At 43.7% G+C, this 72089-nt stretch overlaps 2 protein-coding genes across 2 annotated transcripts; both read right to left on the bottom strand.

The window, feature by feature from the left end:
* Window positions 1–49004: 49004 nt before the first annotated feature.
* LOC143788880 (protein NYNRIN-like) lies at window positions 49005–53116 on the bottom strand. Its single transcript, XM_077278801.1, has one exon. The coding sequence runs from the start codon at window positions 52507–52509 to the stop codon at window positions 49024–49026; it is 3486 nt and encodes a 1161-aa protein (XP_077134916.1). The 5' UTR covers window positions 52510–53116; the 3' UTR covers window positions 49005–49023.
* Window positions 52864–56081, bottom strand: LOC143788242 (uncharacterized). The gene is made up of 2 exons (XM_077277758.1): window positions 55874–56081; window positions 52864–55822 (listed from the first exon to the last, which is right to left on the bottom strand). The coding sequence occupies exon 2, from the start codon at window positions 55489–55491 to the stop codon at window positions 52864–52866; it is 2628 nt and encodes an 875-aa protein (XP_077133873.1). The 5' UTR covers window positions 55492–55822; window positions 55874–56081.
* Between the last annotated feature and the right edge of the window lie 16008 nt (window positions 56082–72089).

The following is a 72089-nucleotide window of genomic DNA, read 5'->3' as shown; positions in this document are numbered from 1 at the left end:
TGACGTGTTTAACGAGTGTCTCTCCTCGGGCGCTCTTTCCCAGTCAATGAGGCAGTCTGCCCTGATTATCCTGTCAAAGGGTAAGGACCCGTCCCGTATTGAGAATTGGCGTCCCATAGCGCTTCTCAATACGGACCGGAAGGTTCTGGCAAAGGTGCTGTTCAAACGGCTGGTGAAGTTTGCACCCCGGCTCCTTTCGGAGGCCCAGCACTGCTCTGTTCCAGGCCGCAGTACGTTTAGTGCTGTGCTCGGTGTCCGAGAGGCAGTGGAGCAGGGCAGGGCAGGTCACTGGAAGGGGTACTTGCTGTCCTTAGACCAGGCGAAGGCTTTTGATCGGGTTAACCATGAGTACCTCTGGTCCGTCCTTCTGAGGTATGGTCTGCCTGGGGGGTTTGTAAATTGGCTAAAGATCTTGTACGCGGGGGCAGAGACTTTCCCGCTCGTGAATGGTTGGTCTGGCCGCCCTTTTGAGGTTGGGTCTGGGGTCCGCCAGGGCTGTCCATTGAGCCCGCTGTTATACGTGTTCGCGATAGATCCCCTTTTAAGGAGGATTGAGCGTGGACCGTTGGTGGGAGTCAGGATGGACCAGGTGGCCCCGGAAGCCACTCTGAGGGTGGTAGCGTATGCCGATGACGTCTCCCTTTTCGTGTCCTCGGGTGAGGAGGCGGAGTGGGTCATGTCTGAGGTTGATCGCTACTCGGAGGCTTCTGGGTCCAGAATTAATCAGGAAAAGTGTGAGAGTCTCTGGCTGGGAGGGGGAGACCCTAGTTTTGGTCTCCCGGACACTCTTCCAGAGCCCCAGGCATCGGCAAAAATCCTAGGCATCGAATTTGGCCCTGGGGACTACCCCCAGCAAAATTGGGAGGGCAGACTTAAGATCGCCGCCCAGAAGGTGGACCAATGGAAGGGTTGGTCTTTGACCCTGAGGGAAAGGGTTAGCCTGGTTAAGGGTTTTTTGCTACCCTTGTTAATATACCTGGGCAGTGTCTGCATGTTGCCAGAGCCGCTCTGGACACGGGTCTACAGCCTGTTTTTCCAGATGTTATGGGGAAATAGGCTGAACCTAGTCAAGCGGGAGGTCACATACCGCACAAGGAGACTAGGAGGGTTGGGTATGGTCAACCCAGTGGTGTTTCTAATAAACACTTTTGTCAAGACTAACATCGCCAACCTCTGGTCAGAGAGGGCTCCTCCGTGGGTATTCTCCTGCAAGGGGTGGCTTCGACCCTTCTTCCAGGAATGGGAGACAGGAGGGCAAGTGAAGGACCTGCGCACACCGCACGGGCATCTCCCGGCTTACGCTACCCCGGTTCTGAAGGTGATCCGCCGTTGGGGTCTGGGAATGTGGGAGATCAGGACCATGTCGAGGAAATTCCTTGACAGGAGGGTCCTGTTGACCCATTTCCAGAAGCCTCTGGTGCTCAAAGATTGCCCAAGTCGGGATCTGGAGGGTGGGCTGAGGTTATTGAATTCTACACGGGTCCCCTTGAAGTTTTGGGACTTGGCTTGGCGTTGCTTCCATGGGAAACTGTATGTAAGGGACAACCTGAAGTGTAGGAACTCCGATGATCGGGGTTGTCCCCGTGAGGGGTGTTGCGACACGCTGGAAAGCATGGAGCACTTCCTCCTTCAGTGTCCTTTTAATACAGGGGTCTACAACAGGGTGGGTGCTTCCATAGGCTGGCCTCGGCTGGCACACCTTTCCTATGCGGAGTGGGCGTATGGGGCATTCGGATCCCTGGGTGGCCGAGATCGGGGCACTTTATTTCTAGTCAGTTTAGTCGTCAGGTTTTACACGTGGAACGCACGGTGCTTAGTGTCAACTCAGCAGAAAATCCTCCCCCGGGACGAGGTTGTTAGGAACATTCTGGGTGGCCTGGTGAAGGTGCGCTCTCTGGAGTATGACAGGCTGGGTGCAGCGAGGGCCTCTCTTCTCTGGAGAGGGTTCTCATTTAATGTACCTAGGGCTTAGATGAGCAGGTAAATGATAGGGACAGGTAGACAGCTTCAGTAGGGACAGGTAGATAGTTAGGGACAGGATAGGGACAGCCCAGGGACAGTTAGGTAGGCACGCGGTGAGTTAGGTAGGGTAGTAGGGTCAGGCAGGGAGAGACAGGGAAAGGTAGGTAGATAAATAGGGGCAGATGTCTAGATAGGTAGGGACGGCTGGTAGGGTAAGGATTGCTAGGGTAGAAGCCTGTCATCTCCGGTTTCCCGGTGGCGGGCTGGGGCTTTTCACTATCAGATTTTTGTTTTGCAGAAGTGAATTATTGATATAGGGCTTACAGGCACCAATCCTGGCTCTGGGTAAGTGTTGTAATATAGAGTTATGTAGTATTGTATTGTAAGGTGATGATCCTGTGGCTTACAGGGTTAATGCACCTGTAAGCAAGAGGTTATGAGTTACTCGGTGAGCTTATTTTTGTATTGTGTGGGTTTGGTGGTAGGTTGTTTATAGTTGTGTTTGCTGTGTAAAAAAAAAAAAAAAAATTTAAAAAAATGAAATAATAATAAAAAAATATATATAAATTTAAAAAAAAAAAAAAAAACTTTTGTGTGATTTAGATAGATGTGTTTAAGCCAGGTGGCTATAATGTTTCTTTTTGGGCGATGGACCAGAGTTTTCTTTGTCAGGTTTGGTATGAAGTGTGTATGTGCGTGTGTATTAATAAAATGTTTCTTCTCTCCTTGGGTGAGGTAACCTGGGGAGGAGGAATCAAAAAGTGAAAAGAAGAGTAAAGGACAGAAAACAACATAAAGAAAGAAAGGAAAGATGGATGAAGCTTCTCTGAGAAAGAAGAAGGCAGTTTGTTTTCTTTTGCAGGGTTGCTTTGACTGGGGGCAGTTATGCTGGACTCGGACTTTGCTTTGGACTGGGGGGGTAATGTTGGACTCGGACAGTTGCTTTTGCTGGGGTTTTGATTTTTGCTATTTATTGTAAGTTTTGTATTTTTATAATAAAAGAGTTCACTACATACAGATTTATACAGCCACCACTAGAGGGAGCTCAGTACATACAGATTTATACAGCCACCACTAGGAGGTGCACATTGTATAATGATTTATACAGTCACCACTAGGGGGAGCTCACTACATACAGATGGAAGTGCACAGTGTATATTGATTTATACAGCTCCTAATGATTGGGGAATAACTTGATTTCTCAGAAGCTCCACCTAGAGTTGGCTGCAAGCAAAAAATAATGTTATCATGTAACTCTGTGACTGTTTGGGGAAAGTAGGGAATTTGAATCTCTGTTTTAGTAAAACTAATTTAAGTCCATTGTAAGAAAGTAAGAAAATAATGAATCAGCTAAAAATTCTGCCCATCACAAGGTTATACTGTCCATACCGCACATTATTGTCTTGATTTTTCTTAATTTTATGTTTTGATTTTTTTGTATAGTGTACTGTTAGAACCATATATGTGCTGTGAACAGCTGCACCTCCATGTATGTGATGTCTCTTATGATCATATGCACATTGTGGGAGAAGCCAGAGCCAAATCTAGTGTGTGATGAATGGCAGGTGATTGGGCATATCGCCAGAAGATGGGGCAGAAAATAACATGACATGTAGAAAGAACAATTCCTGCATTGGGAACGCTGGCAACCTAGAGGGAACCACAACCACCAAGCTCTTATGTCCTATGTAAGGTTTGTAACCATTAAGCCTGCGGTGCCATTATGTAAAGAATGGAAAAGTGACATTCTATGATTTTTATACATTTTGATCTGTGACTGTTTCTTTAAAAGGGCAAAACCGGAACGCCCTCGTATAAGAGGCCCGACATTGGGCCACAGCATCTGGAGCAGCGCCCCCGGGCATTGACCAGCCGCAGCTCTTATAACACTGACATTAAGGAACAACAGATGCCACAAAGTGAGTGCAAGATCTTCTCCCTAAAATGAAATGTAGCACGTTGACTTTGAAGGACGCCTCCCTTCCCCCTCGCCCCTTCTTGAATGTATTATGTGATCAGTCGCTGGTTTATATTAGACAGATGGGTCCATTTCACATAAAATACAACAACTTTTCTGAAAAGGCCATGGAATAAAAACGTAAAAAAAAAAATATTTCCTGGCAAAACCAAACTCTTTCCACAGCTGTCGCTGTGAACTGCTGGTTCTGATCCCGATGACGACTCTTCTTTCATTTTCTGCTTTTGTCACAGGACTGGGCACAAGGACTGGCAGACCCTGGCGCCTGGGACATATCACAGCACAACACTGTGGACAGTTTTTTTTTTTTTTTTACAATGACATTTGTATTTTCCAAGACTTTTTGTAAACTGATAAATGACCCCGACACCCTGTTCTCTGTCCGGAAATTCCACTTATTATCCAGCTGCAAACATTCGCCAGTTGGATAAAGGAATAATAGCAAGTTTGGATCCAGTAGCAGTTTGGACTCTGCAGTTCCGCTCTTGGCCAATAGGGGGCAGGCAAATCTTACTTTGGCACCAAAAGCTTTAGTTTTAGCATTGAATTGAGAAGTGACGGGCTCTAGTATACTGTAATGGAGAGTTGCAAAATAAAAAAACCTAGGTCCATCAAGTTCGACCTTTCTCCTCCAATTATTGTGTTCAATCATCTCTGAATTTGCTATTCAGGACTTTAGGAAAAGAAATGTAATGGTGTCAGGAGCGGCGCTGGGTCACAGACACCCGCGGATTAATTAGGTGACTGCATTAGTGATGGAGCAATGGACATAGTAGCAATATCCAGGACTGTATAGGGGTTCTGGACCAATTCTGTGCAATTTAATTGTTACTTTTTATTTGCAATTAGAACATTTTGTATCACTGTATTCTCCAGGAAAAAGTGTATCTGGGGGCAGCTGCAAATGACCAGAGAACCAAAATGCGTCTCTCCAATCAACCCTGGAATCTCAGGCATTTTAATAAGCCCCGTGTTCCAGGTCGGCGGCTGGCGACACCTATATTTATGGACATTCAAAATAAACTTCAATGGCGAAGTCGTCCATGTTTCATTTTTACACTTGACAGGTCAGGAAGCCTGCAGGTGTCACATGTCACAGCCGCCCGCGTTTCAAGACTTGACAGCAACACCTCCAGCGAATTCCAGGAGCGTCTTGATGGAGGCTCCGGTGACTTCCACTGAGGCCTCTGTGTTACGGGAAACCAAAGGATTGCAAAAAATCCTAGCGCAGTGTCCTTATCGGCAGCACTTCACAAGCTCCATAGTCCCGTTATCAGTCATGATGGCCGCCTGAAGTGAGAGGACGTGAGGTGTGAGGACACGAGCTGACACAATGCTATCATTTTCAGGCCCCTAACATTACACTTATGTCAGCTCTTACAGTGAAGACTAGAAGGTGGTGTAACTGTAGGCTCAGAGGCTACAATCATACTGTGGCCCTAATGATAATGCTATACTGTATAATGGCCCCACATAAGCTCCTATACAGTATAATGGCCTCACATTAGCTCCTACACTGTATAATGGTCTCCACATTAGCTCATATACTGTATAATGGTCCCACATTAGCTCCTATACAGTATAATGGCCCCACATTAGTGCCTATACTGTATAATGGCCCCACATTAGCTGCTATACTGTATAATAGCCCCCCACATTAGCTCCTATACTGTATAATGGCCCCACATTAGCTCCTATACAGTATAATGTCCCCTCATTAGCTCCTATACTGTATAATGGCCCCACATTAGCTCCTATACTGAATAATGGCCCCACATTAGTGCCTATACTGTATAATGGCCCCACATTAGCTGCTATACTGTATAATGGCCCCCCACATTAGCTCCTATACTGTATAATGGCCCCACATTAGCTCCTATACAGTATAATGTCCCCTCATTAGCCTCTATACTGTATAATGGCTCCACAGTAGCTCCTATACTGTATAATGGCCCCACATTAACTTATATACTGTATAATGGCCCCACATTAGCTCCTATACTGTATAATGGCCCCACATTACCTCTTATACTGTATAATAGCACCACATTAGTTCCTAAACAGTATAATGTCCTAATGTCCCCACATTAGCTCCTATACAGTATAATGTCCCCACATTAGCTCCGATACAGTATAATGGCCCCACATCATTAGCTCCTATACAGTATAATGGCCCCACATTAGCTCCTATACAGTATAATTGCCCAACATTAGCTCCTATACAGTATAATGGCCCCATATTAGCTCCTATACAGTATAATTGCCTCCACATTAGCTCTTATACTGTATCATGGCCCCACATTAGCTCCTATACTGTATCATGGCCCCACATTAGCTCCTATACTGTATCATAGCCCCACATTAGCTCCTATACTGTATAATGGCCCCACATTAGCTCCTATACTGTATCATGGCCCCACATTAGCTCCTATACTGTATAATGGCCCCACATTAGCTCCTATACTGTATAATGGCCACACATTAGCTACTATACTGTATAATGGCTCCACATTAGCTCCGATAGTGTATAATGGGCTCTGTTGTGAATTTGGATTCTGGGCTCCCCCGGTGGCTACTGGTGGAATTGAACTGGTGTCTTCATCTTCTCTGTTCACCTGTTCCCATCAAGATGTGGGAGTCGCTATATAACCTTGCTGCTCTGTTAGTTGCTTGCCGGTCAACAATGTTATCAGAAGCCTCTCTGTGCTTGTTCCTGCTCCTAGACAACTACTAGATAAGTTGGACTCTTGTCCATGTTTGTTTTTGCATTTTGTTCCAGTTCACAGCTGTAGTTTCTTTACTGTGTCTGGAAAGCTCTTGTGAACAGGAATTGCCACTCTGGTGTTATGAGTTAATGCCAGAGTTTTAAAGTAATTTCTGGATGGTGTTTTTTGATAGGGTTTTCAGCTGACCATGAAAGTGTCCTTTCTGTCTTCTGCTATGTAGTAAGTGGACCTCAAATTTGCTAAACCTATTTTCATACTACGTTTGTTATTTCATCTCAACTCACCGCCAATACATGTGGGGGGCCTCTGTCTCCTTTCGGGGTATTTCTCTAGAGGTGAGCTAGGACTAATATTTTCCTCTGCTAGCTTTATTTAGTCCTCCGGCTGGGCTGGGCATCTAGAATCAACGTAGGCATGCTACCCGGCCACTGCTAGTTGTGCGTTAGGTTTAGTTCATGGTCAGCTCAGTTCCCATCTTCCAAGAGCTAGTTCCTATATATGCTTATGCTATGTTCTCTTGCCATTGAGATCATGACAGTTTGACCGGCCTGCAAAGTGTTAATTGTTTGGGCTGAAGCAGGAGAAAAAGAAGTGTTGAAGGAAAATTTTTTTTTTTTCCCCTCAGAGTTTGGCTGCCTAGCCCTTAATTGCTGTCTAGCTGCTTCTTACCTCCTCTTAACCCTTGAATGGCTCTGTGTCCACCTGTTTGTAATGGATCTTCAGAGTGTAACTGCAGGTTTGAATAATCTCGCCACGAAGGTACAAAATTTGCAAGATTTTGTTTGTCATGCACCTGTATCTGAGCCGAGAATTCCTTTGCCGGAATTTTTCTCGGGGAATAGATCCGGGTTTCAGAATTTTCGAAATAATTGCAAATTATTTTTGTCTCTGAAATCTCGCTCTGCCGGAGACCCTGCACAGCAGGTCAGGATTGTGATTTCCTTGCTCCGGGGCGACCCTCAAGACTGGGCTTTTTCATTGACACCAGGGGATCCTGCGTTGCTCAATGTGGATGCGTTTTTTCTGGCCTTGGGGTTGCTTTATGACGAACCTCATTTGGAGCTTCAGGCAGAAAAAACTTTGATGTCCCTATCTCAGGGGCAAGATGAAGCGGAAATTTACTGCCAAAGATTCCGTAAATGGTCTGTGCTTACTCAGTGGAATGAGTGCGCCCTGGCGGCGACTTTCAGAGAGGGTCTCTCTGATGCCATTAAGGATGTTATGGTGGGGTTCCCTGTGCCTGCGGGTCTGAATGAGTCCATGACAATGGCTATTCAGATCGATAGGCGTTTGCGGGAGCGCAAACCAGTGCACCATCTGGCGGTGTCCACTGAGAAGTCGCCAGAGAGTATGCAGTGTGATAGAATTCTGTCCCGAAGCGAGCGGCAGAATTTTAGACGGAAAAATGGGTTGTGTTTCTATTGTGGTGATTCTACTCATGTTATATCAGCATGCTCTAAGCGCACTAAAAAGCTTGGTAAATCTGTTTCCATTTGCACCTTACCGTCTAAATTTATTCTATCTGTGACCCTGATTTGCTCTTTGTCATCTATTACCACGGACGCCTATGTCGACTCTGGCGCCGCTTTGAGTCTTATGGATTGGTCCTTTGCCAAACGCTGTGGGTATGATTTAGAGCCTTTGGAGACTTCTATTCCTCTGAAGGGGATTGACTCCACCCCATTGGCTAATAATAAACCACAATACTGGACACAAGTAACTATGCGTATTAATCCGGATCACCAGGAGATTATTCGCTTTCTGGTGCTGTATAATCTACATGATGATTTGGTGCTAGGATTGCCTTGGCTGCAATCTCACAACCCAGTCCTCGACTGGAGAGCTATGTCTGTGTTGAGCTGGGGATGTAAGGGGGCTCATGGGGATGTACCTGTGGTTTCCATTTCATCATCCATTCCCTCTGAAATTCCTGAGTTCCTGTCTGACTATCGTGACGTCTTTGAAGAATCCAAGCTTGGTTCGTTACCTCCGCACCGAGAGTGCGATTGTGCCATAGATTTAATCCCGGGTAGTAAATACCCAAAGGGTCGTTTATTTAATCTGTCTGTGCCTGAACATGCTGCTATGCGAGAATATATAAAGGAGTCCTTGGAAAAGGGACATATTCGTCCATCGTCATCTCCCTTAGGAGCCGGTTTTTTCTTTGTGTCAAAAAAAGACGGCTCTTTGAGACCATGTATTGATTATCGGCTTTTGAATAAAATCACTGTTAAATATCAATACCCATTGCCGTTGCTGACTGATTTGTTTGCTCGCATAAAGGGGGCCAAGTGGTTCTCTAAGATTGACCTTCGTGGGGCGTATAATTTGGTGCGAATCAGGCAGGGGGATGAGTGGAAAACCGCATTTAATACGCCCGAGGGCCACTTTGAGTATTTAGTGATGCCTTTTGGTCTTTCTAATGCTCCGTCAGTTTTCCAGTCCTTTATGCATGATATTTTTCGCGATTATTTGGATAAATTTATGATTGTGTATCTGGATGATATTCTGATTTTTTCGGATGACTGGGACTCTCATGTCCAGCAAGTCAGGAGGGTTTTTCAGGTTTTGCGGTCTAATTCTTTGTGTGTGAAGGGTTCTAAGTGTGTTTTTGGGGTACAGAGGATTTCCTTTTTGGGATATATTTTTTCCCCCTCTTCCATTGAAATGGATCCTGTCAAGGTTCAAGCTATTTGTGATTGGACGCAGCCCTCTTCTCTTAAGAGTCTTCAGAAATTTTTGGGCTTTGCTAACTTTTATCGTCGATTTATTGCTGGTTTTTCGGATATTGCTAAGCCATTGACCGATTTGACTAAGAAGGGTGCTGATGTTGCTGATTGGTCCCCTGATGCTGTGGAGGCCTTTCGGGAGCTTAAGCGCCGTTTTTCCTCTGCCCCTGTGTTGCGTCAGCCTGATGTTGCTCTACCTTTTCAGGTTGAGGTCGACGCTTCTGAGATCGGAGCTGGGGCAGTGTTGTCGCAGAAAAGTTCTGACTGCTCCGTGATGAGGCCTTGTGCCTTCTTTTCCCGTAAATTTTCGCCCGCTGAGCGGAATTATGATGTTGGGAATCGGGAGCTTTTGGCCATGAAGTGGGCTTTTGAGGAGTGGCGCCATTGGCTCGAGGGGGCCAGACATCAGGTGGTGGTATTGACTGACCACAAAAATTTGATTTATCTTGAGACCGCCAGGCGCCTGAATCCTAGACAGGCGCGCTGGTCATTATTTTTCTCTCGGTTTAATTTTGTGGTGTCATACCTACCGGGTTCTAAGAATGTTAAGGCGGATGCCCTTTCTAGGAGTTTTGAGCCTGACTCGCCTGGTAACTCTGAGCCCACAGGTATCCTTAAGGATGGAGTGGTATTGTCAGCCGTTTCTCCAGACCTGCGGCGGGCCTTGCAGGAGTTTCAGGCGGAGAGACCTGATCGTTGCCCACCTGATAAACTGTTTGTTCCTGATGATTGGACCAGTAGAGTCATCTCTGAGGTTCATTCTTCTGCGTTGGCAGGTCATCCTGGCATTTTTGGTACCAGGGATTTGGTGGCAAGGTCCTTCTGGTGGCCTTCCCTGTCACGAGATGTGCGAGGCTTTGTGCAGTCTTGTGACGTTTGTGCTCGGGCCAAGCCTTGTTGTTCTCGGGCTAGTGGATTATTGTTGCCCTTGCCTATTCCTAAGAGGCCTTGGACGCACATCTCGATGGATTTTATTTCAGATCTGCCTGTTTCTCAGAAGATGTCTGTCATCTGGGTGGTGTGTGACCGTTTTTCTAAGATGGTCCATTTGGTTCCTCTGCCCAAGTTACCTTCTTCTTCCGAGTTGGTTCCTCTGTTTTTTCAAAATGTTGTTCGTTTGCATGGTATTCCTGAGAATATCGTTTCTGACAGAGGGACCCAATTCGTGTCTAGATTTTGGCGGGCATTCTGTGCTAGGATGGGCATAGATTTATCTTTTTCGTCCGCTTTCCATCCTCAGACGAATGGCCAGACCGAGCGGATTAATCAGACCCTGGAGACATATCTGAGGTGTTTTGTGTCTGCTGACCAGGATGATTGGGTTGCTTTTTTGCCATTGGCGGAGTTCGCTCTCAATAATCGGGCCAGCTCTGCCACTTTGGTGTCCCCGTTTTTCTGTAATTCGGGGTTTCATCCTCGATTTTCCTCTGGTCAGGTGGAATCTTCGGATTGTCCTGGAGTGGATGCTCTGGTGGAGAGATTGCATCAGATCTGGGGGCAGGTGGTGGACAATTTGAGGTTGTCCCAGGAGAAGACTCAGCTTTTTGCCAACCGCCACCGTCGTGTTGGTCCTCGGCTTTCTGTTGGGGATTTGGTGTGGTTGTCTTCTCGTTTTGTCCCTATGAGGGTCTCTTCTCCTAAGTTTAAGCCTCGGTTTATCGGCCCGTATAAGATATTGGAGATTCTTAACCCTGTTTCCTTCCGTTTGGACCTCCCTGCATCCTTTTCTATTCATAACGTTTTTCATCGGTCATTATTGCGCAGGTATGAGGTACCGGTTGTGCCTTCCGTTGAGCCTCCTGCTCCGGTGTTGGTTGAGGGTGAGTTGGAGTACGTTGTGGAGAAAATCTTGGACTCTCGTGTTTCCAGACGGAGACTCCAGTATCTGGTCAAGTGGAAGGGATACGGCCAGGAGGATAATTCTTGGGTGAATGCATCTGATGTTCATGCCTCCGATCTGGTTCGTGCCTTTCATAGGGCCCATCCTGATCGCCCTGGTGGTTCTGGTGAGGGTTCGGTGCCCCCTCCTTGAGGGGGGGGGTACTGTTGTGAATTTGGATTCTGGGCTCCCCCGGTGGCTACTGGTGGAATTGAACTGGTGTCTTCATCTTCTCTGTTCACCTGTTCCCATCAAGATGTGGGAGTCGCTATATAACCTTGCTGCTCTGTTAGTTGCTTGCCGGTCAACAATGTTATCAGAAGCCTCTCTGTGCTTGTTCCTGCTCCTAGACAACTACTAGATAAGTTGGACTCTTGTCCATGTTTGTTTTTGCATTTTGTTCCAGTTCACAGCTGTAGTTTCTTTACTGTGTCTGGAAAGCTCTTGTGAACGGGAATTGCCACTCTGGTGTTATGAGTTAATGCCAGAGTTTTAAAGTAATTTCTGGATGGTGTTTTTTGATAGGGTTTTCAGCTGACCATGAAAGTGTCCTTTCTGTCTTCTGCTATGTAGTAAGTGGACCTCAAATTTGCTAAACCTATTTTCATACTACGTTTGTTATTTCATCTCAACTCACCGCCAATACATGTGGGGGGCCTCTGTCTCCTTTCGGGGTATTTCTCTAGAGGTGAGCTAGGACTAATATTTTCCTCTGCTAGCTTTATTTAGTCCTCCGGCTGGGCTGGGCATCTAGAATCAACGTAGGCATGCTACCCGGCCACTGCTAGTTGTGCGTTAGGTTTAGTTCATGGTCAGCTCAGTTCCCATCTTCCAAGAGCTAGTTCCTATATATGCTTATGCTATGTTCTCTTGCCATTGAGATCATGACAGGGCTCCACATTAGCTTCTATACTGTATAATGGCCACACATTAGCTCCTATACAGTATAATGGCCCCACTTTAGCTCCTATACCATATAATGGCCCCACATTAACTCCAATACTGTATAATGGCCCCACATTAGCTCCAATACCGTATTATGGCCCCACATTAGCTCCTATGCTGTATAATGCCCCCACATTAGCTCCTATACTGTATAATGTGCCCAACATTAGCTCCTAAACTGTATAATGGCCCAACATTAGCTCCTATACTGTATAATGGCCTCCACATTAGCTCCTATACTGTATAATGGCCCCACATTAGTGACTATACTGTATAATGGCCCCACATTAGCTCCTATACTGTATAATGGTCCCACATTAGCTCCTATACAGTATAATGTCCCCTCATTAGCCTCTATACTGTATAATGGCTCCACAGTAGCTCCTATACTGTATAATGGCCCCACATTAACTTATATACTGTATAATGGCCCCACATTAGCTCCTATACTGTATAATGGCCCCACATTACCTCTTATACTGTATAATGGCACCACATTAGCTCCTAAACAGTATAATGTCCTAAAGTCCCCACATTAGCTCCTATACAGTATAATGTCCCCACATTAGCTCCGATACAGTATAATGGCCCCACATCATTAGCTCCTATACAGTATAATGGCACCACATTAGCTCCTATACAGTATAATTGCCCAACATTAGCACCTATACAGTATAATGGCCCCATATTAGCTCCTATGCAGTATAATTGCCTCCACATTAGCTCTTATACTGTATAATGGCTCCACATTAGCTCCTATACTGTATAATGGCCCCACATTAGCTCCTATACTGTATTGTGGCCCCACATTAGCTCCTATACTGTATAATGGCCCCACATTAGCTCCTATACTGTATAATGGCCACACATTAGCTCCTATACTGTATCGTGGCCCCACATTAGCTCCTATACTGTATAATGGCCCCACATTAGCTCCTATACTGTATCGTGGCCCCACATTAGCTCCTATACTGTATAATGGCTCCACATTAGCTCCTATACTGTATAATGGCCCCAAATTAGCTCCTATACTGTATCGTGGCCCCACATTAGCTCCTAAACTGTATAATGGCCCCACATTAGCTCCTATACTGTATAATGGCCACACATTAGCTACTATACTGTATAATGGCTCCACATTAGCTCCGATAGTGTATAATGGGCTCCACATTAGCTTCTATACTGTATAATGGCCACACATTAGCTCCTATTCAGTATAATGGTCCCACTTTAGCTCCTATACCATATAATGGCCCCACATTAACTCCAATACTGTATAATGGCCCCACATTAGCTCCAATACCGTATTATGGCCCCACATTAGCTCCTATGCTGTATAATGCCCCCACATTAGCTCCTATACTGTATAATGTGCCCAACATTAGCTCCTATACTGTATAATGGCCCCACATTAGCTCTATACTGGATAATGGCCCCACATTAGCCTCTATACTGTATAATGGCTCTACATTAGTTCCTATACTGTATAATGGCCTCACATTAGCTCCTACACTGTATAATGGTCTCCACATTAGCTCATATACTGTATAATGGCCCCACATTAGCTCCTATGCAGTATAATGGCCCCACATTAGCTCCTAAACTGTATAATGGCCCAACATTAGCTCCTATACTGTATAATGGCCTCCACATTAGCTTCTATACTGTATAATGGCCCCACATTAGTGACTATACTGTATAATGGTCCCATATTAGCTCATATACTGTATAATGGCCCCACATGAGCTCTTATACTGTAAAATGGAATCACAATAGCTCCTATGCTATATAATGGCCTCCACATTACCTCCCATACTGTATAATGGCCCCACATTAGCTCCTATACTATATAATGGCCCCACATTCGCTCCAATACTGTATAATGGCCCCACATTGGCTACTATACTGTATAATGGCTCCACATTAGCTCCTATACTGTATAATGGGCTCCACATTAGCTTCTATACTGTATAATGGCCACAGATTAGCTCCTATACAGTATAATGGCCCAACTTTAGCTCCTATACCATATAATGGCCCCACATTAACTCCAATACTGTATAATGGCCCCACATTAGCTCCAATACCGTATTATGGCCCCATATTAGCTCCTATGCTGTATAATGCCCCCACATTAGCTCCTATACTGCATAATGTGCCCAACATTAGCTCCTATACTGTATAATGGCCCAACATTAGCTCTATACTGGATAATGGCCCCACATTAGCCTCTATACTGTATAATGGCTCTACATTAGTTCCTATACTGTATAATGGCCCCATATTAGTTCCTATACTGTATAATGACCCCCACATTAGCTCCTATACTGTATAATGGCCCTCACATTAGCTTCTATACTGTATAATGGTCCCATATTAGCTCCTATACTGTATAATGGCCCCACATGAGCTCCTATACTGTAAAATGGCCCCACAATAGCTCCTATACTGTATAATGGCCCCACATGAGCTCCTATACTGTTTAATGGCCCCACATTAGCTCCTCTACTGTATAATGGCCCCACATTAGCTCCTATACTGTATAATGGCCCCACATTACCTCTTATACTGCATAATGGCACCACATTAGCTCCTAAACAGTATAATGTCCCCACATTAGCTCCTATACAGTATAATGTCCCCACATTAGCTCTGATACAGTATAATGGCCCCACATCATTAGCTCCTATACAGTATAATGGCCCCACATTAGCTCCTATACAGTATAATTGCCCAACATTTGCTCCTATACAGTATAATGTCCCCATATTAGCTCCTATACAATATAATTGCCTCCACATTAGCTCCTATACTGTATAATGGCCCCACACTAGCTCCTATGCTGTATAATGGCCTCCACATTAGCTCCCATATTGTTTAATGGCCCCACATTAGCTCCTATACTATATAATGGCCCCACATTAGCTCCTATACTGTATAATGGCCCCACATTAGCTCGTATACTGTATAATAGCCCCTCATTAGCTCCTATACTGTATTGTGGCCCCACATTGGCTCCTATACTGTATAATGGCCCCACATTAGCTCCTATACTGTATAATGGCCCCATATTAGCTACTATATTGTATAATGGCTCCACATTAGATCCTATACTGTATAATGGGCTCCACATTAGCTTCTATACTGTATACTGGCCACACATTATCTCCTATACAGTATAATGGCCCCACTTTAGCTCCTATACCATATAATGGCCCCACATTAACTCCAATACTGTATAATGGCCCCACATTAGCTTCAATACCGTATTATGGCCCCACATTAGCTCCTATGCTGTATAATGCCCCCACATTAGCTCTTATACTGTATAATGTGCCCAACATTAGAAATGACAGAAAAACGACTGGCACATCCAAACTAGTGTGAATAGGTGCATACCAGGAGCAGCTACCTCCATATACAACATAAAAAAGTGGAAACCTTTTTTTGTATGTGCCCAACATTAGCTCCTATACTGTATAATGGCCCCACATTAGCTCTATACTGGATAATGGCCCCACATTAGCCTCTATACTGTATAATGGCTCTACATTAGTTCCTATACTGTATAATGGCCCCATATTAGCTCCTATACTTTATAATGACCCCCACATTAGCTCCTATACTGTATAATGGCCCTCACATTAGCTTCTATACTGTATAATGGTCCCATATTAGCTCCTATACTGTATAATGGCCCCACATGAGCTCCTATACTGTAAAATGGCCCCACAATAGCTCCTATACTGTATAATGGCCCCACATGAGCTCCTATACTGTATAATGGCCCCACATGAGCTCCTATACTGTATAATGGCCCACATTAGCTCCTATACTGTATAATGTCCCCACATTAGCTTCTATACAGTATAATGAACCCACATTAGCTCCAATACGGTATAATGTCCTCACATTAGCTCCTATTATTATTATTATTATTTATTGTTATAGCGCAATTTATTCCATGGCGCTTTACATGTGAGGAGGGGTATACATAATAAAAACAAGTACAATAATCTTGAACAATACAAGTCATAACTGGTACAGGAGGAGTGAGGACCCTGCCCACGAAGGCTCACAATCTACAAGCTCCTATACAGTATAATGGCCTCATATTAGCTCCTATAGAGTATAATGGCCCCACATTAGCTGCTATACAGTATAATGGCCCCACATTAGCTCCTACACAGTATAATGGGCCCCACATTAGCTCCTATACTGTATAATGGGCCCCACATTATCTCCTATATAGTATAATGGCCTTACATTAGCTCCTATACAGTATAATGGTCCCACATTAGCTCCTATACTGTATAATGGCCCCACAATAGTTCATATACTGTATAATGACCCCACATTAGCCTCTATACAGTATAATGGCCCCACATTAGTTCATATACAGTATAATGGCCCCACATTAGCTCCTATACAGTATAATGACCCCACATTAGCTCCTATACAGTATAATGGCCCCACATTAGCTCCTATACAGTATAATGGGCCCCACATTAGCTCCTATACTGTATAATGGGCCCCACATTATCTCCTATACAGTATAATGGCCCTACATTAGCTCCTATACTCCTATACAGTATAATGGTCCCACATTAGCTCCTATACTGTATAATGGCCCCACAATAGTTCATATACTGTATAATGACCCCACATTAGCCTCTATACAGTATAATGACCCCACATTAGCTCCTATACAGTATAATGGCCCCACATTAGCTCATATACAGTATAATGGCCCCACATTAGCTCCTATACAGTATAATGGCCCCACATTAGCTCCTATACAGTATAATGGCCCCACATTAGCTCCTATACAGTATAATGGTCCCACATTAGCTCCTATACTGTATAATGGCCCCACAATAGTTCATATACTGTATAATGACCCCACTTTAGCCTCTATACAGTATAATGGCCCCACATTAGCTCCTATACAGTATAATGACCCCACATTAGCTGCTATACAGTATAATGGCCCCACATTAGCTCCTATACAGTATAATGACCCCACATTAGCTCCTATACAGTATAATGGCCCCACATTAGCTCCTATACAGTATAATGGCCCCACATTAGCTCATATACAGTATAATGGCCCCACATTAGCTCCTATACAGTATAATGGCCTCACATTAGCAATATGACCACTACACATTAAACTGATTTCTACAGGAATGAAGTTGTACTTTATTTACCCTCATGGGGGCCCTGTAGGGTCATTTAACTCTCACTTTTAGTTTTTTTCCCAGATTATAACTAAACACTGCACGACTCAACGAAAGCTTCACAATCTTCAGATGAGGCTTTACAAAAAAAGTTTTATTATTCCGTGATTGAGCTTTATGTACATGAATCTGGAAAACCCATCAGGGACCAGTAATTTCCAGGAAGCGGTGTATTATATTATATTATCCCATATTTTATTCTATTACATGAGGTTTCATTACATGATATTATTTCCATCTCATCTAGTTATAATATAAATAGCTGATAACCCCCTCCCCGTACACCGTGCGCCCACCCGTCCGCCCATCCCCCGGCCGGACCTCCAATGAAGCCTCCTCTATATTACTTCCTCTGGCTCCATACTGCGCCATTCCAGACGGCTTCCTGGAAATAAGAGTCCAAATCAAAGCTGGAACTCGGGGGCCTCTCATTTCTATTAATGGGCAATTAGCAAATAAAATCTCTGGCCGCCTCGTCTGCCACGGAGGAAATTTCCCTTATAAAACATTTCTGCTCCTTGCAGCTTCTGCCAACTTCTTGACATGAATGTCTGGCAGTGAGAGCGCGGTGCACGCAGCTTCACACGACGCTACTTCTACGGACTCCAAAAATGGGAATAAAAAGCCAATTATTTTGCAACTTATAAACAGAGATTTGGCAATGGTGGGCTAAATGACGTGAGCCGGCGGCAACCAGGGGGATACCATGTGTAAGGTGGAGTGGGGGGGGGTTTCTTACCTGCAAATAACGCATTGTTACATTATATGGGAAGACAATGGGCTCAGTGTTCAGGTGAGGCGGGATCATTAACCCTTCACCTTCCTTACAGACTTGCCTCACTTTGTAGAACATGACAATCTCTCTCTTTAGCCTGGCATGCCTGATAACAGAGAGCAATAGCACGTATGGACGGGTCCTACAGTCAGCTTCCCCCCTGCTTAAATAGTTGACAACACAGAGCAATAGATTGCATTCACTTATCCCCTAGTCACAGTCTTTCCTGAGTCTGATGTGGCTGATACCAGAGAGCAAACGCAGCTGGAACTAATGTGTCCGGTAACATCATTATTTGCATGAACCATTTATTTTTTGTTTGAACTTTGATGTGGTCATAAATCAGCAGAGAGGAGCTCAGGAGTTAAAAACTCTCCTGTCTGCCCATAAGAAGGAGTTATAAAATAATCTTAAAGAAGGATTCAGAACATCTGAAAAAACGGAAAACTTTATTATAAAAATAGCAAAACAGCGATGGCATGTAAAAAGGACAGAAAAAAAATAAATTAATTTTGTATGATGTGTTTCGAAGCGCAATGTTTCTTACTCGACATAACCTATTTTAGTTTGCAGTTTTTTACTTGTGCTGGATCTGCCTTCTTCTGGATTGCTTTATTGCTGTGGATTCAGGATCCTCATCCAGACAGGTGAGTCAGTTACCTTCCGTATCCATGAGAAGGAGTTCGCTGATGGATTCTCGGTTAACTCATTCTGCAGCCATCGATGCAAAGCAACACAGTGATTATAGAAAGCAAACGGGGAAAGATTTATAATGGATCTCAATTGTAAAGAGGATTCCTACCTCCAAGTACATGCCCTACTTTGGTATTATCCCTGGCTCATTGACTTCTACAGTTCATCGTCATTAATATAATAGGACATATAATGCAGGGTCCCGGGACGCTCATTTGCTTTACGGACACTTTAATCTTTGCTCTGACTCTTTTTTTCCCCAAACCCTAATATATCAGACATGTTGCCCTTGTGCTGCTGCATTTATTGCCGAACTCCAGCGATGACCTTGAACTATGACCTTGTCACTACTTCCCCTAACCTTGACCCTTTCCTGTGGCCTTGACCCTTATCTTCCCACCCTGAAGGCTGCAGTCAGTCCACGTTCTCTCTGCCTCCGCAGGTAGGGCACCGGCATACAATTTGTAGTACAGCAAAGTGCGTTTTCCTATATAATACCGCAGCTACAAGGGGGAACGAGAGGAAGAGCTGTCAGTCAATCAAGCCTTCATCCGGAACTATCTCCGATGCCTTTAGGACAGCCCCTCGAAATCAGACCAGAGGGGTCAGAAGAGCTGCGACAGGCCATGGCCACTTCCATCATAAAAAATGGCCCCCAGAAGCTCTTTAGACTTTCCGCGAATTATCGGAATATCGCAGAGAGTTTATAATCAGATCCTGGATTATAAGAGCCGGAGACCAAGAGAGAAGAAATGAAGATTTCTTCTTAATATGGCAGCAAATCTGAGAAAATCCCCTCGTTGTCCATATATAGACCCCACATGTTTACACGGCTGGTAAGAAGAATCCTGAGCCAAGTTCCTGGATCCTCAGTCCTGTTCTGCTCCAAAATCCAACATGTTGGAACTGAGCAAATACTAATATGGGGACAGGTATGAACAAGGGCAACTGGAAGATCTCCAGAAATAGGTCACCAAGGGGTTAAAGGCTTCAGCCGTAGAGGAGGAAAAGTTCCGCAACTTCCCAATAAAACGTAAGTTCTGAATTCTCAAGATCTCTGCTTGCAGTGGTACGCAACAGAATGTATCTGCAGACCCCATACTTCTCACAGCTGAGGGTTCGCTACAATTGTATCCAGTCTACACAAACTGTGGGAGCCGAATGGACAGGGTGCGACCCATTTGTCAGCACTGATACATTGTAGTAAACTGTGAGCATAGGTGACGGATGATGGGAGATCACCAAGTATTGTTTAGGGCAGGCGCAATTGTAACAAAGTGTCTGCTGTGGAAAAGGAAACCCTTGATGGACTCTGGCGTCTATTCACTGACAGCAAGCAGAGATCCTGAAATAGTTGGGTGACGAGGCCCAAAGTAAATGAGAAAGTTCCAGAACTGTTCAGGAGACAATGTCTGATTTTTATCTCGGGACGCTCGGAGAGAAGCCGCCGCCGCTGAGTTCTCGGTGCGGCCGCCATATAACAACGTCGGGGCCATATTACATTATATCCTGTGACCAGACCGGGCCCCATGACCGCCAGTGAATTGCGTAACACTAGTGCGCTGCCCCGGGGGCCACATTTAAAGGTGATGTTTATGGCCGCGGCTTGCTTTCCAGTAACACACGTTGTGCGGCTCCTCGGGTGATACATTGTTCTCCGCTCTGTTTCCAATTACCGCTATCTGATGGAACTCGCCACATTTAATATTCTGTGTAAACAAGAAATCATCACTCTGAAAACTCTGATACCATCCCCCAGGGTCTGAGAGTGATGCACGCAGCCGAGGCACGCACCGTACCCCCTGATGGCACCGCAGACCAGACATGGGCAACCCGTGGCGTGCGGGTCAGGGCAGATTGTCCCCCCGGCATCCACCGTTCCAGGGTCCCCTTCTTCCAAGTTATCCGGGAATGAAACTGTCTCACTGGTTGTTAGTAGTGATGAGCGACTGTGCTGGGATCAGGTGTTATCTGAGCATGCTCCGGTGCTAGACGAGTGTCTTCGGGGTGCTCGAAAAATATGTCCGAGTCCCTGCGGCTGCATGTCTCGGGGCTGCTCGACAGCTGAAACATATGCAGGGATTGTCTGTTAGGTAATCCATATATGTGTTGCAGCTGTCAAACAGCCACGAGACATGCAGCTGCAGGGACTCGGACATATTTTTCGAGCACACCGAAGACACTCGGCTAGCACCGGAGCATGCTCAGATAACACCTTATCCCAGCACGTTAGCTCGTCACTAGTTGTCAGACTTCCAATTAAAGGGCAGCGCTTCTTGATTTTGGCAACCATTGGATAACATGTAGCATTTTTTCTATCTTGGTAACTATAAATGTTTTGGCTTTTTGCACTTTATTCCGGAGGTGTTAACCCTCCGTCAGGAGCAATATGTTTCATAACGAGTTTAGGGACATTGGCGCCTGTCCGGCACAGGCTAGAAAATTGGCTATATTTTCCTTTTTTAAAAATTTCAATGCTCTAAAAGTGATCAGTTACCTTAATAGGAATGTAATAAATGAGAATACATATAATCAGGTGGAAGAAAAAATGTTTAATAACCAGAGAAAAAAATATGTTTCTATGTCTTGAGCATCCTCCTCACTCTCTCCATCTTGACCTGTATCAGACACATCTGGACATTCTTCCACATCATCTTCTGAAGCAATGTCACTTTCTTCCCCGAAATCTTCTAGCTGTAAGGCCGGCCTCACACTAGCGAGTTTTACGGACGTAAGAGCGCAATAAACTACGTCCGTAAAACTCGCAAAATAAACGGCACAATTATTCTCAATGGGGCTGCTCCTATTAGCCGTATATTACGGTTCAGTATTATACGGCTTTCTACGGCCGTACAAAATCGCAGCATGCTGCGTTTGTCACCGTATTGCGCAAAAAAATCGCCAATGAAAGTCTATGAGGGCGAGAAAAATACGGATTCCACACTGACCAGCAGTGTGACTTGCGAGAAATACGCAGCGGTGTTAGTGAAAAGTCGGTAATTCAATTGCCGGCTTCTCATTTCTCCTGCCTAAACCCGACAGGATATGAGACATGATTACATACAGTAAACCATCTCATATCCCCTTTTTTTTGCATATTCCACACTACTAATGTTAGTAGTGTGTATGTGCAAAATTTCAGCGCTGTAGCTGCGGAAATAAAGGGTTAAATGGCGGAAAAAATTGGCGTGGGCTCCCGCGCAATTTTCTCCGCCAGAATGGTAAAGCCAGTGACTGAGGGCAGATATTAATAGCCAGGAGAGGGTCCATGGTTATTGGCCCCCCCGTGGCTACAAACATCTGCCCCCAGCCACCCCAGAAAAGGCACATCTGGAAGATGCGCCTATTCTGGCACTTGGCCACTCTCTTCCCACTCCCTGTAGCGGTGGGATATGGGGTAATGAAGGGTTAATGCCACCTTGCTATTGGAAGGTGACATTAAGCCAGATTAATAATGGAGAGGCGTCAATTATGTCACCTATCCATTATTAATCCAATTGTATGAAAGGGTTAAAAAACACACACACATGATTTAAAAGTATTTTAATGAAATAAACACAGCGGTTGTTGTAATAATTTATTGTTCTCTCAATCCATCAGGAACACCCTCTGTCATGATCTCTGCAGGCAGAGATCATAGCAAGCCTATAGAGGGACAAGCTCTCGGAAGATGGAACTATACTGACCATGAACTAAGCCTGCCGCGCAACTAGAAATAGCCAGGTAGCATTTCCTATTTATCGCTAGATGCCCAGCTCTGGCCTAAGACCTAAATAGCTAGCAGAGGGAAATATAAGACCTGGCTCACCTCTAGAGAAATATTTCCAAAGAAGACAGTAGCCCCCCACATATAATGACGGTGAGTTCAGATGAAACAACAAACGCAGCAGGAAAATAGTCTTAGCAAATTTGAGGTCCGCTTACTAGATAGCAGAAGACAGATAGTATACTTTCATGGTCAGCAGAAAAACACTAACAAAACACCATCCAGAGATTACCTTAAACTCTGGCATTAACTCATAACGCCAGAGTAGCAATCCCTGATCAACGAGAGCTTTCCAGACACAGTAACAAAACTTCAGCTGTGAACTGGAACAAATAGGCAAAACAAAACAAGGACAAAAGTCCAACTTATCTAGTAGTAGTCTAGAAGCAGGAACAAGCACTGAGAGGCATCAGATAACATTGTTGACCGGCAAGAAACCACCAGAGAAATGAGCTTAAATAGCGACACCCACTACTGATGGAACCAGGTGAAACAGGAAAGAGGATGACAAGTCCAATTCCACAAGCGGCCACCGGGGGAGCCCAGAATCCAAATTCACAACAGTACCCCCCCCTCAAGGAGGGGGCACCGAACCCTCACCAGATCCACCAGGGCGACCAGGATGAGCCCTATGGAAGGCACGAACAAGATCAGAAGCATGAACATCAGATGCATTGACCCAAGAATTATCCTCCTGGCCGTAACCCTTCCAGTTAACCAGATACTGGAGTTTCCGTCTGGAAACACGAGAGTCCAAAATTTTCTCCACAACGTACTCCAACTCACCCTCAACCAACACCGGAGCAGGAGGCTCAACTGAAGGTACAACAGGTACCTCATACCTGCGCAATAACGACCGATGAAAAACGTTATGAATGGAAAAGGACGCAGGGAGGTCCAAACGGAAAGAAACAGGATTAAGAATCTCCAATATTCTATAAGGGCCGATGAACCGAGGTTTAAACTTAGGAGAAGAGACCCTCATAGGGACAAAACGAGAAGACAACCACACTAAATCTCCAACACAAAGCCGAGAACCAACACGACGATGACGGTTGGCAAAACGCTGAGTCTTCTCCTGGGACAACTTCAAATTGTCCATAACCTGCCCCCAGATGTGATGCAATCTCTCCACCACCGCATCCACTCCAGGACAATCCGAGGATTCCACCTGACCGGAGGAAAATCGAGGGTGAAACCCCGAATTACAGAAAAACGGGGACACCAAGGTGGAAGAACTGGCCCGATTATTGAGGGCGAACTCTGCCAATGGCAAAAAAGCAACCCAATCATCCTGGTCAGCAGAGACAAAACACCTCAGATATGTCTCAAGGGTCTGATTAGTCCGCTCGGTCTGGCCATTAGTCTGAGGGTGAAAAGCAGATGAAAAAGACAAATCTATGCCCATCCTAGCACAGAATGCCCGCCAAAATCTAGACACAAATTGGGTACCTCTGTCAGAAACAATATTCTCAGGAATACCGTGCAATCGGACAACATTCTGAAAAAACAGAGGAACCAACTCAGAAGAAGAAGGCAACTTGGGCAGAGGAACCAAATGGACCATTTTAGAGAAACGGTCACAGACCACCCAGATGACAGACATCTTCTGGGAAACAGGCAGATCTGAAATAAAATCCATCGAGATGTGTGTCCAAGGCCTCTTAGGAATAGGCAAGGGCAACAGCAGTCCGCTAGCCCGAGAACTACAAGACTTGGCCCGAGCACAAACGTCACATGACTGCACAAAGACTCGCACATCTCGTGACAGGGAAGGCCACCAGAAGGATCTTGCCACCAAATCCCTGGTACCAAAAATTCCGGGATGACCTGCCAATGCAGAAGAATGTACCTCAGAGATGACTCTGCTGGTCCAATCATCCGGAACAAACAGTCTATCAGGCGGACAACGATCCGGTCTATCCGCCTGAAACTCTTGCAAGGACCGCCGCAGATCAGGAGAAACGGCCGACAAAATTACTCCCTCCCTAAGGATACCTGTGGGTTCAGAATTACCAGGAGAGTCCGGGTCAAAACTCCTAGAAAGGGCATCTGCCTTAACATTCTTAGAACCCGGTAGGTATGACACCACAAAATTAAAGCGAGAAAAAAATAAAGACCAGCGCGCCTGTCTAGGATTCAGGCGTCTGGCAGTCTCAAGATAAATCAAATTTTTGTGGTCAGTCAATACCACCACCTGATGCCTAGCCCCCTCGAGCCAATGGCGCCACTCCTCAAACGCCCACTTCATGGCCAAAAGCTCCCGATTCCCAACATCATAATTCCGCTCTGCGGGCGAAAATTTGCGAGAAAAGAAGGCACAAGGCCTAATGACGGAGCAGTCGGAACCTTTCTGCGACAACACTGCCCCAGCTCCGATCTCCGAAGCGTCAACCTCAACCTGAAAAGGCAGATTCACATCAGGCTGACGCAACACAGGGGCAGAGGCAAAACGGCACTTAAGCTCCTGAAAGGCCTCTACAGCATGAGGGGACCAATTAGCAACATCAGCGCCTTGTCTGGTCAAATCAGTCAGTGGTTTAACGACATCCGAAAAACCAGCAATAAATCGGCGGTAAAAGTTGGCAAAGCCCAAAAATCTCTGAAGACCCTTAAGAGAGGAGGGCTGAGTCCAGTCACAAATAGCTTGCACCTTGACGGGATCCATCTCAATGGAAGAGGGAGAAAAAATATACCCCAAAAAGGAAATTTTCTGGACCCCAAAAACGCACTTAGACCCCTTCACACATAAAGAATTAGACCGCAGAACCTGAAAAACTCTCCTGACCTGCTGGACATGAGAGTCCCAGTCATCAGAAAAAATCAGAATATCATCCAGATATATTATCATAAATTTATCCAGAAAATCGCGGAAGATATCATGCATAAAAGACTGGAAAACTGAAGGGGCATTAGAAAGACCAAAAGGCATGACCAAATACTCAAAGTGGCCCTCGGGCGTATTAAATGCGGTCTTCCACTCATCCCCCTGCCTGATCCGCACCAAATTATACGCCCCACGAAGATCAATTTTAGAGAACCACTTAGCACCCTCTATACGAGCAAACAAATCAGTAAGCAATGGCAATGGGTATTGATACTTAACAGTGATCTTATTCAGAAGCCGATAATCAATACATGGTCTCAAAGAGCCGTCTTTTTTTGAGACAAAGAAAAACCCAGCTCCCAAGGGAGAAGAAGATGGACGAATATGTCCCTTTTCCAAAGACTCCTTTATATATTCCCGCATAGCAGCATGTTCCGGCACAGACAAATTAAACAAACGACCCTTTGGATATTTACAACCCGGTATCAAATCTATGGCACAATCGCACTCACGGTGCGGAGGTAACGACCCAAGCTTGGGTTCGTCAAAGACGTCTTGATAATCAGAGAGGAACTCAGGGACTTCAGAGGGAATGGACGACGAAATAGAAACCAAAGGTACGTCCCCATGAATACCCTTACATCCCCAGCTCAACACAGACATTGCTCTCCAGTCCAAGACTGGGTTGTGAGACTGCAACCATGGCAATCCCAGTACCAAATCGTCATGTAAATTATACAGCACCAGGAAACGAATAATCTCCTGGTGATCCGGATTGATACGCATGGTTACTTGTGTCCAGTATTGTGGTTTATTATTAGCCAATGGGGTGGAGTCAATCCCCTTCAGAGGAATAAGAGTCTCCAAAGGCTCTAAATCAAAACCACAACGATTGGCAAAGGACCAATCCATAAGACTCAGAGCGGCGCCAGAGTCAACATAGGCGTCCGTGGCAATGGATGACAAAGAGCAAATCAGGGTTACAGACAAAATAAACTTAGACTGAATGGTGCCAATGGAAACAGACTTATCAAGCTTCTTTGTACGCCTAGAGCATGCCGATATAACATGAGTAGAATCCCCACAATAGAAACACAATCCATTCTTCCGTCTAAAATTCTGTCGCTCGCTCCTGGACAGAATTCTATCACACTGCATACTTTCTGGCGTCTTTTCCATAGACACCGCCAGATGGTGCACCGGTTTGCGCTCCCGCAGACGCCTATCAATCTGAATAGCCATTGTCATGGACTCATTCAGACCTGCAGGCAAAGGGAACCCCACCATAACATCCTTAATGGCATCAGAGAGACCTTCTCTGAAAGTTGCCGCCAAGGCGCACTCATTCCACTGAGTAAGCACAGACCATTTACGGAATTTTTGGCAGAAAACTTCAGCTTCGTCTTGCCCCTGAGATAGTGCCATCAAAGTTTTTTCTGCCTGAAGTTCCAAATGAGGTTCCTCATAAAGCAAGCCCAAGGCCAGAAAAAACGCATCCACATCGCGTAACGCAGGATCCCCTGCTGGCAATGAGAAGGCCCAATCTTGAGGGTCACCCCTGAGCAAGGAAATCACAATCCTAACCTGCTGAGCAGGGTCTCCAGCTGAACGAGACTTCAGGGACAAATAAAGCTTACAATTATTTCGGAAATTCTGGAAGCTAGCTCTATTCCCTGTGAAGAACTCCGGCAAAGGAATTCTCGGCTCAGATACCGGAGCATGTACCACAAAATTTTGTAAATTTTGTACTTTCGTGATGAGATTATTCAAACCCGCAGTTACACTCTGGAGATCCATTATTGTCAGGTGCACACAGAGCATACAGAGATTAGGAGGAGAGAGAGAAAAAAGACTGCAGCAAGGCAGACTGGAGGAAAAAAAAAAAAAAAAAATTCCAGCAGACTTCTTATAACTCTCCTTTCTAAACCTGGGTCTTTAACACTTTAGTGGCCGGTCAAACTGTCATGATCTCTGCAGGCAGAGATCATAGCAAGCCTATAGAGGGACAAGCTCTCGGAAGATGGAACTATACTGACCATGAACTAAGCCTGCCGCGCAACTAGAAATAGCCAGGTAGCATTTCCTATTTATCGCTAGATGCCCAGCTCTGGCCTAAGACCTAAATAGCTAGCAGAGGGAAATATAAGACCTGGCTCACCTCTAGAGAAATATTTCCAAAGAAGACAGTAGCCCCCCACATATAATGACGGTGAGTTCAGATGAAACAACAAACGCAGCAGGAAAATAGTCTTAGCAAATTTGAGGTCCGCTTACTAGATAGCAGAAGACAGATAGTATACTTTCATGGTCAGCAGAAAAACACTAACAAAACACCATCCAGAGATTACCTTAAACTCTGGCATTAACTCATAACGCCAGAGTAGCAATCCCTGATCAACGAGAGCTTTCCAGACACAGTAACAAAACTTCAGCTGTGAACTGGAACAAATAGGCAAAACAAAACAAGGACAAAAGTCCAACTTATCTAGTAGTAGTCTAGAAGCAGGAACAAGCACTGAGAGGCATCAGATAACATTGTTGACCGGCAAGAAACCACCAGAGAAATGAGCTTAAATAGCGACACCCACTACTGATGGAACCAGGTGAAACAGGAAAGAGGATGACAAGTCCAATTCCACAAGCGGCCACCGGGGGAGCCCAGAATCCAAATTCACAACAACCCTCGCTTGGAAAAATAATAAACGCACAAGATACATACCTTCTGGTGAACCGTCTCGTCCCACGAAGTAATCCATCTGAAGGGGTTAACTAATATTACAGGCAGGAGCCCTGCTAAATGCAGCTGTGCTCGTGCTTGTAATTCCCCGGCGAATGAATGAAATGTAGGTCATTGACCTACATTTCCTTCAGTCGCGGTGAGGCGCCCTCTGCTGGATGTTCTCATGAACTGCAGCCTGGGAACTTTTTCCCACGCTCCAGGTCATATGAGGACATCCACCAGGGGGCGCATCACCGCGACTGAAGGAAATGTAGGTCAATGACCTACATTTCATTCATTCGCTGGGGAATTACAAGCACGAGCACACAGCTGCATTTAGCAGGGCTCCTGCCTGTAATATTAGTTAACCCCTTCAGATGGATTACTTCGTGGGACGAGACGGTTCACCAGAAGGTATGTATCTTGTGCGTTTATTATTTTTCCAAGCGAGGGTGTTCCTGATGGATTGAGAGAACAATAAATTATTACAACAACCGCTGTGTTTATTTCATTAAAATCCTTTTTAATAATGTGTGTGTGTGTTTTTTAACCCTTTCGTACTATTGGATTAATAATGGATAGGTGACATAATTGACGCCTCTCCATTATTAATCTGGCTTAATGTCACCTTACAATAGCAAGGTGGCATTAACCCTTCATTACCCCATATCCCACCGCTACAGGGAGTGGGAAGAGAGTGGCCAAGTGCCAGAATAGGCGCATCTTCCAGATGTGCCTTTTCTGGGGTGGCTGGGGGCAGATGTTTGTAGCCACGGGGGGGGGGGGGGGGCAATAACCATGGACCCTCTCCTGGCTATTAATATCTGCCCTCGGTCACTGGCTTTACCATTCTGGCGGAGAAAATTGCGTGGGAGCCCACGCCAATTTTTTCCGCCATTTAACCCTTTATTTCAGCAGCTACAGCGCTGAAATTTTGCACATACACACTACTAACATTAGTAGTGTGGAATATGCAAAAAAAAAGGGGATATGAGATGGTTTACTGTATGTAATCATGTCTCATATCCTGTCGGGTTTGTGCAGGAGAAATGAGAAGCCGGCAATTGAATTACCGGCTGTTCACATATATCGCGCTGAATGAAATCTAAATACAGAATATATATATATGTGTCTCAATGACATATATATATATATATATATATATATACTGTATATATGTTTTCCCGAACATTTGAGCACATAAATCCATTAGATGTCGGTTTTGCAAGTCTGCGCGAAAATCTCGCAGTACGGATGCCATACGGATTACATACGGAGGATGCCATGCGCAAAATACGCTGACACACCCTGACTACGGATCAATATTTTGGAAACATTTCTCCGTATTACGGCCGTAGTACGGACGTATAATACGTGGCGTATTGTCTTACGCCCAGTGTGAGGCCGGCCTAAGGGGTCTGTCTCATCAGCAAGCAGTATATTTTGCATTTGCTCGCATACATTATGCATTCTAGCATTTAGAATGCATTCTGCATGTTTTGTGCACATGGTGAGTTTTTTTCCGTGAAAAAAACGCATCGCGGTAAAAAAAAGCAGCATGTTCATTAATTTTGCAGATTTTCCGCGTATTTCCCGCAATTCTATGCATTTGGAAAAAACGCACAAAAACACACAAAAAACGCGTCAAAAAACGCATGCGGATTTCTGGCAGAAATGTCCGGTTTTTGTCAGGAAAATTTGTGCTAGAAATCCTGACGTGTGCACATAAAGTTAGGAAGGTGCTGGGAGGAGGGTGTTTCCCAGACAAACCACTGAAAATAGAGAAATGAAACTAAGTGAGCTGCGCCTGTCAGATCAGTTGCCCCTGACGGAGGGTTAATAAAAACCCTGTTGCTGTATGGAGACGGTCAACAAGCAGTTGCTGCTGACGGATCCCATTATGTTTTTTTCTCCATCTCTAGTACTTGGCTTGTTAGACAGGTAATCAGTATCAGATTAGAGGGGTTCAGCTGATTTTTGGGGGTGTTGAACCCTCCGATCACATATTTCAATCCGAGTCCAGAGCAAGTCTTATTTAAAAAAAGGTTTAATAAATCTGCACCTCCGAAATGGAAAATGAGGAATAAAATGAATAACTAGAGAAAGAGATGCGGACACGGGGGGGCAGAAGTCGATGGATCATAATGATGGAAACCACAATGTAGAAGTGATCAGAACCTGAGATCGATCTCCCGCTATTTGTCTGGAATATTCCTCTTGTACTTTTTCTATTATTCTTCATTTCTGCATTTAGGATTCTCCCGGAGCGTCTGTGTAGATGATTGTAACGCCAAAAGATTTTCTGGGAAACCGCAAGATGCCAGAAAAAAAATTCTCACCAGTCTCACTGACCTACTCTGGGACAATCTGTATCTATTTCAGTGTTTGCAGATTCCAAACACAAGGACGAAGGAACTTAGTTTTTCATTTGGGAAAGTGGACAGCGTGCAGTCCAAATTGGCAGGATATAGATACTGAGAATTTCTTCAGTGCATAAATATAAAATGTAATTCTATGACATAGCACTAACCTGCAGCCGCCACCAGGGGGAGCTCACTGCACTCAGATTTATACATCTCCTTCTAAGTATATAAATCAATATAAGTGAGCTCCCCCTGGTGGTGGCAGCAGGCAACCAAAACATTTATTATTAGACTGAAAAATATCACAGCCATGCTCATCTTCGGAACTGATCACCTTTGAGTCTTAAGAGAATGATGTCAATAATATAATAATAATTACTATTATTATTATAAGTAGCACATTGTAGGGGCATGGGGGTCTGCTACAGATGTTGCATTGGGTCACAAGTTACTCTTTGGCCCCCATCATTGATGCTCACGTGCAGTTATAATCTTGAGGACCCCTATGTGTCTACACCCTTGGACAACTTCAGGATTTCCGCGCTTTGCTACATGTTGGCTTCTGTTTCCACCAGCTCCATTTATAAAACTCTTCAATAATAATTATAATAAAATGTTTAAGAACTTTGTAAGTTTCCCCCAAATTACTTTATTACAGTCCCTTTTATTGAACGTTTCCTGCAGATCTGTGAACGGTTTTATGAGTTTTCCCTGGAACAGTTTGTCTTATATCGGGGGAAATATTACTGCAAACCACATGGCACAATATAGAGTTCTGCATGTGTCAAAGTATTGAAAAAAAAAAAAAGAAGAAAAAGAAGAAAATGAAAAACCCTGAAGTGATAAATGAGTAGGTTAAGGCAGCACAGTCGCCATGGCCTCCCCTCCCCCAGCCTCACCTGCTGCCTCTCCGCATGCAGATAAACCAGGGAACATTACCTCATTAGGAAATATGGCTTTAATTAAAACCAGAAAACAAGCCCCTACTCCTGGGCGCAGCGAGGCCCCACGCTGCCTTTTACGGTGCAGCTCGGGAAAATAAGAGTTTTAAACTTTTAGAAGTTGGAAGAAAAGTTTGTTTCATGTTCTCCCTCTGGTTATTGAGAGCTGAGTGATAAAAGGTGGAGGAGGGGGACATCAAAGAAAAAAAAACAAAAAAATCACCCCTCTAGCCATTGTGGTGAAATCATCAAATGATAGAGACATTATGAACCTGACCACATCACAAGGGGGCTGTAATAGTAGCTGCAAGAGGACCCCTAAAATTAAACTAATGACTACTATCACACCCATTCTCCATTCCGAGTAGTAATATTCAATAACGTTGCCCACGTGAAGGATCGCTGTAACATTATTGATGCGACTGATATTGTCTTATACTGGACACTTCCTATTTATTATAATGCAGGAAGTTTGGTGCCAACAGTCACCACTAGGGGGAGCTCCTAAAATGCATCCATATTGTCTTATTTATTTTGTAAAACGTTAAATGAATAATACAATGTAAACAAGAAATATCAAATTTAGTATGTTTGGCGTCCACTAGGGGGAGCCAAATGAGGGACCACATTCATATTAATCATTTCCACTAGGGCGAGCCATAGGTGAGAACTCATGAAAAAATAATAACTTCCAGTAGAGGGAGCAATAGCAAAAAACCTCATCAATAATAATCATCTCCACTAGGAGACGCGATAGTTGAAACCTGATTAATAATAATTATGTCCACTAGAAGGGGCTATAGCTAAAATATGATCAATAAAACAATTACCTCTGCCAAAGGAGGCCATAAGTAAAACATGCTAAATAATAATTATGTCCGCTAAAGGAGAGCATAGTTGAAACTTGATTAATAATAATAATTGCGTCCACTAGAGGGGGCCATAGCTAAAATACGATCAATAATAATTATGTCCACTAGAGGGAGCCATAGCTAAACTATGATCAATAATAATTATGTCCACTAGAGGGAGCCATAGCTAAACTATGATCAATAATAATTATGTCCACTAGAGGGGGCCATAGGTAAACTATGATCAATAATAATTATGTCCACTAGAGGGGGCCATAGGTAAAACCTGATCAATGATAATTACTTCCACTAGAGGAGGGCATAGTTGAAGCCTGATCAATAACATATGTCTACAAAAAAAATTGTTTTAACGGTGCCAAGGTTTTTTGAATGGATTTAAGGTATTTTGAGGATGCCGAATTAAAAAATCCCATTACTTTTGCTGAATTGGTTCTAGTTTTTTTAGATAATTCATCCATGAAAATAATGCATTCCCCCCAATGCAACATGTGTGTGAAAACAAATGCAACAGCTTTTGGTCTTTTGACTCTTTATCACTGTCTTAGGTAATGAAATATCCCATATAATTATTTTGTATTTCAGTTTGTTGGCTACAATGCTAGAGAAGCCATGTTTTGAAGTCATAATTGTTCTGCAATTAACTAATACATTGCTCAGAAACTAGAGTAAATCTGGCAAAACCGAAGTCATATTCTTAATCAGCGCCATAAACAATATAAAACCATTCAGACATCGTTGGCACCAAATCAATGTATACCAGTATAATGATTACGTCCACTAGAGGGGGCCAGAGCTAAAATATGATAAATAATAAATACGTCCACTAGATGGAGCCATAGCTAAAATATGATCAATAATAAATACGTCCACTAGATGGAGCCATAGCTAAAATATGATCAATAATAAATACGTCCACTAGATGGAGCCATAGCTAAAATATAATCAACAATAAATACGTCCACTAGAGGGGATCATAAGTAAAACCTGATTACAAATAATTACGTCTACTAGAGGAGGGCATAGCTGAAACCTGTTTAATAATAACTCTACTTGAGGGAGCCATAGCTAAAATATGATCAATAATAAATATGTCCACTAGAGGGGGCCATAGCTAAAATACGATCAATAATAATTATGTCCACTAGAGGGAGCCATAGCTAAACTATGATCAATAATAAATGTCCACTAGAGGGAGCCATAGCTAAAATATGATCAATAATAAATATGTCCACTAGAGGGAGCCATAGCTAAAATATGATCAATAATAAATAAGTCCACTAGAGGGAGCTATAGCCAAAATATGATCAATAATAAATATGTCCACTAGAGGGGGCCATAGCTAAAATATGATCAATAATAAATATGTCCACTAGAGGGAGCCATAGCTAAAATATGATCAATAATAAATACGTCCACTAGAGGGAGCTATAGCTAAAATATGATCGATAATAATAATGTCCACTAGAGGGGGCCATAGCTAAACAATGATCAATAATTACTTCCACTAGAGGAGGACATTGCTGTAACCTGATCAATAATGCACCGTATAACAATAATTTCCTCCACTAGGGGGACCTGCAGTTAAGTCCTCATCAATAATAATGGTGATCATCTCCATTGGAGGGTCAGCAGCGAAAAACTAAATTCATATTAATCACCTCCTTTCCATCTAATAGTCGGACTTTTTGGCGCTCAGTTTTGGCCTGGTGGTTACATCGCTACTGAAATTCTGAATGAGAAAAAACACCGTATTTCATCTCTGATTCTGTCATTGAATGGAAACATTTCTTGTTTGCAATCAGTGGTTAATCTCCCAAGTGATTGTGACACTACAACTCCCAGCATGCCCTGACAGATGCCACACAGCCTACTGCTTTAGGCGATGATGGGAGCTGCAGTTTCAAAAAGCTGGATATTCACAGGTTCCTGATCTCCTATCCTGGCTTCCAGGCTGCTTGCTGTTACCTGCACTGATACACTGTAACAGAATGTCAGCTGAACTTGTTTTCATTCCCTTATTGTAATATTTTAATTCACTGACAGCAAGAAGATGAAAAAAAACACTGAGGAATGGGAATATAAAAAACAGCTTGGATGTAAAAATCATAGCGAGGGGTGCAGGTAGGTGGCAGCGAGGATCGGGGAGGGGGCGGCCGCCTGGTGACGTCACGTGAACACAACATAATCTGCTGCATATTAGGCCACATGTGGCACGAAGCAAAACAACACCGCAGTAAACCCACTGCGGTCCTCATAAATGCATTACTGCAATCCATAGTGATGGCTGTGCCTCAAAGGGGGCTCTCCCCGAGGGTCTCGCTGATATCCCTAATGGGATCCAGAAGGCAGCCAGTGATATTACATCCCCTGCCCGCACCGGCTCTGATCTTACAGATCAATAAGTCATTCCATGTTTCTGCTTCTTTTTACAGAACACAACACTCATTCCAACCATCTGGACCATGGAGCGTCCCAGCCCCGGCCCTCAGTGCGCAGGGCCCCACTGCTTATAAATCTCTGCAGCATAAATGCAAGCCGATAACACAACGTGATAGGTGTCAGTCTACAGCAAGCAGTCCCCATAGATCTAAGCGACGGCGTATCCAAAAAATGAGCTGCCGAGGACGGGGGAGACCACGATGAATGAAAACAGACCCCTCTCAGTGCACGAACATATATTCTGTCCGCTGTACGGATTATTATACTGCCATCATAGGATATAATACTGCCCATATGTACAGGAATATAACTACTATAATACTGCTCCTATGTACAAGAATATAACTACTATAATACTGCCCATATGTACAGGAATATAACTACTATAATACTGCTCCTATGTACAAGAATATAACTACTATAATACTGCCCATATGTACAAGAATATAACTACTATAATACTGCTCCTATGTACAAGAATATAACTACTATAATACTGCTCCTATGTACAAGAATATAACTACTATAATACTGCTCCCTATGTACAAGAATATAACTACTATAATACTGCTCCCTATATACAAGAATATAACTACTATAATACTGCTCCTATGTACAAGAATATAACTACTATAATACTGCCCCTATGTACAAGAATATAACTACTATAATACTGCTCCTATGTACAAGAATATAACTACTATAATACTGCTCCTATGTACAAGAATATAACTACTATAATACTGCCCCTATGTACAAGAATATAACTACTATAATACTGCCCCTATGTACAAGAATATAACTACTATAATACTGCTCCTATGTACAAGAATATAACTACTATAATACTGCTCCTATGTACAAGAATATAACTACTATAATACTGCTCCTATCTACAAGAATATAACTACTATAATACTGCCCCTATGTACAAGAATATAACTACTATAATACTGCCCCTATGTACAAGAATATAACTACTATAATACTGCTCCTATGTACAAGAATATAACTAATATAATATTGCTCCTATGTACAAGAATATAACTACTATAATACTGCCCCTATGTACAAGAATATAACTACTATAATACTGCCCCTATGTACAAGAATATAACTACTATAATACTGCTCCTATGTACAAGAATATAACTAATATAATATTGCTCCTATGTACAAGAATATAACTACTATAATACTGCTCCTATGTACAAGAATATAACTACTATAATACTGCTCCTATGTACAAGAATATAACTACTATAATACTGTTCCTATGTACAAGAATATAACTATTATAATACTGCTCCTATGTACAAGAATATAACTACTATAATACTGCCCCTATGTACAAGAATATAACTACTGTAATACTGCCCCTATGTACAAGAATATAACTACTATAATACTGCCCCTATATACAAGAATATAACTACTATAATACTGCTCCTATGTACAAGAATATAACTACTATAATACTGTTCCTATGTACAAGAATATAACTACTATAATACTGCTCCTATGTACAAGAATATAACTACTATAATACTGCCCCTATATACAAGAATATAACTACTATAATACTGCTCCTATGTACAAGAATATAACTACTATAATACTGCTCCTATATACAAGAATATAACTACTATAATACTGCCCCTATGTACAAGAATATTACTACTATAATACTGCCCCCTATGTACAAGAATATAACTACTATAATACTGCCCCTATGTACAATAATATAACTACTATAATACTGCCCCTATGTACAAGAATATAACTACTATAATACTGCCCCTATATACAAGAATATAACTACTATAATACTGCTCCTATGTACAAGAATATAACTACTATAATACTGCTCCTATGTACAAGAATATAACTACTATAATACTGCCCCTATATACAAGAATATAACTACTATAATACTGCTCCTATGTACAAGAATATAACTACTATAATACTGCTCCTATATACAAGAATATAACTACTATAATACTGCCCCTATGTACAAGAATATTACTACTATAATACTGCCCCCTATGTACAAGAATATAACTACTATAATACTGCCCCTATGTACAAGAATATAACTACTATAATACTGCCCCATATACAAGAATATAACTACTATAATACTGCCCCTATGTACAAGAATATAACTACTATAATACTGCCCCTATATACAAGAATATAACTACTATAATACTGCTCCTATGTACAAGAATATAACTACTATAATACTGCCCCTATGTACAAGAATATAACTACTATAATACTGCCCCATATGTACAAAAACATAGCTACTATAATACTGCTCCTATGTACAAGAATATAACTACTATAATACTGCCCCTATATACAAGAATATAACTACTATAATATTGCCCCTATGTACAAGAATATAACTACTATAATACTGCCCCTATGTACAAGAATATAACTACTATAATACTGCTCCTATGTACAAGAATATAACTACTATAATACTGCCCCTATGTACAAGAATATAACTACTATAATACTGCTCCTATGTACAAGAATATAACTACTATAATACTGCTCCTATGTACAAGAATATAACTACTATAATACTGCTCCTATGTACAAGAATATAACTACTATAATACTGCCCCTATGTACAAGAATATATCTACTATAATACTGCCCCTATGTACAAGAATATAACTACTATAATACTGCTCCTATGTACAAGAATATAACTACTATAATACTGCTCCTATGTACAAGAATATAACTACTATAATACTGCCCCTATGTACAAGAATATAACTACTATAATATTGCTCCTATGTACAAAAACATAACTACTATAATACTGCTCCTATGTACAAGAATATAACTACTATAATACTGCTCCTATGTACAAAAATATAACTACTCTAATACTGCCCCTATGTACAAGAATATAACTACTATAATACTGCTCCTATGTACAAGAATATAACTAATATAATACTGCCCCATGTACAAGAATATAACTACTATAATACTGCTCCTATGTACAAGAATATAACTACTATAATACCGCTCCTATGTACAAGAATATAACTACTATAATACTGCTCCTATGTACAAGAATATCACTACTATAATACTGCTCCTATGTACAAGAATATAACTACTATACTACTGCCCCTATGTACAAGAATATAACTACTATAATACTGCCCCTATGTACAAGAATATAACTACTATAATACTGCTCCTATGTACAAGAATATAACTACTATAATACTGCTCCTATGTACAAGAATATAACTACTATAATACTGCTCCTATGTACAAGAATATAACTACTATAATACTGCCCCTATGTACAAGAATATAACTACTATAATACTACTCCATGTACAAGAATATAACTACTATAATACTGCTCCTATGTACAAGAATATAACTACTATAATACTGCTCCTATGTACAAGAATATAACTACTATAATACTGCTCCTATGTACAAGAATATAACTACTATAATACTGCCCCATGTACAAAAATATAACTACTATAATACTGCCCCTATGTACAAGAATATAACTACTATAATACTGCTCCTATGTACAAGAATATAACTACTATAATACTGCCCCTATGTACAAGAATATAACTACTATAATACTGCTCCTATGTACAAGAATATAACTACTATAATACTGCTCCTATGTACAAGAATATAACTACTATAATACTGCTCCTATGTACAAGAATATAACTACTATAATACTGCCCCTATGTACAAGAATATATCTACTATAATACTGCCCCTATGTACAAGAATATAACTACTATAATACTGCCCCCTATGTACAAGAATATAACTACTATAATACTGCCCCTATGTACAAGAATATAACTACTATAATACTGCTCCTATGTACAAGAATATAACTACTATAATACTGCCCCTATGTACAAGAATATAACTACTATAATACTGCTCCTATGTACAAGAATATAACTACTATAATACTGCTCCTATGTACAAGAATATAACTACTATAATACTGCTCCTATGTACAAGAATATAACTACTATAATACTGCCCCTATGTACAAGAATATATCTACTATAATACTGCCCCTATGTACAAGAATATAACTACTATAATACTGCTCCTATGTACAAGAATATAACTACTATAATACTGCTCCTATGTACAAGAATATAACTACTATAATACTGCCCCTATGTACAAGAATATAACTACTATAATATTGCTCCTATGTACAAAAACATAACTACTATAATACTGCTCCTATGTACAAGAATATAACTACTATAATACTGCTCCTATGTACAAGAATATAACTACTCTAATACTGCCCCTATGTACAAGAATATAACTACTATAATACTGCCCTATGTACAAGAATATAACTACTATAATACTGCTCCTATGTACAAGAATATAACTAATATAATACTGCCCCATGTACAAGAATATAACTACTATAATACTGCTCCTATGTACAAGAATATAACTACTATAATACTGCTCCTATGTACAAGAATATAACTACTATAATACTGCTCCTATGTACAAGAATATCACTACTATAATACTGCTCCTATGCACAAGAATATAACTACTATAATACTGCCCCTATGTACAAGAATATAACTACTATAATACTGCCCCTATGTACAAGAATATAACTACTATAATACTGCTCCTATGTACAAGAATATAACTACTATAATACTGCTCCTATGTACAAGAATATAACTACTATAATACTGTTCCTATGTACAAGAATATAACTACTATAATACTGCCCCTATGTACAAGAATATAACTACTATAATACTACCCCATGTACAAGAATATAACTACTATAATACTGCTCCTATGTACAAGAATATAACTACTATAATACTGCTCCTATGTACAAGAATATAACTACTATAATACTGCTCCTATGTACAAGAATATAACTACTATAATACTGCCCCATGTACAAGAATATAACTACTATAATACTGCCGGTTTTGACTAAACCCATATAGCAGATACATCTGAAGTAGATTTTAGCAGTGTTAGTCTTGGATTGTTTTATTTAGTTTCCACTTGCTTTATTCTTCGGTGCGCAGTAATTAGGTTATTCTTTAATTAGAACAATGCCTGGAAAATACTGATATTCTTGTTCTGGGAACGGGGACATAGATTGCAAGCTCTTGTGTAGAGAATAATCATTATAGGGGATTATGTTCTCTTGGTTGTTGGGTAGATGTTAATTGTAAAAGTCAGACGACGCTGCCTGAAGACATTTGTAGCGAGCATCATGGCAGATGTTGGTGGTTAAGGAAAGTAGTGCGGGGTCTTCAGGCATTGTGACATAATTACTGGTTAATTGCATTGTGAAGGCTGTGACTATATTGGAATCTGAGGTTCTGTCATCGTCCCAGACAAGAATCAATCTGAATGGTGCAGTCCTGTCCCCTATGTACGGATCTGACTGGCTCCATGGGAAGCTGCAAGTGCTCGTTCACAAAGCGGATGGGTGGAGGAGCTGCCTGCATTTACATTTAATTGTGTGTAAAATGGATCTAGTGCATATTGCGATTTTTTCACAAGACCATCGGACAATGTGAAAAATTGCTGGTGTGCACAGATGCATGGTCATTATGTGTCAGTAGTATTATAACAACAATCAATAAGTTTTCCTTTATCCTATGGATAGGGAATACATTCTTTTTTGGTATAACCTTTAAACAAAGCAAAACTATTCCTCATTCTCAGTGATGTCACTGCTCTCTAGTGATGGATAGGCTGCATTCTCAGTGATGTCCCTGCTCTCTAGTGATGGATAGGCTGCATTCTCAGTGATGTCCCTGCTCTCTAGTGATGGATAGGCTACATTCTCAGTGATGTCCCTGCTCTCTAGTGATCGATAGGCTGCATTCTCAGTGATGTCACTGCTCTCTAGTGATCGATAGTCTGCATTCTCAGTGATGTCACCGCTCTCTAGTGATGGATAGGCTGCATTCTCAGTGACGTCACCGCTCTCTAGTGAATGGATAGACTGCATTCTCAGTTATGTCACTGCTCTCTAGTGATGGATAGGCTGCATTCTCAGTGATGTCACTGCTCTCTAGTGATGGATAGGCTGCATTCTCAGTGATGTCACCGCTCTCTAGTGATGGATAGGCTGCATTCTCAGTGATGTCACTGCTCTCTAGTGATGGATAGGCTCCATTCTCAGTGATGTCACCGCTCTCTAGTGATGGATAGGCTGCATTCTCCATGATGTCACTGCTCTCTAGTGATGGATAGCCTGCATTCTCAGTGATGTCACTGCTCTCTAGTGATGGATAGGCTGCATTCTCAGTGATGTCACCGCTCTCTAGTGATGGATAGGCTGCATTCTCTTTGATGTCACCGCTCTCCAGAGAACGGATAGGCTGCATTCTCAGTGATGTCACTGCTCTCTAGAGAACGGATAGGCTGTATTCTCAGTGATGTCACTTCTCTCTAGTGAATGGATAGGCTGCATTCTCAGTGATGTCACTGCTCTCTAGAGAATGGATAGGCTGCATTCTCAGTGATGTCACCGCTCTCTAGTGATGGATAGGCTGCATTCTCAGTGATGTCACCGCTCTCTAGTGATGGATAGGCTGCATTCTCTTTGATGTCACCGCTCTCTAGAGAACGGATAGGCTGCATTCTCAGTGATGTCACTGCTCTCTAGAGAACGGATAGGCTGTATTCTCAGTGATGTCACTTCTCTCTAGTAAATGGATAGGCTGCATTCTCAGTGATGTCACTGCTCTCTAGAGAAGGGATAGGCTGCATTCTCAGTGATGTCACTGCTCTCTAGTGAATGGATAGGCTGCATTTCAGTGATGTCACCGCTCTCTAGTGATGGATAGGCTGCATTCTCAGTGATGTCATCGCTCTCTAGTGAATGGATAGGCTGCATTCTCAGTGATGTCACGGCTCTCTAGTGATGGATAGGCTGCATTCTCAGTGATGTCACTGCTCTCTAGTGATGGATAGGCTGCATTCTCAGTGATGTCACTGCTCTCTAGTGATGGATAGGCTGCATTCTCAGTGATGTCACGGCTCTCTAGTGATGGATAGGCTGTATTCTCAGTGATGTCACCGCTCTCTAGTGATGAATAGGCTGCATTCTCAGTGATGTCAGTGCTCTCTGGTGATGGATAGGCTGCATTCTCAGTGATGTCACGGCACTCTAGTGATGGATAGGCTGCATTCTCAGTGATGTCACCGCTCTCTAGTGATGGATAGGCTGCATTCTCAGTGATGTCACCGCTCTCTAGTGATGGATAGGCTGCATTCTCAGTGATGTCACCGCACTCTAGTGATGGATAGGCTGCATTCTCAGTGATGTCAGTGCTCTCTGGTGATGGATAGGCTGCATTCTCAGTGATGTCACCGCACTCTAGTGATGGATAGGCTGCATTCTCAGTAATGTGACCGCTCTCTAGTGATGGATAGGCTGCATTCTCAGTGATGTCACCGCTCTCTAGTGATGGATAGGCTGCATTCTCAGTGATGTCACCGCTCTCTAGTGATCGATAGGCTGCATTCTCAGTGATGTCACCGCTCTCTAGTGATGGATAGGCTGCATTCTCAGTGATGTCACCGCTCTCTAGTGATGAATAGGCTGCATTCTCAGTGATGTCAGTGCTCTCTGGTGATGGATAGGCTGCATTCTCAGTGATGTCACCGCACTCTAGTGATGGATAGGCTGCATTCTCAGTGATGTCACCGCTCTCTGGTGATGGATAGGCTGCATTCTCAGTGATGTCACCGCACTCTAGTGATGGATAGGCTGCATTCTCAGTAATGTAACTGCTCTCTAGTGATGGATAGGCTGCATTCTCAGTGATGTCACCGCTCTCTAGTGATGCATAGGCTGCATTCTCAGTGATGTCACCGCTCTCTAGTGATGGATAGGCTGCATTCTCAGTGATGTCACCGCTCTCTAGTGATGGATAGGCTGCATTCTCAGTGATGTCACTGCTCTCTAGTGATGGATAGGCTCCATTCTCAGTGATGTCACCGCTCTCTAGTGATGGATAGGCTGCATTCTCCATGATGTCACTGCTCTCTAGTGATGGATAGCCTGCATTCTCAGTGATGTCACTGCTCTCTAGTGATAGGCTGCATTCTCAGTGATGTCACCGCTCTCTAGTGATGGATAGGCTGCATTCTCTTTGATGTCACCGCTCTCTAGAGAACGGATAGGCTGCATTCTCAGTGATGTCACTGCTCTCTAGAGAACGGATAGGCTGTATTCTCAGTGATGTCACTTCTCTCTAGTGAATGGATAGGCTGCATTCTCAGTGATGTCACTGCTCTCTAGAGAATGGATAGGCTGCATTCTCAGTGATGTCACCGCTCTCTAGTGATGGATAGGCTGCATTCTCAGTGATGTCACCGCTCTCTAGTGATGGATAGGCTGCATTCTCTTTGATGTCACCGCTCTCTAGAGAACGGATAGGCTGCATTCTCAGTGATGTCACTGCTCTCTAGAGAACGGATAGGCTGCATTCTCAGTGATGTCACTGCTCTCTAGTGAATGGATAGGCTGCATTTCAGTGATGTCACCGCTCTCTAGTGATGGATAGGCTGCATTCTCAGTGATGTCATCGCTCTCTAGTGAATGGATAGGCTGCATTCTCAGTGATGTCACGGCTCTCTAGTGATGGATAGGCTGCATTCTCAGTGATGTCACTGCTCTCTAGTGATGGATAGGCTGCATTCTCAGTGATGTCACTGCTCTCTAGTGATGGATAGGCTGCATTCTCAGTGATGTCACGGCTCTCTAGTGATGGATAGGCTCCATTCTCAGTGATGTCACTGCTCTCTAGTGAATGGATAGGCTGTATTCTCAGTGATGTCACGGCTCTCTAGTGATGGATAGGCTGTATTCTCAGTGATGTCACCGCTCTCTAGTGATGGATAGGCTGCATTCTCAGTGATGTCACTTCTCTCTAGTGAATGGATAGGCTGCATTTGCAGTGATGTCACCGCTCTCTAGTGATGGATAGACTGCATTCTCAGTGATGTCACTGCTCTCTAGTGATCGATAGACTGCATTCTCAGTGATGTCACCGCTCTCTAGTGATGGATAGGCTGCATTCTCAGTGATGTCACCGCTCTCTAGTGATGGATAGGCTGCATTCTCAGTGATGTCACTTCTCCCTAGCGATAGGCTGCATTCTCAGTGATGTCACCGCTCTCTAGTGATGGACAGGCTGCATTCTCAGTGATGTCACTTCTCTCTAGTGATGGATAGGCTGCATTCTCAGTGATGTCACTTCTCTCTAGTGATGGATAGCCTGCATTCTCAGTGATGTCACCGCTCTAGTGATGGATAGGCTGCATTCTCAGTGATGTCACCGCTCTCTAGTGATGGATAGCCTGCATTCTCAGTGATGTCACTGCTCTCTAGTGATGGATAGGCTGCATTCTCTTTGATGTCACCGCTCTCTAGAGAACGGATAGGCTGCATTCTCAGTGATGTCACTGCTCTCTAGAGAACGGATAGGCTGTATTCTCAGTGATGTCACTTCTCTCTAGTGAATGGATAGGCTGCATTCTCAGTGATGTCACTGCTCTCTAGAGAATGGATAGGCTGCATTCTCAGTGATGTCACCGCTCTCTAGTGATGGATAGGCTGCATTCTCAGTGATGTCACCGCTCTCTAGTGATGGATAGTCTGCATTCTCTTTGATGTCACCGCTCTCTAGAGAACGGATAGGCTGCATTCTCAGTGATGTCACTGCTCTCTAGAGAACGGATAGGCTGCATTCTCAGTGATGTCACTGCTCTCTAGTGAATGGATAGGCTGCATTTCAGTGATGTCACTGCTCTCTAGAGAAGGGATAGGCTGCATTCTCAGTGATGTCACTGCTCTCTAGTGAATGGATAGGCTGCATTTCAGTGATGTCACCGCTCTCTAGTGATGGATAGGCTGCATTCTCAGTGATGTCATCGCTCTCTAGTGAATGGATAGGCTGCATTCTCAGTGATGTCACGGCTCTCTAGTGATGGATAGGCTGCATTCTCAGTGATGTCACTGCTCTCTAGTGATGGATAGGCTGCATTCTCAGTGATGTCACTGCTCTCTAGTGATGGATAGGCTGCATTCTCAGTGATGTCACGGCTCTCTAGTGATGGATAGGCTGTATTCTCAGTGATGTCACCGCTCTCTAGTGATGAATAGGCTGCATTCTCAGTGATGTCAGTGCTCTCTGGTGATGGATAGGCTGCATTCTCAGTGATGTCACCGCACTCTAGTGATGGATAGGCTGCATTCTCAGTGATGTCACCGCTCTCTAGTGATGGATAGGCTGCATTCTCAGTGATGTCACCGCTCTCTAGTGATGGATGGGCTGCATTCTCAGTGATGTCACCGCACTCTAGTGATGGATAGGCTGCATTCTCAGTGATGTCAGTGCTCTCTGGTGATGGATAGGCTGCATTCTCAGTGATGTCACCGCACTCTAGTGATGGATAGGCTGCATTCTCAGTAATGTGACCGCTCTCTAGTGATGGATAGGCTGCATTCTCAGTGATGTCACCGCTCTCTAGTGATGGATAGGCTGCATTCTCAGTGATGTCACCGCTCTCTAGTGATCGATAGGCTGCATTCTCAGTGATGTCACCGCTCTCTAGTGATGGATAGGCTGCATTCTCAGTGATGTCACCGCTCTCTAGTGATGAATAGGCTGCATTCTCAGTGATGTCAGTGCTCTCTGGTGATGGATAGGCTGCATTCTCAGTGATGTCACCGCACTCTAGTGATGGATAGGCTGCATTCTCAGTGATGTCACCGCTCTCTGGTGATGGATAGGCTGCATTCTCAGTGATGTCACCGCACTCTAGTGATGGATAGGCTGCATTCTCAGTAATGTAACTGCTCTCTAGTGATGGATAGGCTGCATTCTCAGTGATGTCACCGCTCTCTAGTGATGCATAGGCTGCATTCTCAGTGATGTCACCGCTCTCTAGTGATGGATAGGCTGCATTCTCAGTGATGTCACCGCTCTCTAGTAATGGATAGGCTGCATTCTCAGTGATGTCACCGCTCTCTAGTGATGGATAGGCTGCATTCTCAGTGATGTCACTGCTCTCTAGTGATGGATAGGCTGCATTCTCGGTGATGTCACCGCTCTCTAGTGATGGATAGGCTGCATTCTCAGTGATGTTACTGCTCTCTAGTGAATGGATAGGCTGCATTCTCAGTGATGTCACCGCTCTCTAGTGAATGGATAGGCTGCATTCTCAGTGATGTCACCGCTCTCTAGTGAATGGATAGGCTGCATTCTCAGTGACGTCACCGCTCTCTAGTGAATGGATAGACTGCATTCTCTGATGTCACCGCTCTCTAGTGAATGGATAGACTGCATTCTCAGTGATGTCACTGCTCTCTAGTGATGGATAGGCTGCATTCTCAGTGATGTCACCGCTCTCTAGTGATGGATAGGCTGCATTCTCTTTGAAATTGTCGGGGCCGTAATAACGACAATTAATCCTCATTCACCAGTCATTCCAAATTGTAATGTGAGCGCAGAACTTCTGGTACCGGAAAAAGAAATGATTCAGACACGTAGCTGATTCAATCTTTGCTGACGCTCTTGCGTTCACCTGTGTCCAGAGCCGAGCAGCAACTACTTTATTTATTTTTTTTTTTATTGAATACACAGTACTATTGTTTAGGAAAAAGGAATGCATTAGGCGGAGTTTAAGCAGCATACATCTAGTGCTCAGTCTCTCTCTCTCATTCGTCAGGACATCTTGGATGGTTACTTTCTTCACATTCCAGAGTTATCTTTTTCAAGAGAAATAAACTTAACTCTTCACATTCTAAACTGAAATAAACAATGAACACTGGCAGCCATCTTTAGATACAATTACATTTGCATTAGCTAGCAGATAGGAAAAACTTATTGTTTCACAGTATAAAAGTATAGCAGTACAAAAAGAGTTTAAAGATTTATAAAAGTATAAAAGGTATATAAGAAAATACGTTTTCACCTTGACAATCCCCCCTAAACACTAAGTTTTTCCCTTAAAGAAAGATCCTTCGAGACTGTCCATGTGATGGGGAAAGGGGAGGTGGATTTCTTCATCCAGACACCTCAGAAGCTCTCCCCTAGTGAGAGACCTCCAGGCAGCTGAACCCTTCACTAACCTCACATGGAGTTCTCCCACTGTCCCTAAACTAAATCTCTTAGCGTCATCTGAGAATGGGGGGTTTTGTCTACTCTCTTGAGAGGGACATACTTAGGGATTTCCCCTGGATCAGTACCATCGTACTCTGGTGGGTCTATTTCTTGATTGAGGAAGGTGCCAGTCGGAGTTGCTTTGGCAATAACCTTTTTGTACAAGGGAATAACACAACAGAGAATTATCGATCCAATTACAAGGAGGGCAATCAATACCAGACAGGCCTGTTGAAAGAATCCCTTGAGCCCACCCAACCAACTGGAAAAGAAGGATGTGTCTACTCCGGCATTAGTTTTCAATTCTGCTGCTAACCCAGTTATCTTTTTAAGGGCTATCATGGTTTTTCCATTCACTCCAGTGTTCTGAGGGATATAGGTACAACATTCTTCTCCCACCATCCCACAAACTCCTCCTTTCTCAGCTAAAATCATATCAAGGGCTAGTCGGTTTTGAAGAGTCATTCTAGTGTTAGGGCCCAATTCTTCAACTATACCCTGGAAGGCATCTTGGCTAAAATTGACAAACCTTTGTTCACTGTAATATATGTAATTGATCCATTCAACATTTTTATTAATCTGCACCTGTGGGATTATAGAAGCGAAGCCGGCATAAATCTGGTTCTGGGCTTTAAACTGGTCAGGCACCCCCCTTGGCACTCCAATGGCATCAATATATACTAGTGGATCTTCTTCATAACTCATGTGGAGCTGATCGAGACTTCTCCTCTTTCTGGTAGGTTCATCAGGTATCTTTGGATCCCAAGGTAGAATCTTGAACTGCATGGCTAGTTTAACAAGGGTGCATTGGCCTATCCAGGCATTAGGTAACCTAGGACGAAGCTTACCATCCCCACATAACCAATAAATGTCGTACATATAATGTGTATGTTTGATTAGCAGGTCAGTATCTAAAGAACTGTTCTCCCCGCAGAAACTTGTCTCGAAGATCCCTACTGGTGTACCTGTGGTGTCGTGGGAATTATAGCAGGTGTAATTGTCAGCTAATACGGTTACTTCTCCTGGGACCTTTAGTTTAGGTTTCTCATGAATCAGTGGGACATAATCTGGGCAATCAGTGGGCTTCAAACCTTTCAACAGATTCATAACACAGACAGTAGTGTTGTCATCAGGAAAAAGCAATGCATGTGTGTAGAGGTGCGTATTCGCAGCAGCACAAGCAATACATCCTACAGAGATGTTCTGGACTTTTACATTGTATCTTACCCACTCTAACCATAGGTTTTTCCTTGGGGCTGTTTGTGTTTCTATGGAGAAAACCTCTTGCCACCTGAGACCTGGAATGGGGATCACTTCATTAACTACTTTTTGCAAACGCTCACCTGGGCCTGTTTTAGGTTTACTGGTAACAGGGGCCTTGGTTGGTCTGAAGCTAATATCCTGGAGCTGTATATGGCCTAAATACGAATGGGGTCCAGCACTAAATACATAATTGTAATTCCTTCCTAATACAAACGTCTGCAGATCAGCAGATTGGGCGTTTTCAAGATTCAAGAGGAGGGGGTGACAACTTCTACCCCATTTACAGCCCCTAAGTGGTTGCAGAAGGGCTGTAAGATGCATTCTCTCACGGAGAGTCCTACCCGTTCTATCCTTAGGGAACATGGCTTCGCTAGGTTTATATCCCCAATCTTTCCCTGTACTCCAGGCAGCATCTGTCCAATAGTGACAATTATCATTGTATTGTCTGGTAACACACAGATAAAACTGGATAGTTCCCTCTACTATCCGTTCAGTGTCAAGGCACTTGACTACATCACAGAAATCAAATCGCCAGATATTCACCGGGGCTGTCAGATTTACCCAGAGAATAGTGGGGCCAGAATTCTTATTTACAACAGAGGCCGAAAAGGTAGGGGCGAGGATGGCCCCCAGTCCCAAGGTTAAAAACAGCAACATTTCCCTTCAGTCACTACTGTGACTAAACACTGGTTCGGTCTCTTTTACAGTGTGAAGCGTGAATCCAGGTGCTCTTTCCTTCAAGTTTTACTGCAGTGGGGGTGACCAGGATCACCGTGTGGGGTCCTTCAAATCTTGGCTGGAGACAATCTCTGCGCACAAACTTTTTCACATACACCAAGTCTCCAGGCACAAAGTCATGGACCACGTCACCTGTGGATTCTGGAAGAGAAGCAGAAACTGTAGAATGGGTGTTAGACAGTTCCTTAGACAATGCAATCACAAATTGTACAACTTTATCATTTGTCTCAGACAACTCTTGAGGCCTAATATCTCCTATTTTAGGTGGAGCACCGAAAAGAATCTCAAAGGGGGTCAAGCCGTGTTTTCCCTGTGGGGTGTGTCTGATATGGTATAAGACCACAGGGAGCAAATCTGGCCATGGGAGTGGGTGGTCCTGGCTCATTTTAAGCAACTGTGTCTTAATTGTGGAGTTCATTCTCTCAACTTTGGCTGAACTGGAGGGGTGATAAGGGGTGTGCAGACCCAAATCTGTCCCTAACATGTGCCACAATTCCTCGTAGACATTGGCAGTGAAGGCTGGGCCTTGATCTGATTCAACAACTTCGGGTATTCCAAATCTGCACGAAATTTCAGTGATGAGCTTCTTAGCTGTAGTTTTGGCAGTCATATTGGTCACTGGGTAGGCTTCAGGCCATCCTGAGAACATATCCACAGCCACTAGGACGTACTCATACTTTCCTGACTTGGGCATTTGAATATGATCAACCTGGATTCTCTGCCAAGGGTAATCTGGTTTGGCAAGATGCTGAAGTGGAACCTTGGCGGTGGCTGTTGGGTTACAGATGGCACAGACTGGGCAGGCTCTTGAGTAAGCTGTGACAGTGGTAGAGATTCCTGGGGCCCAGTAGAGCTTCTTAATACAGGCTAGTGCTTGGTTCTTTCCTCGATGAGTTGATCCATGAGCCCATGCTGCAACGGCTGGATACATTCTTTTGGGTAGACAGGGTCTCCCATCCACCTTATAGAGTCTAGGAAATTCGTATTGTCCAGCAGAACTACGATTCCCATGAATGGCTCCTGCAGCTTCCCACTGTTTCTTTTCTTCTCTAGAGGTCAACTTTTGTTCTTCCCACAATCTTTCTTCAGGTGGTCGAGCTGGCTTCCAGCCAGATCCGGTAGCAGGGTATTCCATTTCCATGTCTTCTATCAACTTCTTCTTCTTCTTTCTTCGGGCTTCAGACTTCTCAAAGTCTCGTTCTTCTTCGGCTTGGGTAGCTTCTTTGGTTGCTTGTTCCTTTGTTTGTGCTCTGGTAAGCACAGGCATCACGGGTGTAGCAGTGTCTTCCCAACAGGGTTTTTCTGGTGCTGTTTCTTCTTCTTCCCACTTTGCTGAGACATTCTTTATGGCAGCAGCTTTGGCAGCTTGATCTGCTAAATGGTTTCCTCTAGTTTCCTTCGAGTTGACTTTCCCATGAGCTTTGACCTTGATCACCGCAATCTGTGCGGGGAGCTCTAGTGCCTTCATCAGGGCTTTAATCCTTAGTGCATGTTTAACAGGGGTTCCTGTAGCCGTAATGAACCCTCGGGATTTCCATAGGAATCCGAAATCGTGACAGATTCCATAGCCGTATCTTGAGTCAGTGTAGACATTGGCCGTTTTCCCTTCTGCTAGATAACATGCTTGTTGTAGGGCCACAAGTTCGGCTTCCTGTGCTGACAGGTGAGGTGGTAGAGCTTCAGCCAAAAGGACTTCTGTGTCAGTGGTGACAGCATATCCAGTGTGGAACTTGCCATAAGAGTCTGCAAATCGGGATCCATCAGTCCATAGTTGCAAATCAGGGTTGAGGAGTTCCTGAGTTACCACATTCTGTGGTGCAGAAATTTCTTGCTCCAGTGCTTTTACACAGTCATGTGGGTCACCAGGTGATCTCCAGTCTGGTAAGTCCTTATACCATTCAGGTAACTCCCCCCTAGAATGTGGAAGCAAAGTGGCTGGGTTGATCGTAGTACATTTCTGGAAAGTGATGTTGGAAGGCAGAAGTAGAGAGCACTGAAGCCTGAGATGTCTTTGGCTCGTCAGATGCTTAGGAGATGTTTGTTGAAGGACGGCAGAGAGATCATGTCCAGCTTGAATGACCAAGTCATGACCAAGGGCTATGTCAGCAGACTTGTCCAGGAGAACATGGGCCGCATGTACAGCCTTGAGACAGGATGGAGCAGTTCTGGCAACAGGGTCTAGTCTGGCTGAGTAGTAGGCCAGAGGACGGAAACGATCAACATGTTTCTGTGCTAGCACACCAGAGGCATATCCTTCAGACTCTGAAACAAAGAGGTGGAACGGCTGAGTGTAGTCAGGGAGACCCAGAGCAGGGGCACTGACAACAGCTTCCTTGAGAGTCTCAAAACAGTCCTTTTGCTGAGCATAGATATACGGATTTTCAGCATGTTCCCAATCTGGTCCTCCAGTTTTAAGACAGTCATACAAGGGTTGCATGAGTCTTGAAGCATCTGGAATCCACTGTCTGCAGTAGGTAATGAGTCCTAGGAAAGACTGCATAGCAGAGTACGTCTTCGGATAAGGGATGTCCTCGATGGCATGTTTTCTGTCCTCGGTGAGGTGTCTCGAACCTTGAGAGATGCAGTGTCCGAGGAAGACAACTTTCTCTTTGCACCACTGGACCTTGGCCTTTGAGACTTTGCAGTTGGCAGAGTGGAGGAAGAGGAGTAAGGACTCAGAAGCAGCAAACAGATTCTCTTCAGTTCCACAGAGGAGTAGGTCATCAACATACTGGAGAAGCGTGACATGAAGATTCTGTAACACCCACGGATCCAGGGTCATCTTCATAGCATGTGTGAACTGGTTAGGGGAGTTTTGGGCACCTTGAGGTGTCCTGGTCCAGGTCAGCTGAGATCCTTGAAACGTGAAGGCAAATAAGAACTGTGAGTCTTCATGAAGCGGGACACTGAAGAAAGCATTAGCCAGGTCAATGACGGTGAAGAGTGTTGCTGAAGTAGGCACTTGGGAAAGCAAGGTGTTGGGGTTGGGTACCACAGGAGTTTCCAAGATGGTGGCTGAATTGACTGCTCTGAGGTCCTGTACGAGTCTGTATCTCGGAGGTTCTCCAGGAGCTGTCTTTTTCTTTACCGGAAACAGGGGCGTGTTGCAGGGTGAAACACATCTGATTAGCACTCCAGAACGCAGGAGGGAGGTAATCTGAACTCCAAGGCTCTGCTCTTGGGCAGCCTTAAGTGGATACTGAGGTAGTCTGGGGTACGGATGCCCAGGTTTGAGGTGTACTTTTACTGGAGGCACTTTGAGCAGACCCACATCTTCAGGTCCAGTTGACCACAGACCGGTAGGTACATTGGGCAAATCCGGGGAAGGTGTCGTTTGCAGAGTCATCATCATCAGAGGGAAAGCTTTAAGGACACAACGATCTTCAGCGCCTTGTTGTGAGGCAGGGTCCTGTAACTGCAGTTCCATCCCTTGATCACCGAAGGTGATGGTAGCATGAAGTCTTTGAAGGAGATCAGCTCCTAGAAGGTTGACAGGGCAGGTTTCAGACACCAGAAATTTGGCAAAGACACCAGAGAAAGGGCCAGCTGAGACAGGAACAGTGAGTGGTGATGAGGTTTGTTGGCCTTCAACTCCAATACACGTGAGGAAATCTGAAGACAGGGAAATCGTAGGAGGCAGCTGAGATGAAGAGATAACAGAGGTGGCCGCCCCAGTGTCCACTAAGAACTTGAGAGGTTGGCTGTCCACTTCCAGGGTCACTGTACCGCAAGATGAAGAAGTACAGGTGGCGGGAAAAGTGGGCACCGGTTGGCCTGAACTTCATGAGTGTGGAGGAGGGAGTCTCCGAGGGTGCTCCTTGTGGGGGCAATCTCTTCTCATGTGGGCAGGGTTGCCACACTCCCAACACAGAGGTCTCCCTTGGTCATCATGAAATGGTCTATCCCTGTAGTTTCGGCCTTGGGGTCCCCTCGGCCTTAAAGATGGTGGTCCATACCGATCCTGAGCCTGGTACACCATAACAGGTACTTCTGAAACCTCTGCCATATACATGGCTGGTTTCTTCTTTCCTTTGTCCTTCTGCGCTTCCTTCTCTGCTTCTTTCTCTTCCCTTTGAAGCAATTTCTGATAACTCTTCACAACAGTAAGGGCCTGTTTTAGGGGACCATCAGGTAATTCGGGACGAAGCTTCATGACCTTATCCTTCAGTGGATCTTCCAGACCATCAATAAAAGCACGGACCAACAAGGCTGCCTGCGTCTTCACATGAGTTGAATAACCCAAATCCTCAAATTGCATAGTTAGTCTGGCAGCATATTTCTCCACAGCTTCTCCAGATTCTTGTCGTATATCCTGTATTGATCCTGCTTCGTCACAGAGACGATCCTGGGCCCACTTTGTGAGTTGAGCAATAAACTCCTTTCCAGACTTGAACTTGTTGAGAGGTCCTGCTTTAGTGGAATCCAGTTCCTTCATGATGGTGGGGAGGAAATATTCGGAGGCTCTGATAGATGTAATACCTGATAGATCCGACCATGTAGCCCCATAGATGCTCCTAATCTGCTCCAGTCTCCTCACATACTGCATGGGAAATTTGTCTGGGTCACATAACTTGCTGACAATAGCATCAATCTGTACCGGAGTGAAGGGTTTGTACTTCAGCTTCAGTTCTTCTTCTTCTTCATCATGTGTCACTACCTCGCCCTCCGGGGCAGTTGGGGGTGCTGTGGGTGTTATCCCATCCAGAGGCTTTATACCCGTATGCATCAGTGGCACCATGTATTCAGCTACCAAGGGCATGATGCCCTCTAATCCAGACTCGTGGTAACAGACGATTCTGACTTCTTGTAAGTCTAGATTTGGGGTTGATTGGAGGCAATTCTTGATGACTTCAACATGTTCCTTCATACAGGGGCCCAGTGGGTATCCAAAGAGTCCTGAAGATATCAATGGTACAGCCAAAGTTCTACGAGGAAGTGTATCTCTCCCTAGCCGTCCTGCAAGGATGACCACTGTCTGCAGGGCAGTCTGCAACATTGTACGGCAGTGTTCAGGTGTCCTGTTGTCGTATATAGGGCCTGCAGTGTGTAGCACTATATCACAGGGCAAATTCCCTCCCTGGGTAGTCATAGCATCTCCTGGATGCAAGGGGCCATAATTGACAAGGTAGGCCTGACACTCTTGGGCTATGGATGGGCCCCCCTTTTTAGCTATCTGTTGGGCCAAACCACCTCTATGTGACAGGGCAGAATTAGCTGGGTTCACTATGGCTCCCACCTGGTGGGTAAGTATGTCTCCATAGCCCACTGAGAAGAGAACCTGGGAGCCCTGAGGTGTGATGTAATAACGTGAATGACAGGGGAACCAGATTTCGGGGTCATGGGGCAGCTTAGAGGATTTGTTGAGAGGGGTAGGTAGTGGGCTCCTTCCAGGCCGGGGGGATTCGAATGGACCTAATAGCATTGGCAGGGCAGGGGGAATTGTAGCGGCCTGGTTGTCCAGGTCTTCTGATTCTTCATCATCTCCGATAACTTGGCGTCTCATACGCATTGCGGACTGAAAAGCTGCACTGCCGGTCAGAGCTTCGAGGGTAAAGGGACCCTGACCTGGCGTGTTTACAAATATCACAGTGGGTTGCACTGGGAGACTAGACCCCGAGACTGAAGTGGGTACGGGAACATTGGAGGTGGAGGCAGCATCAGTCGGTGCTGGGGGTTTCTCAGGAAGTGGTGGTCCCTGATAGTACTCGCCGGAAAGTGTTACCAGCGGACATAGTGGCTGGGGAGGAATTCCAGGTGCACCAAGATGGCTGCCGGTGGAAGCGTGGCATGCCCCACTTCCGGGGGAAGTTCCGGGTGCACCAAGATGGCCGCTGGAGGAAGTGTGGCATGCCCCACTTCCTCCCATGATCTGGGCGGACCCCTGAGGACGACCCGCCCCACACACACGGCAGATTTCCACCCAGTTTGGATTCTGCACGCCACAAGCAGGACACACCCACGCTTCTGGAGAGTTTGGCCCATCGCCATTATAGGGTGGTGGTTGGCACTGTATTTTCATCACCAGTGGCACGGCGGCCATTTTACAATCTGTAAGATCACAGTTCAAAGGCATTTTATAACCAAACACGGGCTCCGCATTGTCTGATCCACCCTCCCCATCAACTTCTTTCCATCCTTCATTCTTCAAGCCTCGCGCTACTCGCAGATGAGCTTGTGCTTGTTCTAACAATCCTTTATCTTTCAACATGCCTCGTTTGTTCTCTATGAGATTATTCCACATAGCCGGCTGTAGTCTCCCTGACGAGGGCAATCCTACATGCTTATACAATCTCTCAACATTTTTGACTGCTTTCTTGCCCTCCCGTGACTCAACTATTGTCCTGACTTCCACGGCATCCTCATCTAACTTGTGGAGCACGGATTTCTTCTGCTTTAAGAGACGCAACATGACTCACAGAATACTGTGATTTTCTGCAGTAAAATCACTGGCAGCGATCTTCAACACTGTGTTCTATATATATATAGTACGGAGCCTCACGTTCGACGTACTAGGAAAAGAGCCTCACGCTCAATGTTTCCTATCCCTAACCTGAACACAGTGATTACAGACTATCCTGCCACGATATTCCAACCGTTGGGAGGCAGCCTCCTAATGAGACCCCTCCACAAAAATTCTGGTGGTCCCGTATGGAGCGTCTTAATTACCTGTTTCTGGTGGTCCCGTTTCGGGACGTCTTAATTACCTATTCTGGTGGTTCCATACGGGGCGTCTTAATTACCTATTTGTACTCAAAATTCTGGTGGTCCCTGACTTGGGACATCTTAATTACCGGTTAGTACAATATCACAGAGGCTGCGTCTCCTATCCCTTTCTCTAAGCCGCCCCACAATCTACAACTGGCTCAATTTTTCAGTCCACTTCACTACTAGACAATAGTCACGGGTAGGATGGTTGAATGGAGTACAATGACCGATGGAGAAGGTGTGGTGTACAGAGATCGCACAGAATGCGACACCTCTTAGTTGCTGGTTCAGAGCGTGGCACAGGATCACATTCGATCTCACCACTCGACCGGTCACTCTCCAGACCCAAAAAGAGACCACAGACAAACCAATAACGGCTGAGACACTAGCAAGTGTGACACATACAGTGTATATGATCGCCACTTACCGTGTGAGGGTGATCAGTCCTCGAGGTCAGCCACTACGGGTATCATCCACAGACATCCAGGCATGGGTCCAGAGAGTCTCGGATCGCTGGCCACGCCCCCCGTTGGGCTCCAAAATTGTCGGGGCCGTAATAACGACAATTAATCCTCATTCACCAGTCATTCCAAATTGTAATGTGAGCGCAGAACTTCTGGTACCGGAAAAAGAAATGATTCAGACACGTAGCTGATTCAATCTTTGCTGACGCTCTTGCGTTCACCTGTGTCCAGAGCCGAGCAGCAACTACTTTATTTATTTATTTTTTTATTGAATACACAGTACTATTGTTTAGGAAAAAGGAATGCATTAGGCGGAGTTTAAGCAGCATACATCTAGTGCTCAGTCTCTCTCTCTCATTCGTCAGGACATCTTGGATGGTTACTTTCTTCACATTCCAGAGTTATCTTTTTCAAGAGAAATAAACTTAACTCTTCACATTCTAAACTGAAATAAACAATGAACACTGGCAGCCATCTTTAGATACAATTACATTTGCATTAGCTAGCAGATAGGAAAAACTTATTGTTTCACAGTATAAAAGTATAGCAGTACAAAAAGAGTATAAAGATTTATAAAAGTATAAAAGGTATATAAGAAAATACGTTTTCACCTTGACAATGTCACCGCTCTCTAGAGAACGGATAGGCTGCATTCTCAGTGATGTCACTGCTCTCTAGAGAACGGATAGGCTGTATTCTCAGTGATGTCACTTCTCTCTAGTGAATGGATAGGCTGCATTCTCAGTGATGTCACTGCTCTCTAGAGAATGGATAGGCTGCATTCTCAGTGATGTCACCGCTCTCTAGTGATGGATAGGCTGCATTCTCAGTGATGTCACCGCTCTCTAGTGATGGATAGGCTGCATTCTCTTTGATGTCACCGCTCTCTAGAGAACGGATAGGCTGCATTCTCAGTGATGTCACTGCTCTCTAGAGAACGGATAGGCTGTATTCTCAGTGATGTCACTTCTCTCTAGTAAATGAATAGGCTGCATTCTCAGTGATGTCACTGCTCTCTAGAGAACGGATAGGCTGCATTCTCAGTGATGTCACTGCTCTCTAGTGAATGGATAGGCTGCATTTCAGTGATGTCACCGCTCTCTAGTGATGGATAGGCTGCATTCTCAGTGATGTCATCGCTCTCTAGTGAATGGATAGGCTGCATTCTCAGTGATGTCACGGCTCTCTAGTGATGGATAGGCTGCATTCTCAGTGATGTCACTGCTCTCTAGTGATGGATAGGCTGCATTCTCAGTGATGTCACTGCTCTCTAGTGATGGATAGGCTGCATTCTCAGTGATGTCACGGCTCTCTAGTGATGGATAGGCTCCATTCTCAGTGATGTCACTGCTCTCTAGTGAATGGATAGGCTGTATTCTCAGTGATGTCACGGCTCTCTAGTGATGGATAGGCTGTATTCTCAGTGATGTCACCGCTCTCTAGTGATGAATAGGCTGCATTCTCAGTGATGTCAGTGCTCTCTGGTGATGGATAGGCTGCATTCTCAGTGATGTCCCCGCACTCTAGTGATGGATAGGCTGCATTCTCAGTGATGTCACCGCTCTCTAGTGATGGATAGGCTGCATTCTCAGTGATGTCACCGCTCTCTAGTGATGGATAGGCTGCATTCTCAGTGATGTCACCGCACTCTAGTGATGGATAGGCTGCATTCTCAGTGATGTCACCGCTCTCTAGTGATGAATAGGCTGCATTCTCAGTGATGTCAGTGCTCTCTGGTGATGGATAGGCTGCATTCTCAGTGATGTCACCGCACTCTAGTGATGGATAGGCTACATTCTCAGTGATGTCACCGCTCTCTGGTGATGGATAGGCTGCATTCTCAGTGATGTCACCGCACTCTAGTGATGGATAGGCTGCATTCTCAGTAATGTGACCGCTCTCTAGTGATGGATAGGCTGCATTCTCTGTGATGTCACCGCTCTCTAGTGATGCATAGGCTGCATTCTCAGTGATGTCACCGCTCTCTAGTGATGGATAGGCTGCATTCTCAGTTTTGTCACCGCTCTCTAGTGATGGATAGGCTGCATTCTCAGTGATGTCACCGCTCTCTAGTGATGGATAGGCTGCATTCTCAGTGATGTCACTGCTCTCTAGTGATGGATAGGCTGCATTCTCGGTGATGTCACCGCTCTCTAGTGATGGATAGGCTGCATTCTCAGTGATGTTACTGCTCTCTAGTGAATGGATAGGCTGCATTCTCAGTGATGTCACCGCTCTCTAGTGAATGGATAGGCTGCATTCTCAGTGATGTCACCGCTCTCTAGTGAATGGATAGGCTGCATTCTCAGTGACGTCACCGCTCTCTAGTGAATGGATAGACTGCATTCTCTGATGTCACCGCTCTCTAGTGAATGGATAGACTGCATTCTCAGTGATGTCACTGCTCTCTAGTGATGGATAGGCTGCATTCTCAGTGATGTCACTGCTCTCTAGTGATGGATAGGCTGCATTCTCAGTGATGTCACCGCTCTCTAGTGATGGATAGGCTGCATTCTCAGTGATGTCACTGCTCTCTAGTGATGGATAGGCTCCATTCTCAGTGATGTCACCGCTCTCTAGTGATGGATAGGCTGCATTCTCCATGATGTCACTGCTCTCTAGTGATGGATAGCCTGCATTCTCAGTGATGTCACTGCTCTCTAGTGATAGGCTGCATTCTCAGTGATGTCACCGCTCTCTAGTGATGGATAGGCTGCATTCTCTTTGATGTCACCGCTCTCTAGAGAACGGATAGGCTGCATTCTCAGTGATGTCACCGCTCTCTAGAGAACGGATAGGCTGTATTCTCAGTGATGTCACTTCTCTCTAGTGAATGGATAGGCTGCATTCTCAGTGATGTCACTGCTCTCTAGAGAATGGATAGGCTGCATTCTCAGTGATGTCACCGCTCTCTAGTGATGGATAGGCTGCATTCTCAGTGATGTCACCGCTCTCTAGTGATGGATAGGCTGCATTCTCTTTGATGTCACCGCTCTCTAGAGAACGGATAGGCTGCATTCTCAGTGATGTCACTGCTCTCTAGAGAACGGATAGGCTGCATTCTCAGTGATGTCACTGCTCTCTAGTGAATGGATAGGCTGCATTTCAGTGATGTCACCGCTCTAGTGATGGATAGGCTGCATTCTCAGTGATGTCATCGCTCTCTAGTGAATGGATAGGCTGCATTCTCAGTGATGTCACGGCTCTCTAGTGATGGATAGGCTGCATTCTCAGTGATGTCACTGCTCTCTAGTGATGGATAGGCTGCATTCTCAGTGATGTCACTGCTCTCTAGTGATGGATAGGCTGCATTCTCAGTGATGTCACGGCTCTCTAGTGATGGATAGGCTCCATTCTCAGTGATGTCACTGCTCTCTAGTGAATGGATAGGCTGTATTCTCAGTGATGTCACGGCTCTCTAGTGATGGATAGGCTGTATTCTCAGTGATGTCACCGCTCTCTAGTGATGGATAGGCTGCATTCTCAGTGATGTCACTTCTCTCTAGTGAATGGATAGGCTGCATTTGCAGTGATGTCACCGCTCTCTAGTGATGGATAGACTGCATTCTCAGTGATGTCACTGCTCTCTAGTGATCGATAGACTGCATTCTCAGTGATGTCACCGCTCTCTAGTGATGGATAGGCTGCATTCTCAGTGATGTCACCGCTCTCTAGTGATGGATAGGCTGCATTCTCAGTGATGTCACTTCTCCCTAGCGATAGGCTGCATTCTCAGTGATGTCACCGCTCTCTAGTGATGGACAGGCTGCATTCTCAGTGATGTCACTTCTCTCTAGTGATGGATAGGCTGCATTCTCAGTGATGTCACTTCTCTCTAGTGATGGATAGCCTGCATTCTCAGTGATGTCACCGCTCTAGTGATGGATAGGCTGCATTCTCAGTGATGTCACCGCTCTCTAGTGATGGATAGCCTGCATTCTCAGTGATGTCACTGCTCTCTAGTGATGGATAGGCTGCATTCTCTTTGATGTCACCGCTCTCTAGAGAACGGATAGGCTGCATTCTCAGTGATGTCACTGCTCTCTAGAGAACGGATAGGCTGTATTCTCAGTGATGTCACTTCTCTCTAGTGAATGGATAGGCTGCATTCTCAGTGATGTCACTGCTCTCTAGAGAATGGATAGGCTGCATTCTCAGTGATGTCACCGCTCTCTAGTGATGGATAGGCTGCATTCTCAGTGATGTCACCGCTCTCTAGTGATGGATAGTCTGCATTCTCTTTGATGTCACCGCTCTCTAGAGAACGGATAGGCTGCATTCTCAGTGATGTCACTGCTCTCTAGAGAACGGATAGGCTGCATTCTCAGTGATGTCACTGCTCTCTAGTGAATGGATAGGCTGCATTTCAGTGATGTCACTGCTCTCTAGAGAAGGGATAGGCTGCATTCTCAGTGATGTCACTGCTCTCTAGTGAATGGATAGGCTGCATTTCAGTGATGTCACCGCTCTCTAGTGATGGATAGGCTGCATTCTCAGTGATGTCATCGCTCTCTAGTGAATGGATAGGCTGCATTCTCAGTGATGTCACGGCTCTCTAGTGATGGATAGGCTGCATTCTCAGTGATGTCACGGCTCTCTAGTGATGGATAGGCTGCATTCTCAGTGATGTCACGGCTCTCTAGTGATGGATAGGCTGCATTCTCAGTGATGTCACTGCTCTCCAGTGATGGATAGGCTGCATTCTCAGTGATGTCACTGCTCTCCAGTGATGGATAGGCTGCATTCTCAGTGATGTCACTGCTCTCTAGTGATGGATAGGCTCCATTCTCAGTGATGTCACGGCTCTCTAGTGATGGATAGGCTGCATTCTCAGTGATGTCACTGCTCTCTAGTGATGGATAGGCTGTATTCTCAGTGATGTCACGGCTCTCTAGTGATGGATAGGCTGTATTCTCAGTGATGTCACCGCTCTCTAGTGATGGATAGGCTGCATTCTCAGTGATGTCACTTCTCTCTAGTGAATGGATAGGCTGCATTTGCAGTGATGTCACCGCTCTCTAGTGATGGATAGACTGCATTCTCAGTGATGTCACTGCTCTCTAGTGATGGATAGACTGCATTCTCAGTGATGTCACCGCTCTCTAGTGATGGATAGGCTGCATTCTCAGTGATGTCACCGCTCTCTAGTGATGGATAGGCTGCATTCTCAGTGATGTCACTTCTCTCTAGTGATAGGCTGCATTCTCAGTGATGTCACCGCTCTCTAGTGATGGATAGGCTGCATTCTCAGTGATGTCACCGCTCTCTAGTGATGGATAGGCTGCATTCTCAGTGATGTCTCTTCTCTCTAGTGATGGATAGGCTGCATTCTCAGTGATGTCACTTCTCTCTAGTGATAGGCTGCATTCTCAGTGATGTCACCGCTCTCTAGTGATGGATAGGCTGCATTTGCAGTGATGTCCTCACTGGTCCACCAAGGTCATATGTAATCTACAATAATTTAACTTTTTGGAGACATAGAAATTGTTATATGCTGGGAAACGTTTTAATTTTTTATTTCAAAATCCTTTGAACAGCGCGATGTTCTGCAGATCTGTCACTAAAGTAATAACATGCAGGGTATTAGTAGAAGTGAACTTGACCTTCTGGTATATTAATGGTGTCTTCTTCCTCTTCACTTTTAATTTGCTGGTACCTGATAAGAGGATGTTCACGATGCAGGGATGGTACAAGTTTGGACACATTTTATATGGCTCTAAACCCTCATCTTCTGCACAATAAACTTCAGACTTTTGCGACCAGCAATCAATAAATGAATGAAAGCTCCAGTCATTTCCTCCAGCTGGTTGACGGGTCATTTACACAGCCAGATAGCAGTTATCTAAACACACTGAGGCAATTGGAAAAATATGTCCAGATAAATCATCTTACATGAAAGAGGCTCTGGATTTCTGGTCGTCACCTTCTCCTAAAGCGGCAGCTCCTCTTCCGGCATTAAACGCATCTCGTTATATTCTTGTTGCTATTACGGATAATGTTAAATGATTGGGACTTTGTTGCTTCATGAGATTTACCCTCGATAACTTCTGGAAAAACTTCTGGAAAAAGTCTTAAACTAACAAATAATAGTAAAACATGTGATCTACAAAGTTTTCCTCCATACTTTACTCTTTTAAACCTCTTCTCTCTATTTAATATCATACTCCTGTTTTGTGATCTGCAAATTATATTCTCTCCTTAATAAAGTTTTCTGGTGGAAAAAAGTAAAATATTCTTCCACAACTTCATCAAAGACCCATTTTACACCCATCAATTATTTGAAAGAGGTATTAGAAAACATCTCTTTTTCACCGGAGGACTGTGGATTACATGAAAATCACATTTGTTTCAATCTGCACCATGTAATGCTCTGTGTCGCCTGTGGTGGCGCTGCAGGAAAATGTAACAGTTGTTGTTTTATAATTTCCCCTGCAGATTACATCTGATTACTGGAGGTTCCTTTAGTTTGGCAACTTGTACAGTAGTCATCCTGTTGTTTTGGGGCCTCTCTAATTGAAAGGAATTATTTGAAACTACTAATACCTTCGATGAGAGTAGAAAAGACCTTGGGGCTCATACTCATCTGCGAGGATAAAAAATCAGATTGCGCTCTGACCAATGTTGATCTATGAGTCCCTGCTCATCTGCGATTTTTTTTCTCAGCTGAAATCGGACTGAGAAAAAATAGCAGAATGCTGCAATTGTCCTCGAGACTCGCCAATGCAAATCAGCGGGTGCAAGAAAAAATTGCATGGCACTTGGACCATGCGAGTGCTGTCTGATTTTTACACACCATTGTCCTTTGATAATCCAGCAATTCAGCAACCATATACAGTAAAATTACAGCGGGACCCAACAGAATAGAATAGATGGGATTGATATATACACATAGAATAGATAGATATATAGATGTCAGTGACATATACAATTAGTACAGTGTGTGTACATGTATTTTTTACATAATAAATTATTTTCTGGGAATAATGGCGTGGGGTCCCTCAATATTTTATTAACCAGCAGATGGAAAGCAGACAGCTGAGGGCTAATGTTTATAGCCTGGGATGGAGGTAATACCCATGGAGCTTCCCAGGCTGTTAATATTAGGTCACTGCTGTATGCTTAGCCTTTATTGGTTATAAAAATAGGGGACCCCCCAAAAAAAAATAATGTAGGGTCCCCCTTTAATCAATAACTAGCAAAGGCTAAGCAGACAGCTGTGGGCTGATATTAATAGCCTAGGAAGGGGCCATAGATATTGGCCCCTCCCAGACTACAAACATCAGTTCTCAGCTGCCCTAGAAATTGTGCATCCATAAGATGCGCCAACTCTGGCTCTTTGCCTCACTTGCCCTGGTGCATTGGCAAGCTGGTTGATAGTATTCAGGTTGATGTCACCTTTGTATTGTCAGGTGACATCAAGCCCAGAGGTTAGTAATGGAGAGGCGTCTATAAGACGTCCCCATTACTAACCCCATGGTCAAATTGTATGAAAACACAGACACCCAGAATAAAGTCCTTTAATTGAATGAATGACACAGACTCTTTTAATGAATCTAAATTAAACCATACTTACAGCAATAAAAAAACACGTCTTTGGTGGAATAAGGCATTCTTGGAACGTTACCTAACTAAGGGCCTAATACCAAGAGGCCTTCGCATACAAGTATTTCCCTCTTTTACTATTGAGGACGAAGGCCTCAAAAAACAATGGGAGGATTTGTCTTCCAATTGTTCTAGGGGATATATGGGTCTCCTTATTGAATCTAATGTTGCATCCCTTCAGGGGGTAGAAGCGGAGATAAATTCCTTACAGGACGAACGGAAGAGTAAACTATCCACTGAGGCACTCTCTATTTTAAATAAAGAACTGGAGAATGACTTTGTAAAATGGGAAAAGGACATAGTATCCTCCAAAACGAAAAAATATCAAAGGGATGTATTGGACTATAAAAACAACTACGGTACGTCTATAGATGGAGGAAGAAACAAACTCCGGCTAGATCCTCATTGAAAACCCATCGTAATTCATTCTCCTCTGCTTCTTCAATGGATGATGAAATTCCAAGTGGTAGTTCCATATTGAATGTCCACCATGAAAGACTTGGTATGGGCAGACAGGGTGGATATAAGGGGAAATCACTCAACAAGAGAAAAATTACCCCTCCCCAATCTGTGGAGAAAAAGTCGAAAAATACCAACTTACTAGAGGTAATTAATCTCTCCACCCATGCCCTAACTATACCACAACAAGAGGTTTTGAGCTTTGGTCTCACTTTCGTGCCGACTAATCATTTTAACTTTTTTTCAGCAATGAAGGATATTCAACTTTTTTTGAGAAAAGTCTTACTACGCAGACTTCACCATAAACCGGCTGATTCCACCGTGTCGGATACCGTGACGGAACAGGAGGTCCTTTCGATCCTAGAGGATTTGGAACGTGAGGGCTCATCCAATTCCTCAGGTACCTTTCCTGTCTCTGTGGTGCCGAGATCCACCACGTTCCCCTCCTTTTCCCTGTGCCCATCGATTGAGATTTTCAATAAACTAGTTTTGGAGGACCTAAAAACAATACCCGATACACATAGGGGTGAAAATTTAACAAGGGCACATCGTCTGGCATTGAGGGAACTCAAGTCCATGAAGGACGTTGTAATTAAGCCAGCAGATAAGGGGGGGAATGTGGTGGTCTGGCTCTCGCAGAGCTACGAAAGGGAGGCTTTACGCCAATTGAGGGACCGCACATCATATTCCGTTCTCTCACATAATCCCACTATTAGTTTCTCTAGTGATATATATGAAATCTTGGATCGAGCTCACACACAGGGAATTATACCCAAAAAGGTTTTTGAGGGCCTACACGTCGGGAGTCCGGTGGTCCCTACCTTCTATCTTTTACCAAAGATCCACAAGAGTTTGGTGGATCCTCCTGGGCGTCCGATTGTCTCTGGCATAGGAGGGTTATGTGATCCTATATGTAAATTTATTGAATACTATCTTCACCCTCTAGTTGAGACCTTGCCCTCCTATGTCAGGGACACTACGGACGTCCTGAAGAAATTGGATGGCCTCCATCTTGAACCTGGCATGTTTCTCGCCACAGTAGATGTCGAATCTTTGTACACAAGCATCAGTCATACTGATGGATTGGAGGCGGTGGGGTTCTTCCTTGGCATGAGTAACATTGATTCCGCTTTACGGTCTTTGATCTTGGAACTTTTGGAATTTATTTTAACGCATAATTATTTTACTTTTAAGGACAAATTCTATTTACAATGCCGAGGCACTGCGATGGGCGCGGCGTGCGTGCCATCCTACGCTAATCTCTTCCTAGGATACTGGGAACGTGAGATTTTCGGGGATGGCGTGGACGCCGCCTCCCAGGCGCAGTGCTGGTATAGATACATCGATGTGTTTATTATCTGGCAGGGTCCCGAGTCTGGCTTTCTAGACTTCATTCGTGATTTAAACCGCAATAATCGAAATATCAAATTGACATATAAAACAGCGGTAGAATCAATTGACTTTTGGACATCAAAATCATGGCCTGTGCGGATGGTAGCATTCATACCGATGTATTTCGCAAAGAGACGTCGGTAAACTCATTACTCCACGCTACATCCGCACATACGCGATCAACCATTCGAGCGGTCCCTACAGGTCAATTTTTGCGGATGAAGCGTATTTGCTCCACGTTCCGGCGTTGTGATTGGTCGCGTCGCGGTCACATGGGCGACGCGACCAATCACAACGCCGGAACGTAATTTTAAAATCCTGAAGGACCTAAAATTACGTCACGGCTTGCTGTGATTGGTCGCGTCGCGGTCACATGGGCGGCGCGCGACCAATCACAAGCCGGGACTTCAAGTAAGGAAGTTAAAGCGCGAATTTTAAGCAAACAACGCTGCCGGTTCCCTCGCTGAAGTCCAGGCTGCGTCGGAGATGTGAGTATAGCAATATTTTTTATTTTAATTCTTTCTTTTACACATTAATATGGTTCCCAGGGCCTGAAGGAGAGTTTCCTCTCCTTCAGACCCTGGGAACCATCAGGAATACCGTCCGATACATGAGTCCCATTGACTTGTATTGGTATCGGGTATCGGTATCGGATTAGATCCGATACTTTGCCGGTATCGGCCGATACTTTCCGATACCGATACTTTCAAGTATCGGACGGTATCGCTCAACACTAGTCAGGAGCCATTATGTTGCACGGCCACCTAATCCTTTTGGAGCAGGTCAACAAAGATGGGGTTGCTATCCCTGTGGATCATGTGTGGCATGTAGCAATATTGTCCGGGCCACTGGCTTCACTTCTGCAGATGGAGGTAGGGACTACCGGATTACCTGTTATGTGTCATGCAGCACGAGTTACGTCATCTACTACGCGGTATGTGCATGTAATTTAATCTACATTGGCCTTACTTCCCGTGAGCTTCGTATCCGAGTGAGGGAACATGTGAGAGATATTAGGGCAGCCAAAGAAGTCACTGACCTCTCAATATTGAAAACCATCCCACGGCATTTTAAGCTGTGTCACAATTGTGACCCACGGTCCTTCAAGGTCCGTGGTATCGATAGGCTACATATGGGCATTAGAGGCGGTGACCACAAGAAAATTCTGGCTCAGATGGAATGTCGCTGGATAGTCTCTCTAGGGACTATGTCACCATACGGGTTGAATGAGAAACTTTCGTTTGTGCCCTTTTTGTAATTTCCTTTTGGGCACCTTTGCTGTTCTGTTGTTACTATTATATCGGTTTTAATTTTATGTTGTTCTTTTTGTTTCTCTTGTTTTTAATTTTGGTTGCAGTCACTTATTTTATTATTCTTTCTTATATTTGCAGTATATATGATTTTGAAACCTTTTTGTGATGTTTTGTATGGAGGGACTTTTTCTGACTGGCCATTGAACTCCAGGACAATGTGGGCATGTCGTCATATCCATTCTTCCAAGCGCATGATCATGGAACGATGAATATATGGATCTCCTTCACATCATTACTGTATAAATTGATGATTTTGTCTGTGTTTTGATGTTTTCATTAGTAATATGTTATGATGTTTTATGCTATATTTGGGTGATCCGGCATTTGAGTTTTTGTTTTGTCCTCCCCCTCTCTCTCTCTTTTTTTCATCGTAGAGTAGGGCACAATGATGGTACCTATTTTGGGTATCGGTGAGGCACATCAACTCTTAATCCTTTCCTATAGACCCAACTATTTTATAGTTACCTGTAATTTGGGCCTTTGGTCCAGATTTTCGGGTCCTTTTTCCCTTGTCCCCTGCTCGTTCATGCGTTTATATGTATGGCTCTCTTGCCCTGTCCTTTGCCAGCGAACAAGATGGCGATTGCGGTACGCGCATGCGCGGTGGACCCGAGATCCGCACACGTTTGCAGAAGGCGTCCTTTCAGCGCTATGGGGAATACTGACGTCACGGAGTGTTTTTCCTCCTCCCCTTCAGCGCTGGGACTGCCGAACGTGACGTGTTGCGGCTCGGGGACCGCCCCACGTGCGCGACTTAGAGCGACGCCACTTGCATAAAAGCTCCCTCAGTGTGGCAACCTCACACAGGCCTCCCGAAGAAGCTAATAAGAGCGAAACGTACGTCGGGGCTACGAACTGGGCAGGTACCGTCTCCACATGGGTAAGCACCTTAGTTAGTATTGTTCCTATGCACTTTGCACTTTACTGGTAGGCGGCAGCACATGGGGCTCCTTGTTTACCGATCACTTAACTTTTACATATCAATGGGTATATCGGTTCTCTCGTGCCCCGCCTTCCTGACACTTGTCTACATACTATGCATGTCGGTTCCCCTATTATGAGGACTGACCTTTTCTTTGGTTCATGCTAACATTGGAGTGCTAGGAATTCTACCTTGGTACCGTCCTAGTTCGTTGTTTGTTGGTCATCACCAAGTTTCTATCTTTTTACTGTAATTTTATGGTGTTTTGTATTCAATAAATAAATTTGTTTCTTTCACTATACTATGTACGGTGTTTCAATTTTTGGGGCAACATACTCCGTTGTTCTTTATAGGGTCTATTATATATGGGAGTTGTTCCATGGTCCAGTAATTGTTTGGACATTTTCTTATCCTTGGATAATAGTATATGTCTATGATATGTCGGTTCTTTTTGACATACTTACAGCATCGCCCAGTTCACTGAAGCCAATGTCCCCTGTAACCGAATTAAAATAATAAACAAGCTTATTCCTCACCTGTCCACCGTGAAGATAATAATTAATTTGTCCCGCGACACGTCTAGCTCTAATACATCTAGGTGGCAGGCTGCATTGTTGCATGATGCGACTATACAGCCTGCCATCCAGCAGAGACACTGAGCTGTGCATGCTCAGCTCAGAGCCTCGTGGTGAACTCCTTTCACCTCACTGACGTCACCGCGAGCGTGAGAAAGTTCTTGCACTCACTGTTCCATCAGAAAGGGCCTGTGAGTTCACAGCCAATGAACTCAGTTCAACTCACTGATGTCAGCGCAAGCGTCATGGGAAAAGCTATAACGGCGCTCGCACTGACGTATTCTCTTATCGATTAATTGGATCGTGTAAGAGAAAATGTATCTCTTTCCTGGGAGGACTTTATAATGATTTCAGTGCTCATAATAAAATTCCTTGAATTGCCTGTGGGGGTGCTGCAGGGAAATGTAACACTTAAAATTCAGTTCTCCTGCAGATTACAGCAGTGTGCTGGAGGTCGTATTTGTGGTGCAGGTAGGGAACTTGTGACCTTTATATAAACATATATATATATATATTTTGTTTTTGGAGGCAGTGGTGCATATTTACAATAGGGGATTATCTGCAGCAGAGAGTCTCTTTAATATACTCCATCATCACTGATTTTATACCACAGGATATGACATACATTAATATTGAGGGTGTCTGATATAGTCTAGAATGGAGCCATGTTGCAGAGCAATGGCGACCCCTTCACTACCAGGATCACAAGGGTCCCAGAGCTGAAGCCCCTAATAAGTAAGTGATTGCATATTCTAGTAATGTGATTTCATTATCAGATGGAAATATCCCTTTAAATCTCTTTGTGTTGCATTGGTAATAGTCCCGATGGGCATTTGTTATACCCGTCAATCTCTATATTTAAAGGCGCAGTGCAGACGAGGCAGAAAGTGAGAACAGATGATGTGAGCCGCCGTGAGTCTTGTTCCAGGAAGTCTTCATCTAGGGAACATTTCTGTAAATGAAACGTTTTCTGAGAAGCAGATTTCAGAGGAACGTTCTGGTTCACACTTGTGAGGTCAATGATCCATTCACCAGTATTTCAACACCGATCCTCCAGGCACCGAAAACTAATAAGAAAATGCAGAAATAGAAGGTCACTCAAGGTTACACCCAGATGAGTTGTTATTCGTCCACTTTTCAGAACGTCACTGATCGTGGACGGATCAGCCGCAAATCTGTCCTGAAATCTGCAACAAAATTAAAGAGGATCTCCAGGAATGGTGGTAACTCACCGATGGGTGGGGGTCCCACAGCCACTTTACCCATCTCCTTATGCAATGACCATATATATACTATTCTTCTGCAGGGCAGAGAATCTCGCGCTCACGTCTTACTGATCGATAGAGAATCTGTAGCAGGACTTGCACTTACTAAATGTTTTTCATAATACTGTCACTTCATATAGTAATGGGCGTCTCAATGACACATTTGTACCTAGGGGAACCCATAAGGGTCCCCCGGATAATATTATTTATCAGAGATAAAGAGATAAATAGTGTTCAGACCGGACAGACACCGCATAAATTATATGCTGTACTATGCCATCATACAGTGCACAAATATGGTAATATTGCCAATTAGTATTCAATTAATTCCACCATATGGCTTACAAATAAAACTGCCATGCATTGATCAGTTAAAATGCCCATATTATGCACAAGCAATACTGCCATACCTTGGTCAAGTAATTCTGACATACAGTGGTCAAGTAATACCACCATGTAATGTTCAAATAATACTGCCATACAGTGATTAAATTACATGACATATAGTATACAGATAATACTGCCATATAGTGTACACATAATACTGCTATAAAGTGATCGAATAATACTACCATTTAGTGTTCAAATAATATCACCATACAGTGTACAAACAATACTGCTATTTAGTGTTAAAATAATACAGTGATCAAATAATACCACCATACACTTTACAAATAATATAATTATGGTATTATTTGATCACTATGGAGTGATCAAATAATACCACCATACAGTGTACAAATAATACTGCCATACATTGTACAAATAATACCACCATACAGTGTACAAATAATACAAGCATACAGTGTACAAATACTACCACCATACAGTGTACAAATAATACTGCCATACATTGCACAAATAATACCACCATACAGTGTACAAATAATACAAACATACAGTGTACAAATACTACCACCATACATTGTACAAATAATACCACCATACATTGTACAAAGAATACCACTGCACAAATAATACCACCATACATTAATAATACCACCATACAGTGTACAAATAATACCACCATACAGTGTACAAATAATACAAGCATACAGTGTACAAATACTACCACCATACAGTGTACAAATAATACTGCCATACATTGTACAAATAATACCACCATACAGTGTACAAATAATACAAACATACAGTGTACAAATACTACCACCATACATTGTACAAATACCACCATACATTGTATAAAGAATACCACTGCACAAATAATATCACCATACATTAATAATACCACCATACAGTGTACAAATAATACCACCATGCATTGTACAAATAATACCACCATACAGTGTACAAATAATACCACCATACAGTGTACAAATACTACCACCATACAGTGTACAAATAATACCACCATACAGTGTACAAATAATACAAGCATACAGTGTAAAAATACTACCACCATACAGTGTGCAAATAATACCACCACACAAATAATACCACCATACAGTGTACAAATAATACCACCATACAGTGTACAAATAATACCACAATGCATTGTACAAATACCACCATACAGTGTACAAATACTACCACCATACAGTGTACAAATAATACCACCATACAGTGTACAAATAATACAAGCATACAGTGTACAAATACTACCACCATACATTGTACAAACAATACTACCGCACAAATAATACCACCATACAGTGTACAAATAATACCACCATGCATTGTACAAATAATACTACCATACATTGTACAAATAATACCATCATACAGTGTACAAATACTACCACCATACAGTGTACAAATAATACCACCGTACAGTGTACAAATAATACCACCATACAGTGTATAAATACTACCACCATACAGTGTAAAAATACCATCATACACTGTACAAATAATACAACCATACAGTGTACAAATACTGACACTATATATTGTACAAATACTACCACCATACAGTGCTCATATGATACCATCATACACTGTACAAATAATACCATCATACAGTGTACAAATAATACCACCACAAGGTGTAGAAATATTATTGCCATACAGCGACCAAGTGATATCATCAAAAAGCGAGTAAATCATACTGCAATAAAGTGCTGAAGTAATACTACATACAGTGATCAAATATTATACCCTATGTTGTACTCAAATTATGAAGCCATGCAGTGACCAAATAATACCCCCATACAGTAAGATATTAAGGCAATACTGTGATGAAATTACCCCATAGATTCAGCTGTGATCTAATCTCTAATATAACGGACTGGGTCCTGGTGACACTTTCCCTTTAATCCATTCTTCCCATTATACTTTTACATTTTCTTT

The sequence above is a fragment of the Ranitomeya variabilis genome, chromosome 8 (genome assembly GCF_051348905.1).
Source record: "Ranitomeya variabilis isolate aRanVar5 chromosome 8, aRanVar5.hap1, whole genome shotgun sequence".
NCBI lineage: Eukaryota > Metazoa > Chordata > Amphibia > Anura > Dendrobatidae > Ranitomeya > Ranitomeya variabilis.
This window is presented reverse-complemented; position numbering and strand designations above follow the sequence as displayed.

Excerpts from the sequence above, each read along its gene's own strand:
- LOC143788880 (XM_077278801.1), bottom strand. The coding sequence starts at position 52,509 with ATGGAACTGCAGTTACAGGACCCTGCCTCACAACAAGGCGCTGAAGAT.
- LOC143788242 (XM_077277758.1), bottom strand. The coding sequence starts at position 55,491 with ATGTTGCGTCTCTTAAAGCAGAAGAAATCCGTGCTCCACAAGTTAGAT.